Below are 71,134 nucleotides of genomic sequence, written 5' to 3' on the forward strand. Positions count from 1 at the left end.
AGGTGATCTGCCTGCCTTGGCCTCCCAAAGTGCTGGGATTACAGGCATGAGCCACTGCGCCCAGCCGCTCTATTTTATTTAAAAACTTTTTCAGCAGGCCAGGCACGGTGGCTTACGCCTGTAATCCCAGCACTTTGGGAGGCCGAGGCCAGCGCATCACCTGAGGTTGGGAGTTTGAGACCAGCCTGACCAACATGGAGAAACCCCATCTCTAATAAAAATACAAAATTAGCCGGGTGTGGTGGTGCATGCCTGTAATCCCAGCTACTCGGGAAGCTGAGTCAGGAGAACCACTTGAACCCGGGAGGCAGAGGTTGCCGTGAACCAAGATCGCATCATTGCACTGCAGCCTGGGCAACAAGAGTGAAACTCCATCTCAAAAAAAAAAAAAATTTTTTTCTAGGCGATTCTGATAGTTATGTAGTTTTAAACCACTGGCTTTTTTTTTTTTTTTTGAAATGACTATTGGGTTGGGTAGAGGTTACTGGGTGTTATTATGCTTTAAAACTCAAATATACTATATATTTTTTCTCTTCTTTTTTTTTTTTTTGAGAACACCATGGGGGAAAGCGCCCCCATAATCCAATCACCTCCCACCAGGTCCTTCCTTCCACACTTGGGGAATACAATTTGAGATGAGATTTTGGTGGGAACACAGAGACAAACCATATCATTCCTCCTTGGCCCCTCCCAAATCTCATGTCCTTTTCACATTTCAAAATCAATCATACCTTCCTCACAGTCCTCCAAAGTCTTAATTCATTCCGGCAACAACCCAAAAGTCCAAGTTTAAAGTCTCATCTGAGACAAGGTAAGTCCCTCCACCTATGAGTCTGTAAAATAAGAAACAAGTTAGTTACTTCCAAGAAACAATGCAGATACAGGCATTGGGTAAATGTTCCCATTCCAAATGAGAGAAATTGGCCAAAACAAAGGGGTCACAGGCCCCATGCAAGTCCGAAACCCAGCAGTGCAGTCATTAAACCTTAAAGCTCTGAAATGATCTCCTTTGACTGCATGTCTCACATTCAGGGCACACTGTGTGGGCGGCAAGCCACCCAGGCACCGAGGCAAGAGACCGAGGACACAAACTGTTCCAGTATAATAAAATATAAAACAAGAATAGTTATACCAGATATAGATCTTAGATATGATTATATATGAATATCAATAATCATTAGTTGGTAGCAGTTACTCTTTATTCCAATATTATAATCATCCTTGCTCTATAATCATAACCTAGGAAAAACCAGGCCATACAGAGATAGGAGCTGAGGGGACAGTGAGGTGTGACCAGAAGACAAGAGTGCGAGCCTTCTGTTATGCCTGGACAGGGCCACCAGAGGGCTCCTTGGTCTAGCGGTAATGCCAGCGTCTGGGAAGACGCCCGTTGCCAGGCGGACCGTGGTCTAGCGGTAGCATAAGTGTCAAGGGAAAACACCCGCTACTTAGCAGACTGGGAAAGGGAGTCTCCCTTTCCCTGGGAGAGTTTAGAGAAGACTCTACTCCTCCACCTCTTGTGGAGGGCCTGACATTAGTCAGGCTCGCCCGTGGTTATTCGGAGGCCTAACTATCTCCCTGTGATCCTGTGCTTCAGTGGTCACGCTCCTAGTCCGCCTTAATATTCCATCCTGTACACCTGGCTCTGCCTTCTAGATAGCAGTATCAAATTAGTGAAAGTACTAAAAGTCTCTAATAAGCAGAAATAATGGCGTAAGCTGTCTTTCTCTCTCCCTCTCTCTCTGCCTCAGCTGCCAGGCAGGGAAGGGCCCCTTGTCCAGTGGACATGTGACCCACGTGACCTTGCATATCATTGGAGATGACTCACACTCTTTACCCTGCCCCTTTTGCTTTGTATCCAATAAATAACAGCACAGCCAGACATTCAGGGCCACTATCAGTCTCTGTGACTTGGTGGTAGTGGTCCCCCGGGCCCAGCTGTCTTTTCTTTTATCTCTGTCTTGTGTCTTTTTTTTTTTTTTTTTTTTGAGATGGAGTCCCGCTCTCTTGCCCAGGCTGGAGTGCAGTGGCACGATCTCGGCTCACCGCAAGCTCCGCCTACTGGGTTCACGCCATTCTCCTGTCTCAGCCTCCCCAGTAGCTGGGACTACAGGCGCCCACCAGCACGCCTGGCTAATTTTTTTGTATTTTTAGTAGAGACGGGGTTTCACCATGTTAGCCAGGATGGTCTCGATCTCCTGACCTTGTGATCTGCCCATCTCGGCCTCCCAAAGTGCTGGGATTACAGGCGTGAGCCACCGCGCTCGGCCTTGTCTTGTGTCTTTATTTCTACACTCTCTCATCTCCCCACATGGGGAGAGACCCACCAACCCTGTGGGGCTGGACCCTACACACTGATGTAAGGGGTGGGCTCCTAAGGCCTAAGGCAGCTCCATCCTGTGGCTCTGCAGGGTACAGCCCCCATGGCTGCTTTCAGGGGCTATGTACCTGTGGCTTTTCCAGGCACATGGTGTGAGCTGTCAGTGGATCTACCTTTCTGGGGTCTGGAGGATGACAGCCCTCTTCTCAGCTGCACTAGGCAATGACCCAGTGGGGATTTTGTGTGGTGGCTCCAACCCCACGTTTCCCTTCTGCACTGCCCTAGCAGAGGTTTTCCATGAGGGCTCTGCCCCTGCAGCAGACTTCTGCCTAGACATCCAGGCATTTTCATATGTATTAGTCCGTTTTCATGCTGCTCATAAAGACACTCCTGAGGCTGGGAATAAAAAAAGGTTTAACGGACTTACAGTTCCACATGGCTGGGGATGCCTCACAATTATGGCAGAAGGTGAAAGGCATGTCTCACATGGTGGCAGATAAGAGAAGAGACCTTGTGTAGGGAAACTCCCCCTTATATAATCATCAGATCTTATGAGACGTAGTCACTATCATGAGAACAGCACAGGGAAGACCTGCCCCCATGATTCAATTACCTCACACCAGGTCCCTCCCACAACACGTGGGAATTGAAGATGAGATTTGGGTGGGGACACAGCCAAACCATATCACCATACATCCTCTAAAACCTAGACAGAGGTTCCCAAACCTCAACTCTTGTCTTCTGCACACCTGCAAGCCTATCACCACATCGAAGCTGCCAATGCTTGTGGCTTGCACCCTCTGAAGCAATGGCCCGAGCTGTACCTTGGCTCCTTTTAGCCATAGCTGGAGCTGGAGTGGCTGGGATGCAGGGCACCATGTCTGGGGGCTACACAGAGCAATGGGGCCCTGGGTCTGACCCACGAAACCATTTTTCTGTCCTAGGCCTCTGTACCTGTGATGGTAGGGGCTGTCATGAAGATTTCTGATGTGCCTTGGAGACATTTTCCCCCATCATCTTGGCCATTAACACATTTGGCTTTTTGTTACTTATGCAAATTTCTGCAGCTGGCTTGAATCCCCAGAAAATGGGTTTTTCTTTTCTACCACATGGTCAGGCTGCAAGTTTTCCAAACCTTTATGCTCTACTTCCCTTTTAAACATAAGTCCCAATTTCAAACCATCTCTTTGTGAATGCACATGATAGAATGCTTTCATAAAAGGCCACATCACCTCTTGAACACTTTTCTGCTAGAATTTTCTTCTGCCAGATAACCTAAATAATCTCTCTCAAGTTCAAAGTTCCACAGATCTCTAGGGCAGGGGCAAAATGCCACCAGTCCCTTTGCTAAAGCATAGCAAGAATGACCTTTGCTCCGGTACCCAGTAAGTTTCTCATCTCCATCTGAGACCACCTCAGCCTGGACTTCATTATCCATATCACTATCAACATTTTGGTCAAAACCATTCAACAAGTCTCTAAGAAGTTCCAAGCTTTCCCACATCTTCCTGTCTTCTTCTGAGCCCCCCTAAACTGTTCCGACCTCTGCCTGTTATCCAATTCCAAAGTCACATCTACAAGTTTCAGGTTATCTGTATAGCAGTACCCCTAGCAGAAGTTCCCCATGAGGGCTCTGCCCTTGCAGCTGACTTCTGCCTGGACATCCAGGCATTTTCATATGTATTAGTCAGTTTTCATGCTGCTGATAAAGACATACCTGAGACTGGGAAGAAAAAAAGGTTTAATGGATTTATAGTTCCACCTGGCTGGGGATGCCTCACAATCATGGCAAAAGTTGAAAGGCATGTCTCACATGGTAGCAAGACAAGAGAAGAGAACTTGTGTAGGAAAACTCCCCCTTATATAATCATCAGCTCTCATGAGAGCTGGTACCAATTCTCTGTATTAGTCTGTTCTCACACTGCTATAAAGATACTACCTGAGACTGGGTAATTTATAAAGAAAGGAGGTTTAATAGTTCCACATGGCTAGGAAGCCTCAGGAAACTTACAATCATGGTAGGAGGCAAAGAGGAAGCAAAGCACGTCTTACATGGCAGCAGGAGAGAGAGAGCAGAGTGGGGAGTGCTACTTTTAAACAACTGGATCTTGTGAGAACTCTTTATCATGAGAACAGCATGGGGGGAACCACCCCCATAATCCAATCACCTCCCACCAGGTCCCTCCCTGGGGATTTCAATTCCAGATGAGATTTGGGTGGGGACACAGAGCCAAACCATATCACCCACATACTTCTTTTTTATTGGCTATTTTAAAGCAAATGATAGCTCTCAAGTCATTTTATTCATAAGCACTTCTGTATGCATTTCAAACTTTAAGGATTTTTTTATTCTGGTAAAAAACACATAAAATTTACCATCTTAACCATATTTGAATAGGCAGTTCAGTAATGTTCAGTATATTCACACTGCTAACCTTTTTCATCTTGCAAATCCAAATCTGCACCTGTTAAACAACTCTCCTTTCTCCCTTGCCCCAGGCTCTGGTAACCACCATTCTACTTTTTGTTTCTATGAATTTGACTAATCTCAGTACCTCATATAAGTGGAATCATATAGTATTTCATCCACAGTCTTATTTCACATAACACAATGTAACATGATGTCCTCAAGGTTCATCCATGTTGTAGTGTATGACAGTATTCCCTTCCTTTTTTTTTCTTTTTTTTTTTTTGAGACAGAGTCTTGCTCTATCACCTAGGCTGGAGGCTGGAGTGCAGTGGCACTATCTTGGCTCACCGCAACCTCCACCTCCTGGGTTCAAGCGATTCTTCTGCCTCAGCCTCCCACGTAGCTGGGATTATAGGTGCCCACCACCATGTCTGGCTAATTTTTGTATTTTTAGTAGAGACAGGGTTTCACCATGTTGGCCAGGCTGGTCTCAAACTCCTGACCTCAGGTGATCCACCTGCTTTGGTCTCCCAAAGTGCTGGGATTACAGGCGTGAGCCACCGCACCCAGCCCAATTTCCTTCCTTTTTAAGGCTGAATAAATAGTCCATTGTATGGATAGACCACATTTTATGTATCCATTTATCCATTGATGGACTTTTGGGTTGTTTCTACATTTTGGCTATCATGAATATTGCTGCTGTGAACACTGGCATACAAATAACTGTTTGAAGGGCTGGGTGCAGTAGTGCACACCTATAATCCCAGCAATGAGTGTGAAGTGGCATCTCATTGTCAACACTAAGCTCTGGGTCAAGTGGAAAGTAAAGACCTTCCCAGGAGGAAAGCAGGAGGGAGAAAGTGCAGAGAATATTTAAAAATATCCACTCTGATTATTTAAGTTAAAGGCACTGGAAAAACAGGAGGAAAAAAGATCACTCTCACCTTTGTGCTGTTTCTTAAAAGCAGAAGATGATGAAATTCCTGAGTGAAAGACCCCCAACCTGTACTGGAAGGAAAGGCAACATCCTTATCTTCAAGGGCGAGAAGTCGGCACCAAGATAATTCTGTGCAGACCCTTGTTAAAGTAATTTTTTTTTTTTTTTGAAACAGGGTCTTGCTCTGTCACCCAGGCTGGAGTACAGTGGTGCAATCTCAGCTCACTGCAGCCTCTGTCTCCCTGGCTCAAGAAATCCTCCCATTTCAGCCTCCCAAGTAGCTGAGACTACAGGCCTGCACCACCACCCAACTGGCTAATTTTTGTATTTTTTTATAGAGATGGGCTTTTACCATATCACCCAGGCAAGTCTCAAACTGCTGGACTCAAGGGATCCACCTGCCTCAGCCTCCCAAAGTGCTTCGATTACAGTTGTGAGCCACTGTGCCCAGCCAAAATGGCTTTTTTTTTTCTTTGAGACAGTCTCACTCTGCCACCCAGGCTGGAGTACAGTGGCACGACCTTGGCTCACTGCAACCTCTGCCTCCTGGGCTCAAATGATTCTTGTGCCTCAGCCTCCCAAGTAGCTGGGACTACAGGTATGCGCCACCACACCCAGCTAATTTTTTGTATTTTAATAGAGACAGGGTTTTATGTTGCCCAGGGTGGTTTCAAACTCCTGAGCTCAGGCGATCCGCCCGCCTTGGCCTCCCAAGGTGCTGGGATTATAGGCGTGAGCCACCATGCCTGGCCCAAAATAGCTCTTATCTTTTAAGCTTCTCCACGTAATTGAGTGGCTTTTTCATAATTTACTATTCTTTGTCGAATCCAGTATATCAGTAACTCTAACTGCTTCTTTAGGTCTTCATTTCTCCCTTTTTTTTTTTTTTTTTTTTTTTGAGAGTGAGAGCATCTTGCTCTGTCCTCCAGGCTGGAATGCAGTATCAAGAACATGGCTCACTGCAGCCTTCAACTCCCAGGGCTCAAGCAATCTTCCCACCTCTGTCCCCTGAGTAGCTGGGACCACAGGCTTGTGCCACCATGCCTAAATAATTTAATATTTTATATAGATGAAGGTCTCGCTATGTTGCCCAGGCTGGTCTTGAACCCCTGGCCTCAAGCACTCCTTTTGCCTCAGCCTCCCCAAGTACTGGGATTACAGGTGTGAGCAAGCACACTCTGCCTTCATTTCTTTATGGAGGCTCCCATGCCATGCACAACTTTTAATAAATAAATGTGTATGCTTTTCTCCTATTCTTTTTTTTTTTTTTTTTTTTGAGTTGGAGTCTCGCTCTGTCACCCAGGCTGGAGTGCAGTGGCGCAATCTCGGCTCACTGCAAGCTCCGCCTCCCGGGTTCACGCCATTCTCCTGCCTCAGCCCCTCCGAGTAGCTGGGACTACAGGCGCCCGCCACCATGCCCGGCTAATTTTTTGTATTTTTAGTAGAGATGGGGTTTCACCGTGGTCTCGATCTCCTGACCTCGTGATCCGCCCGCCTCGGCCTCCCAAAGTGCTGGGATTACAAGCGTGAGCCACCGCGCCCGGCCTTTTTTTTTTTTTTTTGAGACAGAGTCTCACTCTCACCCAGGCTAGGGTGCAGTGGCATGATCTCAGCTCACCGCAGCCTCCAGCTCCAGGGTTCAAGCGACTTTCCTGCCTCAGCCTCCTGAGTAGCTGGGGTCACAGGCGCCCACCACCACACTCGGCTAATTTTTGTATTTTTAGTAGAGATGGGGTTTCGCCATGTTGGCCAGCCTGGTCTCGAACTCCTGACCTCAAGTGATCTGCCCACCTCTGCCTCCCACAGTGCTGGGATTATAGGCATGAGCCACTGTGACTGACTGGCCCTGTTCATCTATCTTGTGTCAATTTAATTCTTGGATCCTGCCAGGACCCTAAGAGGATGGAGGTGAGTCCTGCCATCCCTAAAACAGGAAAATGAGGTATCCCTGAATGCACAGAGACACAAGACATTGACAAGCCCAGCAACGTTTTCAAATAATTTATTAGGAATTTAAAACTGAAAATAAAACCTGGAAAAAGAAGTTACAGATGTGGAGAGAAGAGACACCGGAGGGTGGTAACTTGCTGGCTTCAAAACACCATGTAACATCATAAAAAAAAAAAAAAAAATCCCCAAACAAATCAGAAAACGGAATTCCAGGGTCCTGAGCCCATGGTTGGGCCCAGTGGGGTGGAAGGGTCCCGGGATAAGGGAGAGGGAAGCTAAGTGTCTCAGGACTCAGCTCAAACATGTAGAAAATTAAAAATAAAAACCAATAAAATGCAGCTTCTCTTTTATTAGGAAACATTAAAAAAAAAAAAAACCCAAAACACGAACAGCCGCGCATCTCAGTAACAAAGATTATTGCTTTGTGTTCTCAGGGCTGATAGGTTAAGCACCTCACACAGATAATTAACTCTCCAAAGGCGGGGTTTCCAGGTGGGGGCGATGCTGGGGGGGAGCTCAGGCCCTGGGCCTTGTAACTGGGGGACAGGGACACACAGAGGGGGGATGGCAGTGGGTGGGCCTTGGCCCTGCCACGCCAGCCAGGCCACTGTTCATGAAGGTCCAACGCTCTGAACCTTTTTCCTTAGAAGGGGGCTCTGGGGTGAGAGGCTGCCAAGGGACTCTGGCTGTGGGGTCATCCTGGTGGGAAACTTCAGTGAGAGAATGTGGGGGTTCCCTGAGACGCCCTTTGCTTTCCCCTGGGGTCTGCCCTCGCCAGAGCGTTCCCTGGTGCCCACTCATTGCGGGGGTCGAGGGGGAAGGGGGACAGACTGAGCAGAAACCATGAAGACCCAACCTAGGTAGGGAGCAGGGGAGACCTTTGGAGAGTTAATTCCTGTCCAGCAGTGTCTCTGGGCAAACCCTGCTCTTCCCATGCCCTTTGCCCCCACACTGGGTTTTTGGAGTGGGCAGGTCCAACCAAGGCCTTGACCCTGAGGGCCTGAGAGAGCGGGCCTGCCGTGGCCACAGCTGAGGCCTGCAAGCTTACAGTAACGGTGTCTGAGGGGACAGAAACAGGGGAGTGGGGAGCCCCTCACCCCCGAGGGGTCTTAGAGAGGGGTGGGCACATCACCTCACAGTATTTACATATGATACAGGACGGGATGGTTCCAGGGGCTCGGCCTGGCCTCCCCGCAGCCCTGCCCTCCTCTCCAGGGCTGGAGGGAGGCAGCCAGGGGCCCACACCCAGACAGACACTTTGTTCTTAGCTGGTGAGGGGCACCTGGCCCCTTGCCCCCTGCGGCCTGGGGCTTCACATTCACAAACCTAGAAATAGTTTAAAAACGGTTTCTTTAAAAAAAAAAAAAAAAGGGAAAGGGTAAAGGAGGGGAAATCTGAATAAAAAACGGGTTGGGCTGCGGCCTGTAGCAGGCTCCCTCCGCCTTCACTCTAGCTATGCACAAATCCAAAAGCCTTTTGGGGAGGCGGTCCTAGGGGGGCGCGGCAAGGAGGGAGGGGCGCGGCAGGGAGGGATGGACCAGAGGGCTGGGATGGGCAACCGGCTAATCCAAAATAAATAAAAGCGGGGCGGGGAGAGGGGCGGGTGGGGACAGGGGCAAGGGCGAAGAGGGGGACGTTAGTAGGGGAGCCAGACGCTGTCGGGGGCAGCAGGGCAGGGGCCGGGCCCGGGGAGTGGGGGGCAGGCAGTAGCAGGTCCGAGTCGCTGCAGGGGAGGGGGCGGCGGCTGCGGCTGAGGTCTCCCGCCCCCTCGCTGGCTCGCTCGTGGTCCTCAGTCAGCTGCAGGCTGGGGCGCTGGGAACACAGCCAGGAGGTTATGGGGGCTCCCGGGGCACACGCAGCCCTCCCCAGTTCTCTCCCAGAAGAGCTTTGTTCGTAAACTACCCACTTTCTTCTTCTTATTTTTTTAAGAGACAGAGTCCAGCTCTGTTGCCCAGGCTGGAGTGCCGTGGCAGCGATCATAGTTCACTGCAGCCGCAACCTCCCTAGGCTCAAGCAACCCTCCTGCCTCAGCCTCCTGAGAATCTGGGATTACAGGTAGTATCTGGGACTACAGGTGAAGGCAAACACACTCTGCTCATTTTTGTTGTTGTAGCAGAGATGGGGATTCACTATATTGCCCAGGCTGGTCTCGAACTCTTGTCCTCAAGCCATCCTCCTGCCTTGGCCTCCCAAAGATCTGGGATTACGAATGTGAGCCACCGCACCCAGCCAGACTTTGCATTTTCTGTTCCGTAGTTGGATGGCTCTTTCCCCAGATTTTGAATGGGTGGATTTATTCAAATGTCCCCTTCTCAGAGATACCTTCTCTGAACCCCACATCTAAAAGAGCCCTGTCATGCACAGTCTGGAATTATCTCATATGTTCACTTGATTTTTGTCCTGTGAAATGAGAGAGGACTTTGTCCGTCTTGTTCATCCCTCTTTCCTGGAATGGGGCTCATAAATGAATGGGTGAATGAACAGAATGTCATGGGCTCACAGTCTCCCACCATCTGGATAGACACTGTGATGGCCGTGTACACAGTCCCACAAGTCAAGGTATCCTGTTGTTTTTTGTTTGTTTGTTTGTTGAGGTGGAGTCTTCCTCTGTTGCCCAGGCTGGAGTGCAGTGGCCTGAGTTCGGCTCACTGCAGCCTTCGCTTTCTGGGTTCAAGCGATTCCTGTCCCTCAGCCTCCCGAGTAGCTGAGATTACAAGTGTGCACCATCACGCCAGCCAAGTTTTGTATTTTTAGTAGAGATGGGGTTTTACCATGTTGGCCAGGCTGGTCTAGAACTCCTGACCTCAGGTGATCCGCCTGCCTTGGCCCCGCAAAATGCTGGGATTATAGGTGTGAGCCACTGCGCCTGGCCAAGGTATCCTGTTTTGATAGCTGTGTACTATACCACTGTACACACACTAATTTGTTTAACCACTCTCCTTTTGATGGATATTTCAGTTATTTGCAGTTTTAAAAATAAATGCCTAGAAGTGGAATTGTTGGGTCCAAGGGCATGAATGTTTGAAACTGGGACAAACATTGCCAGACTGCCCTGGGAACCCCTGAGCCACTGTACTTACTTGCTTCTCCCATATCTTGATCAATGGTGGGCAGTGTTCCTCTTAAAAAATCTTTGTGGCTGGGCCCGGTGGCTCATGCCTGAAATCCCAGCACTCTGGGAGGCCGAGGCAGAGGAGGATCGTTTGAGCCAGGAGTTCAAGACCAACCTGGGCCACATAATGAGACCCCATCTCTACAAAAAAATTTTTTAAAACAACTTAGCCAGGCATGGTGGCATGCTCTTGTGGTCCCAGCTACTTGGGAGGCTGAAGTGGAGGATGGCTTGAGCCTAGGAGTTCCAGGCTGCAGCGAGCTGTGATTGCACACTGCACTCCAGCCTGGGTGGCAGTGAGACCCCATCTCTATTAAAAATAATAATAATAGGGCTGGGCACGTTGGCTCACCCCTGTAATCCCAGCACTTTGGGAGGCTGAGGCAGATGGATCACTTGAGGCCAGGAGTTTGAGACCAGCCTGGCCAACATGGCAAAACTCGTCTCTACTAAAAACAAAAAAAAAAATACCAAAATTAGCCGGGTGTGGTAGCGCATGCCTGTAATCCCAGCTACTGGGGAGGCTGAGACACGAGAATTGCTTGAACCCAGGGGACGAGTTTGCAGTGAGCCAAGATTGCGCCACTGCACTCCAGCCTGGGCGACAGAGCGAGACTCCGTCTAAAAAAATAAAATAAAATAATAGTAATAACAATGAAAGATCTTAAAAAATCTTTGTGGCCTGTGCTGGTGGCTCACACCTGTAATCCCAGCAATTTGGGAGACCAGGGCAGGAGGATCCCTTGAGCCCAGGAGTTTGAGACTAGCCTGGGCAACACAGTGAAACCTCGTCTCTACAAAAAAAGTAACAAAATTAGCCAGGCATGGTGGCATGTGCTTGCAGTCCCAGCTACTCGGGAGGAGTCTGAGGTGGGAAGATCCCTTGAGCCCAGGAGGTCTGGGTGACAGAACAAGATCTTGTCTCAAAAATAATAATAATAATCTTTGCCAACCTGATAGGTGGGAATGTGAAGCCTTACTGTTGCTTTGATTTCTGTGTTTAAATGGAGTAGGGTGAGCAGCTTTTCATCTTTATTGACCACAGCTGGTATAAAGATCTGTCTCCCCTGGGACTGTGGTTCTTGAGGGCAGGGATGGGGTCTGTGTCCCAGATTCGATGGCCCAGGACAGGCTTCCCCAGTGCCACCCCACCACCTGCCCACCCCCACATCCTCACCTCCTGCCACCGTCCCCTGCTTCAGTGGTACCCATTGGTGAAGGCTGTGGCAATCAAAGGGCCCTGAAAAGGAAAGAATTTGACTCCTAGATTTCCTGGGAAAGTAGAGGAAGATCAGGGGCTCCTTCTCTCTCTGCAGGACATCTGAGGTGAGGCGCAGACCCCTCTCTAACTGTCTGGATCGCCCCCCGACTGCAGGTCTGCCTGCCCGCGTCGCCCCCCACTGCAGGTCTGCTCAAAGATTCTCCAACAGAGGGCCAGGGAATCTGCACAAACCGTACCCTGGATAAAACCAGGGCACCCCTGGAATCAAACCTCCATGTAAGCAGAGATGCCATGTGTCTCATTTGCACCTAGAGCCCACTATGCCTGGCATTCAGAGGCTATAACTAAGTGCCCGCTGAGTGAATGATAACCCCCACAGTTCTTCCTTAGTGATCTTTCTCCATTCATCCCCCCTCACCCTCCTTTTGCCCCCAGAGACAAAGAAGGTCTCTCCCTTCCCCAACTTGGGGGTCTCTCAAGGTGTCGGGGGTGAGGTGGAGGCCGCTAGGCCTGGCCACTCACCCCAAGACTGTGGCCGAAGCCGGTGCTGGGGGCGGGGCTGGCGGCGCTGATGTAACTGCTGACCCCCGAGTCCTGGTTGGCCGCCCCGTAGAGCTCGGCCATGGGGCCGGGGCTGGTGGTCCCCAGGAAGCCCCCTGTGCGGCTGGGAGTCGAACCTGGAGGGGGAGCCATCGTCCAGGGGTGAGAGCCTGGCAACCCAGAAAGAAGACGGTGATAGCCCCGGTGCCCTCTGCCACCCCACGGCACCCCCTCAAGCCTGTCCCACCCACCCTGACCTGGACCCCCACATTTCAGAAAGTCCTGTGGGCCCACCTCCTGTAGATCTCCCCGCGCCCATCCACCCAGTCACACCTAGCCCTGACCTCCATCATCTCGTCTGACCACTCAGTAGCCTCACCTCCTGAGCCCCTTCCCAACCTCTCCCCACCTAGCAGCTGAATGCATGTTCTAAACTCTGACCCACGTCCCTCTGCTACTTGCAATTTCCACTGTCTCCCCAGCACCCGGGCTCCTCCTGCCTCCGTTCTCCACTCCCCACTTCCGCACTCTCCCCACCCACTGGCCTCCAAGCCTTTGCATATGCTATTCCCTCAACCAGAAACACTTTTCCTCCTCTTTGCCTTTGAATGCAAAGTTAAGAGGCCCTTCCTCTTGGAAGCCTTCCCTCGCCTTTCCTAGAGGCCCCAGCTGGGAGCTCCTCTGGTACCGGACTCCCCCTAGTGCAGCAGCATCAGCCATCAGCATTATTGCCTTTTTAATACCTGATGCCACCACCAGGCTGCAAGCCCTGGAGGCAGAGACCCTGTCAGTCTTTTTTTTTTTTTCTTTTGAGACAGACGGAGTCTCACTCTGTTGCCCAGGCTGGAGTGCAGTGACGTGATCTCAGCTCATTGCAACCTCCGCCACCTGGGTTCAAGCGATTCTCCTGCCTTGGCCTCCCGAGTAGCTGGGATTACAGGCGCGCACCACCACGCCCAGCTAATTTTTGTATTTTTAGCAGAGACAGGGTGTCACCATGTTGGCCAGGCTGCTCTGGAACTCCTGACCTCAGGTGATCTGCCCACCTCAGCCTCCCAAAGTGCCAGGATTACAGGCAGGAGCCACTGCGCCCGGCCGACCCTGTCAGTCTTGCTGAGGGCTGGCTCGCCCATGCTGGCACGATGACCAGCACAGAGCAGGTAATCAGGTGATACTTGAGTGAATGAACAAGTGTCCCTCTGCAAAGGGGTGGCAGTGGCCTCCTCCCCTCCCCTGGACTTCTCTGTTCCCTGTGCTCCCTCATCTCTCTTCCTGCACCTCAGAAGAGCTCACCTGTCCCTCGAACCACAGCCGCTGCCGCCGCTGCTGCCGCCATTGGACCATAGGCCGTGAGAGGAATGGCTGAAAGGAAAGGGATGGGCACATCAGCATGGCGGTGAGGGGCAGAGATGGGTGAAGGAGGCCTCTACCTTTTAGGCAGAGCCTCTTCAGCCTGGCCCTACCTCAGAGGGTTCCATGTAGCCCCACGGTCAAGGCAGAAAAGGCTACCTTGGGCCACCATCTGTGTTCTGACCTGTGGCATGGATGGAAAAAGGTGGGAGAGAGGACAGCTTCCCAGTGAGTAGCTGAGCCTCAATTTCTCCCCTGGTCTGGGGGTACATGCTTGAACAACCCAAAGCTTATGGAGGGTGGAGGCAGGGCATCCAACCCTGAGAAGCTGCGAAGGTTGCCCGCAGCTGCCCCCTTCTCCAGGGTGCCCTTGGCAAAACAGGGATCACTTGGCCCAGAGGTGCCTGGGAGCTCACGTCCTTCTTTGCAGCCCACGACAGCTAGTGATAGACTGACACGGGACAGGCCCCCAGGCCTGCTGCCCCCAGGTAGAGCGCCCCAGGGGTCAGGCTGAGGCTGGGCTCCCACGGAGGCCATAGCTTTGCACCACACCCTCTGCTGCCTGTCCTGCTCCCCTCGCCCCTGTCTCCTGAGAGCACCCCAAGGGCCTCCCTGACCACCCAGAAATGACCACTGCCTCCCCCAAATCCCCCCAGCCTCTTTGTTTGCCATCTCCTCTTCAGACACAGGCACCTATCCCCTTGTTTGCTGTCTGCCATCATCGTCACCTCTGCAGCACCTAGCACCTTGCCTTGTACACAGCAGGTGTTTAATAACTGCTGAAGGATTAGAAAGGGCCTCTGCTTAAAACACCCAGTGGCTTGAATGGCTTGAGCCTGGAGCTTCCTGGGGCTGAGAGGTGAGCACCTCCTACTGTGACTCTTTCCTAAAAACTTCATACAGTGGGCTCCTTCTCACTCAGATGCCACCTCCTCTAAGAAGCTTTCCCGGAATACCCCCACTCAGGCGGCCCCTTGTCCCCAACCCTAATGCCTTAGCACATTTCCCTGCTTTAATTTCCTCATGGAACTTCTCACCCGCCAAAAATATCTTTTTTTTTTAATTAATTTTTTTGTAAAGATAGGGTCTTGGAAAGGCCGGGTGTGGTGGCTCACGCCTGTGATCCCGGCACTTTGGGAGGCCAAGGTGGGCGGATCACCTGAAGTCGAGAGTTCAAGTCCAGCCTGACCAACATGGAGAAACCCCATCTCTACTAAACAAAAAACAACAACAAAAAATTAGCCAGGCATGGTGGTGCATGCCTGTAATCCCAGCTACATGGGAGGCTGAGACAGGAGAATCGCTTGCACCCAGGAGGCGGAGGTTGCGGTGAGCCAAGACCGTGCCATTGCAATCCAGCCTGGGCAACAAGAGCACAACTTCATCTCAAAAAAATAATAATAATAAATAAAATAAAATAAAATAAAATAAAAGATAAGGTCTTGGTATGTTGTCCAGGCTGGTCTTGAGCTCCTGACCTCAAGCTATCCTCCTGTGTTGGCCTCTCAAAGTGTTGGGATTACAGGCATGAGCCACAGCATCCAGCTCAAAAATATCTTATTTGCTTTGGGGATACTCAGGTAAGCCTTTCTTGTTTTACTCGATTTTTGTTTTTTTTTTTTTTGAGACAGAGTCTAGCTCTGTTGCCCAGTCTGGAGTGCAGTGGCATGATCTTGGCTCACTGCGACCTCTGCCTCCTAGATTCAAGTGATTCTCCTGGCTCAGCCTCCTAAGTAGCTGGGACTACAGGCGTACACCATCATGCCTGGCCAATTTTTTTTTGTATTTTTAGTAGAGATGGGGTTTCACCATGTTGGCCAGGCTGGTCTCAATCTCCTGACCTCAGGTGATCTGCCTGCCTTAGGTTCCCAAAGTGCTGGGATTACAGGCGCCCACCACCACGCCCAGCTAATTTTTGTATTTTTAATAGAGACGGGGTTTCACCATGTTGGCCAGGCTGGTCTTGAACTCCTGACTTCAAGTGATCCACCTGCTGTGGCCTCCCAAAGTGCTGGGATTACAGGCATGAGCCACCACCCCCAGCCTGTTTACTTGTTTACTGCTGTCTCCTTCCTCTGGAATTTCAGTTCCGGGAAGACAGGAACCTTGTCTGTCTCACTCACTGTTGTGTCCCCAGTGCCTGGAGTGGTGTCTGGTACAATGAATATTTATTGAATGCACGAAAAAACCACCCAAGTCTCCTTTTCTCCAAGGCTAGAGGAGAGTTCAGATCCTAGGTGCCCAAGCACTGTTGATCTTGTACCTACTCCCTTGCCTGCCAAGATATCGCTAAAGGGACATTTCTTCTGTCATTTCTTTAAGGCCAGGGACTGGGCTCTGAGGTCTGTTGTTTGGCTCATTTAGGCATTTCCATAAGGTCAGAGGAGCCAACCCCAGCATGCGCTCACCACACTGTAAAGAATGACTTATTTATATAATAAGTATTTGCTTCCCTCTCTAAATTGCAAGTTCTGTGAGATCAGGGCCTGCCTCTGTCTTATCCCTGCTCTGTCCCCAGGGTCTGGGAGAGCATCCTGTGCACGGTAGGTCCGTAACACATGGTGCTCTGTTGCCCAGGCTGGAGTGCAGTGATGCAATCATGGCTCGCTGCAGCCTTCACCTCTTGGGCTCAGACGATCCTCCCACCTCAGCCTCCCAAGTAGCTGGGACTACAGGCATGCACCACCACCACAACTGGCTAGTTTTTTTTTTTTTTTTTTTTAGTAGAGATAGGGTTTTACCATGTTGCCCAGGCTAGTCTTGAACTTCTGGCCTCAAGGGATACTCCTGCTTTGGCCTCTCAGAGTGCTGGTACTACAGGCGTGAGCCACCATGCCCAGCACGCAGAGTTCTTAAATGAGTAACAAGGACCTCCTTCCAGCCCTCCACCCCGACAACTACTGGCCAAACTCTCCCTCTTTTCAAAGAAGAGCCTCTGTCGCCTGCATCTCTAAGGTTCTCCTCCCCACCCGTTCCTTCACTCCAGGTTTCTCCTCTCCCCCATTTTGGGGGAACCCTGAGCACCCCTTGGAAGGAAGGTCTTATCTAAAGCAGGGTCCATGCTCACATCTTCCACACATGGCCAGGTTGAGGGGAGAGTCTGGGGGTGGGGCGGGGGAGAAGCAGGTTGGACAGAGAAACCCCGTGCAGCCCACCCCATGTGCTTGCAGTCTCCTCGGCTCAAGGCTGGCCCCGCAGCTGAGCTGGCTGGCCCGAGTGAAGGTTCCAGCCAGGAAACCAGCCCCCTGTCACCTTCACCCCACTTGTCCAGAAGTCACCAAAGGGCTGGATTCGGCCCTTGGCAATATTTCATTTGGCTCACAGTGTTTTAAACATTTAGAATCTGTTGCCAACATTGAAAAATAACGGAAAAATTCATACGAAAGCAAAAGCCAGGTTTCTGGCATCTCTGGAAAAACATGAGATCTGAGCATAGTGAGTCTGTATCCCCCGCCCGGCAAGAGTCGGCTGGCACCAAGGGCAGGTATGCCCACGCTGGTGTGCAGACGTCCCCACACAGCCCACTTTGCAATGAGTTTGAGACCCTGGCTTGTTCACTGCGGGATCCCAGAGCCTCCATGGAGCCTGGCACACGGGAGGTGCTAGATAAATATTTGCCAAATGGATGAATGAGTGACTTTGCCTCCATCTGCTTGGCTTGGCCCTATGCCCCACCCTTAAGGGCCATGTAGCCGCCCAGACTGGCCAGTGCCCAGGCACAGTCTGCTGTGTCCCCACAGCCGGAGGGCTGGCGGGCAGGAGAAAAGGATCCCGTTAGCTTTCCCCAGGAAGCTCCCTGGGCCCCTTCTCTTTCTCCCCATGTGGCCTGAGAGGTATACAAAATCCGAGCGACTGACCTGTAAGCTCGGGGAGGACTGGGGCGCTCGGGAGAGGGGTCCGCTCTACACGGAATTCTAAAATGAAACGTAAAACAGCTTAGGAAGAAGCAGGGGAGGCCCCTTGGACATGGCCCAGGGAGGACAAATGCACCCACAGGGACACTGGGTGAGGAGACAGGCCATGCACAGGACCCAAGAGCTGGGGAGGGGGAGAGCACAGTTCCCAGAAGGCAGGGGAGGGCAAGGAGACAGACACAGAGGAGAGACAGAGAGAGAGAGCAGAGTTGCCACCTATACCCTGGGCACGGGGCAGGGCTGGAGCTACAATTCCAGGTGTTTGTTTCCTTCTTTTCTGTTTCTTTTCTTTTCTTTTTCTTTTTTTCTCTCTTTTTTTTTTTTTTTTTTTTGAGATGGAGTCTCACTCTGTCGCCCAGTCTGGAGTGCAGTGGTGCGATCTCGGCTCACTGCAAGCTCCGCCTTCCAGGTTCACGCCATTCTCCTGCCTCAGCCTCCCAAGAAGCTGAGACTACAGGTGCCCGCCACCACGCCCGGATAATTTGTTGTATTTTTAGTAGAGACTGAGTTTCACCATATTAGCCAGGATGGTCTCGATCTCCTGACCTCGCGATCCGCCCATCTTGGCCTCCCAAAGCGCTGGGATTACAGGCGTGACCCACCACGCCCGGCCCTTTTTATTAAAAAAAAAAAAAAAAAAAAGATAGGGTCTCACTCTGCTGCCCAGGCTGGAATGCAGTGGCATGAACACAACTCACTACACACTCTACCTCCTGGGCTCAAGCGATCCTCCCACCTCAGCCTCCTGAGTAGCTAGCTGGGACCACAGGCGCACAACATCATGCCTGGCTAACTTGTAGAGACAAGGCCTCACTATGTTGCCCAGGCTGATCTCAAACTCATGGGCTCAAGCCATCCTCTCACCTCAGGCTCTTAAAGTGCTGGGATTACAGGCATGAGTCACCATGTCCAGCCTCGGGTGTCTCTAAAAGGCTTACAATTTGATTGTTACCAAAAACATCTCCCAGAATCCTCTTCTTCTCGTGTGTGTGTGTGTGTGTGTGTGTGTTGTGGGGGAGGCAGCTTGATGAAAAGCGACGGCCCTAGAATAGGTAGGTCAGGCTTGGGTTCAAGTCCCAGCTCTGCCACTTCCTAGTTGGCTCATCTTAGCTTGTCATTCTTCCTCTCTGAGCCTATGTCCTCATCTCTAAAATGAGGATAAGCATCCTTCCCCCATGAGATTATTGAGAGAATTAGGCAACGTCCCATACACAAAGTTCTCCAAGCTGAACAGCCCTGGGGGCAGAGGATGTAAGTGCTTAGGGGCCCTCCAAATACATAAGACCCCCAAGTAAATAAATAAATAAATAGCCTTGCAAAAGTTTGGTATTTCTTATTTCAAAGAAAACTGCATTGAATAGTCATCATGGGAAGTCCGGAACTTTGCTGGGCTTCCTGACATTGACTTTCAGGTCTAGTGTTATCTTTATGTTGGCTTATAAATGAGCGTGGTAATGATAATGCTTTTCAATTGGTTTTCAGCATTTAGGCTCTCAGCATAATACCTTATCTGGACTTGAAAGAGCTCAGCCTAGAGCCTGGCTGTTATAGGTGTCCGTGATGATGTAACCAACAATGGCCCTCGGAGAGGCCCCCACTACAAGCCCAATGCCCTCTCTGGTGGAAGTGGCAACCCTGGAGTCGGGTGGGGAGGAAAGACAGGCAGGAGGCAGGCAGAGGATGGCCTGGGAGAAAACAGTGCCATGCAGGGCCACGCTGGGAGCCCCTGTCCCCAGCTTCTGGGGAGGGGTTTGGGGGGATGGGTGGGGAGAGGCCCTCTTTCCTCAGACATGCCCTTCCTTCCAAGCCTCCAGCAAGCAGACCCCCAGCCATGCACCCCTAGACACCACCCTGAGAAGTCAGACTGCCCGGGAACCAGGGGCATGCTGGCAGCAGAGGGATACCGAGCAGGACTTACCGGGGAACTGGTAGGTGTAGCCAGGGGCGAGGCCTGTATAACTCCGGCTGGCGTAGGTTGTGGCTTGGAAACCAGGGTAACCTGATGGGGCAAGGGGGCAGTGTCAGATATCTCATCCACAGGGCGGATCCTGATGATGGAGAAGGAACTGGGCCACTCATGTCCCCTCACCTTCCTTTATCATGAATAATGGCTATACCCTCCAAATACCTTCTTCATACCAAGCCCTGTGCTGAGCACACTGCACACTATTATCCCGTTAAACTCGCCTTAGAGGTAGGTACTGTTAGGTGCCCCATTTTACAGACAGGAAACTGAGGCTCTGAAAGGTGACACTTTTTGGCTGAGAATAATCCAATGCTCTTTGAGCTCTGGCTCCTACTTCCCTCCTGTCCTCATCTCCTGCATGCTGCCCCTCCCTCCCTCTGCTCCAGTCACACTGGCTTCCTTGCTGTTTTTCAGCTTTGCCAAGCTCATTCCCACCTCAGGGCCTTTGCACATGGTGGTGCCTTTGTCTGGAGCACTCTTTCCAGATGACTGCATGCCTGAGTCCCTCTCATTGTGCAAGACTCCGAAACATCTTCCCATAGGCATCCTCCTTCCCATCAGCTACAATTTCTATCATGTCACCTTGGCTTTTCTTAGTACTGATGATCATTATCTGAACTTATATCATGATTTTTTTTCTTTTTTCTTTTTTAGAGACAGGATCTTGCTGTTTTGCCCAGGCTGGAGTGCACAGTGGTACAATCATAGGTCACTGCAACCTCAAACTTCTGGGCTCAAGTGATTCTCCTGCCCCAGCCTCCCCAGTAGCTGTGACTACAAGGTGTGTGCTACTATACCTGGCTAATTTTTAAATTTTTTTTAGAGATGGGGTCTTGCTATGTTGCCCAGGCTGGTCTCGAACTCCTAGCCTCAAGTGATCCTCCTGCCTTGGTCTGGAATTACAAGCCTGAGCCACCACACCTGGCCAGAAAGTACTCATGATTTCTTTAAGTGCTGATTTTCTGTCTTCTCAAAGAAAAATCAAATAGTTAGCAATAATGGTGTGATTAAGATTAAAATTCAGATCTGACTGGCTCCAAGCCTCTTAACCACCGATCTCACTATTTGTTAGATAATTTCTTTCTTTTTCCACTTTTTTTTTTTTTTTTTTTTTGAGATGGAGTTTTGCTCTTGTTCCACAGGCTGGAGTGCAATGGCGCGCTCTTGGCTCACTGCAACCTCTGCCTCCCGGGTTCAAGCGATTCTCCTGCCTAAGCCTCCCAAGGAGCTGGGATTACAGGCATGTGCCACCACCCTCAGCTAATTTTGTATTTTTAGTAGAGATAGGGTTTCTCCATGTTAGTCAGGCTGGTCTCGAACTCCCGACCTCAGGCGATCCACCTGCCTCAGCCTCCCAAAGTGCTGGGATTACAGGCGTGAGCCAAGGCGCCTAACCTCTTTTTCCACCTTTTAAATGAAGGGTGAAAACAGCTCATGAATCACCTTAGAAGAAAACTTTCTCAATGTTCTAAATAAAACAAGGTGAAAGAGACAGGACAACTAACTACAATACCTGATTCTAGCCTGGATCTTGTTCTGAAGGACAAAAATATTCTATAAAGAGCAGTACTGGGTCTGGCTGGGCATGGTGGCTCATGCCTACCACCACAACACTTTGGGAGCCTGAGGTGAGAGGATTGCTTGAGGCCAGGAGTTCAAGACCAGCTGGGCAACACAGTGAGACCCTGTCTCTACAAAAAAAAAAAAAAAAGAGCATTATTGGGTCAATTGATAAAATTGGAAAATAGAAAGTAGATTAGATAAAAATATTGTATCAATTATAAACTTAGGAAGTTGATAATTAAACTGTGGTTACGTGAAAGAATATCCCTAATCTTAGGAAGCATCAAAGGGTAAAGGGCCACAATGCATGTAACTAACCCTCAAATGATTCAGTGAAAAATCACAAGTCTGTGTGTATACATGTGTACATACATATTTGCAAACACACACACACGCACATATATACACATAGAGTAAAACTGATCAAGCAAAATGGGGCAAAATGTTAAGAACAGGTGAATCTGATAACAGGGTATAGGGATGTTCTTTGTACTGTTTTATTTTTGCAGCTCCTCTGAGTTTGGGATTACTTCCAAATAACATGTTAAAGAAAAAAGAAAAGCTTCAAGGAAGACTGTGCCCTATTTGGAGGCTGCTCGCCTCCCTGACTTCTGACCCTCTAGCCCATGCCGTGCCCCCTCCTCTGAATTCCCAGAGTACCTCTCTGTGTGCCACTCCCCCATGCCTGGCATAAAGACCCCCTTGTACTGTTCTCTTTCTGTGTGTACACACCTCATCTACCCAGGGAGCCTATGAGCTTCCTGGGGGCCAAACTCAGATTTACCACCCTCAGTCTTGGACCCAAAGCACAGCTGACTCCTGCTCAGCTTTCAAGGCTCATGGCAGCCTTCACCTCCTCCAGGAAGTCTCCCCAACCTCCAGGTGGGTTTAGGTGCCTCCTTGGGCCTCCCACAGCCTCCAGTCACTCTGTAGTGACAGTGCCCCTTTACTCTGTCTCCAACTTGAAGGAGAGCCCCATGAGAGTAGGTTCCGCTTCTCAGAAGTTGCTCAATAAATATTACTTGAATGAATAAGACCAGGCAGCCTTCCTTTTGCCCCTCCAAAGGCCTTTGGGCCTTTGCAAATGCTGTTCCCTCTGCCTGGAACACTTTTCCCCTTCCCGTCTCTCCAGCCTCCCCATCACTGGCTCCTACTCCACCCGCAGACTCAAATGTAACTTCTTTTCTCACTTCTCCAAGTCATGGTCAAGTTCCCCGTGACCACACTCCCTCGGCACCCTACACTTCTGCATCTGAAATCTATCTTCTTACTTGTTTTTCCTGCCAGATTGTAAAGCTCCAAAGAAAGTCATTGTGGCAGTCCTGGCATAATGTCTGACATATAGAGTTGCTCAATAACTGTGTACTGGATGGATGAATGGATGGAGGAATGGACAGATGGAGGGATGGATGGACGAGAGAGTGGACAGATTGACAGGACCAATGAATATGGTTGGATCTTTCTGCTGGCTACCACCAGAGGGCAGCACCCCCCAACCAAACCACCCCACCTTGGGTAGGACTGCCAGACCTGACGGATCCCTAGTCCCCACTCCTGCCCAATGACTCAGACAGGAGGAGGGCAGACCACAGAGGAGGTGCAACACCCACACAGCCCCTGCTAGCCCTGGGAGCAGTTCCGGCAGAAAGAAGCCGCAGGCGCAGGTTCGCGCATACCCAGCATGCCGATGCCCAGCATGAAGGCGTCCATGCCGTAGGGCATGACTCGAGACCTCCCCCGGGCTGAGCCCGTCGGCGACATCACCTCCTTTGGCTGAGCTTTCTTACATTCCACCTGCAATGAGACCTGGCGGTTAGTCTTTCCCACAGAGGTAGAGTCATTAGCCCTCTTGTTCCCTGGAAAGCCTCTTTATTAATTTTATTAATTTCACTGTCCAGCTGAAAACAATTTCATGGTTACCACTGATGGAGCACTCATTATGTGCTGGGGAGTGTGTAAACGGCTTTGCATGACATCGTTCGATGAATGCTTACACCAATACTATGATGGAGGAGCTTTTCCAGTCCCATTTGACAGATGCGGAAACTGAGGCTCAGAGAAGGGAGGTCATCTGCCCGATTAACTACCATGTGACACTGCCTCCCTGTCTAGGTTTTCAGGGGTTGGAAGAACTGGCTCTGCCTCCACTCACTCGAAGCCCCTCTGCCTGCTTTTAGAACCTCAGAGCTTCCCTGGCAGGCCCCACAAGGAGCCCGTCTTCTCTGTGCCTGCGCTCCATCCAATCCCAACTCACCATGTTTTTTTTGTTTTTGTTTTGTTTTGTTTGAGACGGAGTCTCACTCACTCTGTTGCCCAGGCTGGAGTGCAGTGGCACAATCTCAGCTCACTGCAACCTTCACCTCCCGGGTTCAAGCGATTCTCCTGCCTCAGCCTCCCGAGTAGCTGGGATTACAGGCACGCACCACCACGCCTGGCTAATTTTTGTATTTTTAGTAGAGACGGGGTTTCACTGTGTTGGCCAGTCTGGTCTTGAACTCCTGATCTCACATAATCTGCCCACCTCAGCCTTCCATAAAGTGCTGGGCTTACGGACGTGAGCCATTGCGCCCGGCCCCAACTCACCATTTTGTTGTTGATTTCATGAAAATGAATTTCACACACTTTCTCCACGATGTCCTCACTCTCAAACGTGACAAACCCGAACCCTAGAGGTTGGACAAAGGATGAAGGCAAGGTCAGAACCAGAGCGCAGGGTCAAAACTCAACCCCAGGTCATACCAATATTCCCGCTCCTCTCTCTCTGGCGAGTGAGAGTTAATGAAAGGCTCTGCTCACAGCCTGGAATCCTCTGAACTATCCACTGAGACAGGGTTTCAAGTCCCAGATTACAGATGAGGAAAATAAGGCTCAGATAAGTGAAGTAACTTGTCCAAGGTCACACAGCAAGTTAGAAAGTGGTAGAGCTGTGATGAGAATACACTCCACATGCTTTTTCTAGTCCTCAGGTGTTTTCCAAAGAGGGAAGAAGGAATACACATGCACACTCATTTAAACTTACACAAAGGTATACATGTCCAAACATACAAATGTACATAGACACACACACATTCACGCATGCACACACCTAGATACCTCCGTATCACACAGACTCTCAGGGCTGCTCTACACGTGCAGTTACCCTGACATACCAGATACAAACAGATATTTAGGCACAGATACCCCCTTATGCACAGATACAAATACACACACACACACACACACAGAGCACATACCCCACTCCCAAAATAGACTAAAAGTCCTGAAACAACTGAAGAAACAATCCCATCTCCTCCTGGGTGTGCCCCAGGGGCTGGAAAGGGATTTCTCAGAAGGTAAGGCCCTCGGGAGAAAAACAGCCAGGTGGCACACACGCACACAGTGTGGCCCAGACTATCACAGGTTCAGAGGCAATGGGGCTGGGGGCTGGGCAGGAGGTGACTGCCTGGGGCTATGGAGTCAGCCTGACCCTGGGCGGCCTGGCCTAAGCTCTGGTTACCAGGGACAAGGTAAGCCCGGGCAGAGGCAGACACCACTAGGGTGGGGGTAGCAGGCTCAGTGGGTTGCGGGGACTGGGAGGGGTGGGTACTCCTCTGTTCCTCTCATGTGTCTGCAATTCGGCAAGTTTCTAGCACAGGAAATGGTGGGACAAAAGCCTTCTGTAAGGCCAGGCCCGGGAGAGGACGCAGATCCTGGGGGATAGGATGTCAGGAGGCGAGATGAAAGGGCAGCTGTGACCTGCAGTCCCCTGGCTGACCACGGGGCCCAGCCTGGGAAGGGGGAGGGGGCCACACTCACCTCGGTGCCGGTTGGTGGTTTTGTCAAACATCAGCATGGCGTCGTCCACCTGAAACACAGCCCGCCATGGAGGACCCAGCAGATACCAGCGGAACCCACTACCACCAAGGAACAGGGGCTCTGGCAACCCACTGCCCTCTTGCCCACTCCAGGCTTGACCTTCAACCTGCTCCCTGCACAGGGGACAACTTTCCTTCTGCAACCCCACTGAAAACCCTTTTCAATCACCATCATCCCAGTGGACCAGCCTGCATTTATTAAGCTCCATCGTCCTCCCAACATTCCCTGCATGGTAAGATCCCCATGGTGTAGATAAGAAAACAGGCTCAGAGAGGTGAAGTTGCCTGCCCAAGATCAAACAGCAAGACCTTGACCAAGCTGGGGAGGCACAGAGAAGATACTAGAGAAGGAAATATGGGAGGGAGGAAAATGACAAGATGGGGAAGCAAAAGCCTCATCCCTTTCTGTAAAAGGCCAGGAGGACAGCAACCAGACTGGACTCCCCTCTCTGGCTACATATCTTTTCCTCTAATTGAGGTTTCCTTTTGCTAGAGGCTGTAATTAAAGCAAGTAGAGTTCAGTGCCTGGGCTGCTTTGCCTCCCACTGACTGGGGGAGGGGAAGGAGACTGGGGAATGGGGAGGATCTACATCATCCATCCTCTCCTGTTACTTCCTCTAGGTACCCCTTGGATATACGGTCACCAAAGGCCTTGGTGCCACCTTTCTTTTGTCTGCATCTGGTGCCTCCTCCTTGCCCTCTTTCTTAGCTAAGGTCTGAGTCACCTTTGGTATATAAATCAGGGGCTGCCTCTGATACCCAACCCAATCCTACTCCGGGCCCCAACCCTCCCCCAGATGAGCAGACATCCAAAGGATTAAAAAAACACACACACACACACAAAACTTTTCTCAAGCCATCAAGCCATGGGAAACCAGCCTCTTCCCTACTCTCCTTCCCTCTACTTCCAGGCCCATCATCCACCACCTTCTTTTTTTTGGAGACAGAGTCTCACTCTGTCACCCAGGCTGGAGTTCTGTGGCGAGATCTCAGCTAACTGCAGCCCCTGCCTCCCAGGTTTAAGCAATTCTCCTGCCTCAGCCTCCCGAGTAGCTGGGATTACAGGTGCATGCCACCACTCCTGGCTAATTTTTGTATTTTAGTAGAGACGGGGTTTCACCATGTTGGCCAGGCTGGTCTCGAACTCCTGGCCTCAAGTGATCCACCTGCCTCAGCTTCCCAAAGTGCTGGGATTACAGGCGTGAGCCACCACGCCTGACCCCATCATCCACCTTCTAAAGGCCCTCCCCTGCCTCATTAAAGACCCTGAACTACAGTGATCCTTCAGCTCTCCTTAGGCATCAAGCTACAGTGGGCCTCTGACTGCCTCTGGGAGAACCAGGACCCCACTGAGCTAGGAGGCAACAAGGTCCCTGGAGAATCTCATGACATCTCTCTTCTCAGAGAGCTGCCTGTACTGGGGCCCATGCAGCAGAGTGGCACTCTCACTCCCATCCTATGGACCCACTCTGAGTCCCAATCCCAAATCAGCTGGACCACCCGAATGGGACAATCATTTCAGGTTCAGCACATCTTCCCCACCCCTCACTTAACCAATGAAAAACAGAAACTCAGAAAGGATTGTGATCAAAGCACAGGCTTTGGGTAGGACGGGCCTGAGTTGGAATCCTGGATCCTGCATTTGCTGGTTGGGTAACCTTGGGCAGGTGACTTGATGTTTCTCTGGCTTTTGGTTCCTCATCTGTGAAACAGGCATAACAGTATCTATCTCACAGGTTGAAGTTAAATGAAAGACACCTTTTTTTTTTTTTTTGAAAAGGGTTCTCGCTATATTGCCTAGGCTAGTCTTGAACTCCCAGGCTCAAACAATCCTCCCATCTCACCCTCCTTAGTAGCTGGGACTGCAGGTGTGCACCACCGAGCCTGGCTATGAGAGGATTTAGTGAGACAGTGCATGTAACACTCTTAACTCACAGCACCCGGGATACAGTAAGTGCCTAATAAATAATAGCTATTATTGTTATCTTTACAAGGGAAGGACTTGCCCATAGTTACACGGGGGGTATGTGGCAAAGCTGGGGAGAGAGCAGCCAGATACTACTGGCTTGAAGGTTGCATGAGGACAGCGTCTGTGTCATTTAGGGCCATGACCACCATCCTGCTGAGCACCTTGACTGGAGCTCAATCATTTTTTGAATGAATGAATGAATGAATGAACGAACCAGCCACACCCTCCCCCCAATCCTACAGCTCGGAGTCCTTGCCTGACCCACAAATGGCTTCAGCCCAAATCCACAACTTTTCACACCTTCCTCCACCCAACCCTGCAAGGAAGGCCACCATCCCTGGCCCCACTGCACCCTTCAACCTGGGCCTTGGCTGGAGAGGCCCCTAGTGGGACGGTGGGGTTGAGGCCAGGGCAGGGGGCAAGGAAGATGGCTGGGGGTCCAGGTTACCCCCACCGGTGTCCCCTCCTGGGGCCAGCTGAGGGGAGGGAAGCTCCCGGCCCAGTGTCCTTAATAGGCTTTGGTCTCCATGGGAACCCGAGGGCAGGGGGGATCGGGCGGGGGGAGGGGAGGCGGCCGAGGCCTGCTGACCAGTGGGAGCCAAGCCGCCAAGTTCGGCGGCCGCTAAGCCTGAGTGGCAGCCATGGCGGCTGACCATTGTTCCCCCCTCGGCGGCGGCCCCTCAATCCGGGCGGGGGGCCCCCCGCCGCGGGGCCCTTGGCATTCCCGGCTGTCCCCCTCGCTCCCTGGCAGCCTATTCTCCGGCTCCCCCTGGCCTCCCCGGGCCGGTTTCACATGCCAACGCCGATTTAGGCCCGAACAAAAGACGCGGCCGCTGACGGCTTCTCCTGGGGCCCGGTTGCCATGGCAACGCCGGCCCCGGGGGCAGGCGGCCTCCAATCACAGCTGCTGGATCAGATTAGTGCGAGCTCTAATGCTCCGCGCTCAGACACAAAGACACCCTGCCGCAGCCGAGCCGGGCCTGCTGCTTCCCAGGAGCGCCCTACCCTCTGGGGCCCGGGCCCGCCCGACCTGCCCTCCGTCCCGGACCCAGGTGCCCACCGAGGCACGAAAGCCAAGGCCTCTGGTCCCCCACACCACCAGCCTCAGCTGGCCAGGGGACACCTCCCCCCCACACACAATCCCAGGCCCATTTCCCAGGCCACGTCCCCCTTCGCTTGCCTGGGGGTGACTCGAAGTGTCTTGATGGGAAAGTAGAGACCCAGCCTCTCGCCTGTCTCACCTAAAAGAAGAAAGACCAGGGACCCCGGCCCCAAGCAAAACAACCCTCTTTCCCTCCTAGACGTCAAACCTACGCCCCTCTCTGCCATCTCCCCATGGGACCCCAAAGTTCACATTCTCCACCTTTCAGAGGACACCCTATTGTTGGATGTCGCCACAACATCTACCTCTTCAGAGGCCCAGAAATTAAAGCTCCATGCCCCTTATAGCTCACAGCCAATCCTCTGGGCTTGATCAGGAATTGGGGGGGTGCTCTCATCAGTTCCCCCCAATACCCAGGGGACCAGCAGCCCCCCAGCTCCTGCTCCAAGCTCCCCACCTGTGCAAATAGGGTGCCGAGTGCAATTGGGAGTCATATTTATTGCCTCCTTATCATCCTCGCCTGGAAGGAGTGGGGAAAGGTTCAATAGCCCGTGGCCTGGACAGGTGCAAACTCCCAGGGGGCCACGGGGTGACTTGATTGAACTGGCTGCGGCAGCACTGCCTCCCTTGTGAGAATGAAGACAAGTAAGAGAAAAATACAGTGGAAGGGCAACAACAGGGCCAGCTACTGTGTGGCTTCTCTGTCCCTAGGGATATCCTGAGTCTGAAGCTCACAGATGAGCCAGGAGGCTGCAAGGTAGATTGGCCTGGTCTCCCCCCACAGCAGGATCCAGCCCCACTCTCATCTTTCGCAGGAATTGAATGACCTGGCTGGATTCGGCTTGCTAGTGCCCCATTCTACAGCGTGTTCACAGCCCCAGCAGCGAGCGCCCCCAGTTTAAACCCACCTTCCCAAACTGCTCAAAATATTGCTTCACATCCTCCACCGTGGTGTTCACCGACAGCCCCCCCACAAAGATCTTCTTCGTTCGAGTCACCATCTGTTAGGGGAGGGAATGAGAAAGTGGGCATCTGAGTCCTGTGGCCTACCGCCACCAGCAGGGGCTCGAGCCCCCCTGCCAGGATGCCAGCTGACAAGCTCTCTGTGGCCCCAGCCTCTTGAAAGGCCCTCCCTCAAGCTCCCTCTTGGACCCCCGCCTCTAGGCCTGTCATGGGCAGCTGTGCACCCACACCCTGGCTGGCTCGAGTATGCCTCCTTCCTGCCTCCTTCCCTAGGGACTATGTCCAGAAAATGCCTTCCCTAAGGACTAACACAGGGAAGGGGGCAGGCCAGTGACCCAGACCCACAGCCTAACTCTAAGACCCCACTGACCCTCCTGGGAGATCCCCCAAGGTCCATCACAGAGTCTCCCTGAACTCAATGACGACATTTTCCTCATCAGCCTCCTCCCAACACAACCTCTGGCAGCCCCGTGGCCCCAGCCCTGTTTTAGGAAGAGCACATGGTCCTAATTACCCCAGGAGCACATGGCTAATCCGCTGCAATTCCCAGCCCCATCCTAACACTAAAGCACCTTCTGTCACCAAACTGCTTAATGGAATTAACCCAATTCCGACCATGTGCTCCCTGGTGCGGCTTCCTTCGAATACCTGCTCCATAATTGCTTTCAGGCCCTCTACTGGACCCTTCTAGAGATGCCCCTTTCCTGTCTCCCAAAACTCTTCCTCTCCTTCAGCCCTGGCAGGAGTTGGGGGCCTTGATGGAATTCACTGGCCCGGAATCTTAAAGAGCTCTAGTTCCACCTGGCAATGCAGGAAACCGAGCTCTCCTGGAGAGGGACCTCGTCCTAGGACCCATGATAAGTCAGTAAACTCAGGGGTCCTGACCCCATGTTCTGCAATCAGTCTCTCCTTCTGTCCTCTATATTCAATTGCTTCAAAAGGAAGACCTGGCTAGTTGCTCTGAGGCCTGGAATAGACTCTTAGGCCCCTGCCCTGCACCAAAAGTTTTTTGAGTGTTGTATCGCTCAACTGCTCAGAAATCCATTTTCTGCGCACCTTGCCCCTCTCACCGGGAGAACTCGCCAGAGCAGCAGGGTAAGAGAGCATTGAGAAAGCAGCCACAGACATCTAAACTGAAAGACAACAGGTGACAGAGTCTGTGGTCCCCTCTGCCTCTGCAAAGGGTGACTGGGGGGACCCAAGGGCAGCTCCCTAGCCTGCCTGTAGCACGGCCTTAGGGTCTAAGTCTGTCCTGTACTTCACTTCCAGAGGCCTGGGCGTCAAGGCTGTGGTCTATGATGTTGGAATTAGACTCAGGCTCCAAACTCTACTGGGTTCAAATACAGGACGATGAATCCTCTGAGTAGCTCCCCTTTCTCCCAACACACACAAGCCCCTCTCCAGTCCACCCCAGAGCCCACATGGAAAGACGTGTAGTGTCTTCAGGCCACAGAGCAAGGACGTCAAGAATCCCCTCTTCCCAGCCCAGCCCATTCCACAAACACTCCAAGCAGATGTTCCAGAAGCATCTTCCAGAGCAGGAAATACTGGGAAAAAACACTGCCCAGCATTGCCCATAATAAGAGAGCTCCTCCCAGACATAGACACACCTACCTTGGGCTGTGCTCGTCGAGGGAAGGCCACCTTGGGGTCAATCTACAAGAAAAGGGAGAGGTAGAAGGGGTCTTGGTTATCGCATTTTTAGAAGAGTGACCACACAGCCTTCAGCCCTCAGTACCTCTCTCCTCCCAGGACACAAAGGTGACAGAAATCACAAAAGCCTCTAGGAGGAGAGAAAAGTGGTTAAGCATTTATTTTTATTTTTTTTCAGACAGAGTCTCACTCTTTCGCCCAGGCTGGAGTGCAGTGGCACAATCTCGGCTCACTGCAACCTCTGCCTCTCGGGTTCAAGTGATTCTCCTGCCTCAGCCTCCCTAGTAGCTGGGATTACAGGTGTGCACCACCACATCCAGCTAATTTTTGTATTTTTAGTAGAGACGGGGTTTCACCATGTTGGCCAGGCTGGTTTCAAACTCCTGACCTCAGGTGAGCCGCCCGCCTCAGCCTTCCAAAGTGCTGGGATTACAGGCATGAGCCACCACACCCAGCCAGTTAAGCATTTAGACCCTAACGTCCCACTGCTGGGTTCAAATCCCATTTGCACTGCTTCCCAGCTGTGAGACCATGGACAAGTTATTTCCCCTCTTTGAACATCAGGGTCAAGTTCACCTGCAAAATGGGCAAATAATAACACCCACCTCAAAGGGTCATCAGCAGATTATTGGAGATAATGCATACAAAGCACTTGGCATGGTGTCTAGCTCACAGCAAAAACAAAAACAAGAAAATGTAAGCTGTCTTATTCCTTCAAGTATCAGGTAAATTGAGGGCCTTCCTTGCGTAACTGACTTCACACAGATGACCTATCTAGGTAAGGTATGCAATTCAGGCTTTGGAAACCCTGCAAATGGGAATACTCTTTGTCTGCAAAAGGCCACAAGCTGAGAGTTCATAACCATCAGGAGTAGGCTCAGTTCTGTTTTCCCAGTACTATCAACATCAAACAGCTCTCCTTGAGGCTGTGAGCAAACAGCTCCCTGATAATGCAGCTAGGCTTGGGGCAAGGAAGAGTGCAGTCTTCGGTGATGTGAAAGGGCATGGGACTTGACTTAGAAACTCTGGGCCTCTTGCCAAGCCTGTGATCTTGGTAATGCACTGGAACTCTCTGAGCCTCAGTTCCTTCATCTGCAAAGTGGGGACAATCACACCCGCTTTTCCCAGGGGCAGCTGCGGGGAATCAGATGAGATAACGCGGGTGAAAGCGGCCCTTTGTGAACTGCCTTTCATTGCACAAACAAAGGTGCTATTACCAGCAGGCCACCTTTGCCCTTGGCTGTGAACAACCAGAGGGAAAAATCAAGATGCATCTGGGTGTACTCCTGGGTACTATAGCTGTTTGACAAACAGCAAAAGACAGGGCATGAGACGCTGTGATCCATGCAGGGCCTACGGGGCCAGGTCAGGCCAGAGCTTTTTGACACCCACATGGGTGGATGTCATTCATAAGTTCACCAGCCAATCGCAGGGAAGATCTATCTTTTCCCAAAGTTCCTTCTGTTCAAAACTCAGCCTCGTTCTAGGCAGCTGGCTCTGGCTTCTCTCTGAATGGCACAGACCAGGAACTAGCCTCCTACAGGCTCCCCCACTGGAATCTGTCCACAGAGAGGGAACCTCCAAAATCCACACTAGGGCAATGCCTCCTCTCCTGCCAAGTCCCACTGGGCTCCAGGGAAAAATCACAACTGCCCATTTCTCCCGCCTGAAGTTTCAATTCCACACCTCCACGGACATGTCCATCCTTCTATTTCTCCCAGAAGCAGCCGCCCCAGCCACCAGAGCACCACACACAGTCCCCCTACACAGACCCCGATGGGGAGATGGTACCCAAGCCACACTCCCACAGACCCACGCACACCCCATCCCTGACACACCCCACCTCCACTGTGACTCACAGCTGGCAACATAAATAAAACCCAACAAGTAAATAAAAGGTGAAAGTCAGAACTCAAAATAGACTCCCCACAGTAAACCTCCCTCCCACCCCCTTTCCCAGGCTGGAGGACGCCAAACACAGACAAAGCCCTGGCCCTTTTCGGCCCCATCTCCTAAGGATACTCATCTCACCCTCCTTCCTCCCTCATTCTCTTCCCCTTTATCAATCTTCCACTCCTCCATCCCCCAGCCCCTAAATCTCAGCTTCCTCAGCACTGCAGAAGCCATCAGTGCATTCTGAGGACAGGGGATGGTAGCAGAACAGGCAGCTTGATGGCAGATAATCACCAAAAACAATAGGCCACTGTCTCTCCATTTCCAGGCTTGGGTCACTCAGGCTGCGCCAAGAAGATCCTTTCAGAGCCGGCAAAGTTGAGGCCTGGCCTCATTTGCTCATTACTGCGAGCGGGAGCGGGAGCCACTGGGCAGAGATAACAGGAGCTGGGGACAGGCGGTAATTTGACAAATTCTTGGGCACAAGCAGCTATTGTTGCAGGTAAACAGGAGCCAGGGACTGACCCAAGCAGAGAGGCCCAAGGCTGGGGGACAGCCGGGAAGCATGGAGAGAAGACATCCACACTATCCCTGCCCCCGGCAGACAGACACCCCCATCACATGGGGGTAACCCCCTCCTCTGACTTTTCTCCTTTTCCATCTGCCCTGGAGCCAGCGCCCCCTGCAGGGTCTAAGACACGAAGGAGCTGTGGGACAACAGCAAAATGTTCCATGAGTTTGAATGCCAACCAAGCAGCTTCTCCTAAGATCTAGTCTTCCGAAGGGTCATTTCCAGGCAAGCTAGAGCCCTTCTCATAAATCCCCTCCGTGGGCAAAGCAGGTCCCTGTCTTCCACACAAAGCAAGGAGCTCATTGACCAAAGTCGGGGGAGGAGGGAAGGAGAGAGGGAGGGGGCTTCAAGGGATGCTTTGCCATTGGTCTGGATGAAGAGGGGGTGTTGCAGAGCCAAATACTAGTTAGAGTTCACAGAAGCCACCGGGTGGGTCAGTGCTACCCTGACTCACCCAATTTGGGCTGGGGGAGGGACCTAGCCCCACCCCAAGCTCTGCTCTGAGGCATCATGATTAGTACTTCTAGGGAGAGGGTGGTGGCTGCCTCTCCCCTTACCAGGACTAGGGGAGGGGGGACGTAGCATCTCATGGCAGGCCAGGGATTTTTCTCCTCCCTCTCCCCCCGCAACTCTAGTGACAAAGTTTCAGAGCATGGCAGCCCTCTTACTCAGAAAAACTCCCTCCTTCCTCACGGACCCCGTCCAGCTGTCCCTGGGGAGAGTCCTGACCCTCTCCTCCGGCAGCCTCCCTCTCCCGAAGGACCCCCGAAGCCCCGAGGGCCACTCACTGTTTTGGAGTCGAGCTCGTGCCGCGATTGCGCCAGCACTTTATCCACCCCCGCCTGGTCCATGAAAGTGACGAAGCCGAAACCCCTGCGCGCCGTAGTGAGGGAGAGGCAGATGGTTACAAGGCAGTGAGTGGCGGGTGGAGGGGGGCGAGCCGGGAGCAGGAGGAGGGGGTGAGGGGCTCACCTGGATCTCTTGGTCAGGGGGTCCCGCATCACCAGACACTCCTTCACCTCCCCGAACTGGCCGAAGTATTCGCGCAGCCCTTCTGTAACCACACACCCGCCTTCGGACCAGCCCGGGCCCCGGGCCCTTCCCCCCTCCCCCGTCCTTTGCCCCCGGTGACCCCGGAGCGGCCCGGCCGCCCCCGCGCCAAGCTGCCCGCGCGCTCTGCACTGTCGCCGCCCCCCACCGCCCTCGCCCCGTTCCCGCTGAGCCTCCTGGCGCCCACCGGGGCCCCGGGAAGCCGAGGGCCGAGCTGGGCTGGAGGGGGGACGGCTCTGGCCGGGTTCCCGCCGCTCCGGGAGCAGCCTCACAAAAGTTTGAGCCGCAGGTGCGAGCAGAGTTGGCGCTGCCGCCGGCGGGTCCCGGGGGCCCAGCCCACCCCCCGATACCCCCTGAACCCCTCATCTGCTCCCCTCCACCCGCTGGGCCGGGTGCGCTCGCGGATCGCCCTGCGCTCTCGGGGTCTCTGGGCGGGGCGCGAAAGAGGGCGCGAGGGCGCCCGGGGTCAGAGGGGCGCAGGGCCGGGCTGGGGTGTCCGGGTCCGGGGCGCCGGGGGGTCCGGGGTGCCCTGCCGGACCGGCGGGCGCTCCCGGGCTCGCTCACCCTGCGTAGTCTGCCAACTGAGTCCCCCGATGAACATCTTGCTGCGGGAGGAGGAGAGACACAAAGGGCCCGCGTGAGCGCCGGGCGCCAGGGCGCAGGGGGCGCGGGCCCGGGCCCCGGGGAGGCCCGGCCCGACCCGGATCGGCCATGTTGGCGGGGCCAGGGCGGGCGCGGGCCAAGCAGGCCGGGCCGGGCCGTACCAGGGGTCGTGCGGCGAGTCCGGGGAGGCGAGGCCGGGCTGGGGCGCGTCAGTCTCCATCGGGAGCCGCGGGCGGCGCGGGCAGCGGAGCGGCGGCGGCGGCGGCGGCGGCGGCGCTCGGCGCGGGGCAGATGAGGAGCGCGGCGAAGGGGGCCGGACGGACAGGCCATGCTGCCCCCTCCCCCGACCCCGCTCGGGCGGGCGGGCGGGGACGGCCGAGGGGAGGGCCCGCCGGGGGCCGACCTGCCGGCTCCTCCCCCCGCCGCCCTGCGCGCATAAAGCCCCGCGCTCGCCCGCGCGCCCGGGCGCCCGCGGAGGCGGCGGCGGCGCCGGGACCCCCCTTCCTGCGGGGCTCCCGGGTCTCCGGGGCCGAGCGAGACCCCGAATCCCGGTGCGGGCCGGGACCAGGGCGCGGCCGCAGCCCCCACCCACCCCGGCGCGGGGGCCCGTCCGCGGGAACGCCCTCCCGGAATGAAGCGCTTCCCGGTGCCTTCAAGGTAGCTCGGTTCCGGATCGGGAACCCCCCCCAGTCTTCCCTCTCAGGTCCCTGCTGTCCAGAATTGAAGAGAAGTCCAATCTCCTCGGGTCGGGCGGGAGATAGCCCCAGTGCTCCCCAGTCCCCACACGCTCCATTTCCCCAGTCGGAGCGAGAAGCCGCCCTCAGAGCCCCCAATTTCCTCCCAACCTAATTTAGAGCCCCCCACCCCCACCCCAGGGCTCTAATTTAGAGCCCTCGCTCCGTTCCCAGGATCCCATATCCAGTTTGGGGGACCCACTTAGTGCCTCGCGTCCCAAGTGGGGAACCTCCATCAGCACCCCAGTAGAAACCGTATCCTCTTCCCCAATCCGTCCTCAGCCCTTGGTGTCCAAAGTGAGAGTCCCCCTTAGTTTCCCCAAATCCCTGTCGTCCACATTAGTGGACCCTATGGTGTGTTGAGAAAATCCCGCGCCCCAAGCCCGGGTTGCCAGTTTGCCGCCACCCCCACCCCTGGTGTGAGGAGTCTCCCCTGTTTCTCTCCTTCCCTGGCCGGTTTTTGTGAGATCCATTCAGACTCCTGTCCTGATTCGGGAAACCCGGTTCCAGACGCTCACCACCCCTACCACACCGAGGCTGGAGGAAAAGGCAGTGCCTCTTAGAGCCTCCTGTTTCCAGTTTAGGAGCCCAACGCCTCAGCTGTGCACCGTCCCCTCCGAATGACCCCCTTCTTTTGCAGAGGTCTAAGCTCCACCCCATCTGATTGGAAGAGCCTAAACTACCTACCCACTGCATTTGGAATGACTTCCCTCAGTCCCTCTTATTTTGAGGCTACTCCCCATGAAGGCAAACACCTTCCTTTCTACCCCCATCTTCTGGGTCTCTGGGATCCCCCAGTACTTGCACCCAAGGCTCCTGGGAGTCACCTCACGTACCCCTAAAATTCCCTCCCTCCAGCCTGGGAACAACCCTGAGAAAGTATACTGGTTCGCCAGGGGAGCTGCGGGGCCACTCTCCTTATCCCCACCTCTCCATATCCCCACCTCTCCATATCCCCATCTCTCCATATCCCCACCTCTCCATATCCCCACCTCTCCATATCCCCATCTCTCCATATCCCCACCTCTCCTTATCCCCACCTCTCCTTATCCCCACCTCTCCATATCCCCACCTCTCCTTATCCCCACCTCTCCATATCCCCACCTCTCCATATCCCCACCTCTCCTTATCCCCACCTCTCCTTATCCCCACCTCTCCATATCCCCATCTCTCCATATCCCCACCTCTCCTTATCCCCACCTCTCCTTATCCCCACCTCTCCATATCCCCACCTCTCCATATCCCCACCTCTCCTTATCCCCCACCTCTCCATATCCCCATCTCTCCATATCCCCACCTCTCCATATCCCCAGCTCTCCATATTCCCACCTCTCCTTATCCCCCACCTCTCCATATCCCCACCTCTCCTTATCCCCCACCTCTCCATATCCCCACCTCTCCATATCCCCACCTCTCCTTATCCCCAGCTCTCCATATTCCCACCTCTCCTTATCCCCCACCTCTCCATATCCCCACCTCTCCATATCCCCACCTCTCCTTATCCCCCACCTCTCCATATCCCCACCTCTCCATATTCCCACCTCTCCTTATCCCCCACCTCTCCATATCCCCATCTCTCCATATCCCCACCTCTCCTTATCCCCACCTCTCCATATCCCCACCTCTCCTTATCCCCACCTCTCCTTATCCCCACCTCTCCATATCCCCACCTCTCCTTATCCCCACCTCTCCATATCCCCACCTCTCCTTATCCCCACCTCTCCATATCCCCATCTCTCCATATCCCCACCTCTCCATATCCCCACCTCTCCATATTCCCACCTCTCCTTATCCCCCACCTCTCCATATCCCCATCTCTCCATATCCCCACCTCTCCTTATCCCCACCTCTCCATATCCCCACCTCTCCTTATCCCCACCTCTCCTTATCCCCACCTCTCCATATCCCCACCTCTCCTTATCCCCACCTCTCCATATCCCCACCTCTCCTTATCCCCACCTCTCCATATCCCCATCTCTCCATATCCCCACCTCTCCATATCCCCACCTCTCTATATCCCCACCTCTCCATATCCCCCACCTCTCCATATCCCCACCTCTCCTTATCCCCACCTCTCCATATCCCCATCTCTCCATATCCCCACCTCTCCATATCCCCCACCTCTCCATATCCCCCACCTCTCTATATCCCCACCTCTCCATATCCCCACCTCTCCATATCCCCACCTCTCCATATCCCCACCTCTCCTTATCCCCACCTCTCCTTATCCCCACCTCTCCATATCCCCATCTCTCCTTATCCGCACCTCTCCTTATCCCCACCTCTCCATATCCCCATCTCTCCTTATCCCCACCTCTCCTTATCCCCACCTCTCCATATCCCCATCTCTCCTTATCCGCACCTCTCCTTATCCCCACCTCTCTATATCCCCATCTCTCCTTATCCCCACCTCTCCTTATCCCCACCTCTCCATATCCCCATCTCTCCTTATCCGCACCTCTCCTTATCCCCACCTCTCTATATCCCCATCTCTCCTTATCCCCACCTCTCCTTATCCCCACCTCTCCATATCCCCATCTCTCCTTATCCGCACCTCTCCTTATCCCCCACCTCTCCATATCCCCATCTCTCCTTATCCCCACCTCTCCATATCCCCACCTCTCCATATCCCCACCTCTCCTTATCCCCACCTCTCCTTATCCCCACCTCTCTATATCCCCATCTCTCCTTATCCCCACCTCTCCTTATCCCCACCTCTCCATATCCCCATCTCTCCTTATCCGCACCTCTCCTTATCCCCCACCTCTCCATATCCCCATCTATCCATATCCCCACCTCTCCATATCCCCATCTCTCCTTATCCGCACCTCTCCTTATCCCCACCTCTCCTTATCCCCACCTCTCTATATCCCCATCTCTCCTTATCCCCACCTCTCCTTATCCCCACCTCTCTATATCCCCATCTCTCCTTATCCCCACCTCTCCTTATCCCCACCTCTCTATATCCCCATCTCTCCTTATCCCCACCTCTCCATATCCCCACCTCTCCATATCCCCACCTCTCCATATCCCCACCTCTCCATATCCCCATCTCTCCTTATCCGCACCTCTCCTTATCCCCACCTCTCCTTATCCCCACCTCTCTATATCCCCATCTCTCCTTATCCCCACCTCTCCTTATCCCCACCTCTCTATATCCCCATCTCTCCTTATCCCCACCTCTCCATATCCCCACCTCTCCATATCCCCACCTCTCCTTATCCCCACCTCTCCATATCCCCACCTCTCCATATCCCCCACCTCTCCATATCCCCATCTCTCCTTATCCGCACCTCTCCTTATCCCCCACCTCTCCATATCCCCACCTCTCCATATCCCCATCTATCCATATCCCCACCTCTCCTTATCCCCCACCTCTCCTTATCCCCATCTCTCCTTATCCCCACCTCTCCTTATCCCCCACCTCTCCATATCCCCACCTCTCCATATCCCCACCTCTCCTTATCCCCACCTCTCCATATCCCCACCTCTCCATATCCCCCACCTCTCCATATCCCCACCTCTCCTTATCCCCACCTCTCCATATCCCCACCTCTCCTTATCCCCCACCTCTCCATATCCCCACCTCTCCTTATCCCCCACCTCTCTATATCCCCACCTCTCCATATCCAAGCCTTAGGACCCCTCACTTCCCCAGCTGAAACCAAGGCCAAAAAAGGGTCAAAGCAGGAAGCTTAGGCGGCCAACACCCCTTCTCCCCATCCCTGCTGGGGGTCTCAGTGCCACACAAAACCCTCCCTCCCAACTCACCTTCTATTCCTTCCCCCATCCCTACCTTAATCCATCCGGTGTAATGTAGTGACAACCCATGTTGACAAGCCCTTTGCTGTTCATCTTCACATTCCATGCTGAATTCAACACCTTTTATTCCTGGACATCATAACTCTGACCCCTGGAAGGGTGCCCATCCCCCTCTTGTTAGCCCTCCTTCCCTCCCCCTACCCCAACCACCAGGCAGAGAAGAAAGTGAGAGACTTACAGTAATGGTTTCCTTGGGGACCTTCTGGGAACGCTCAGCAGGTATATCCTGCCCTCCTGTGAGCATAACACTAGAAACAAACTTGCTTTTTCCTGTTTGTGTCCCCTACTCTGCCCCACAGTTTTTCAGCATCCCCTGGACTGGGGACTGGGGAGCCACCCACACAAGGCATTTCTTACCATTCCAACATAAAAGCATTCCAGTTTGTGTCGTAGCAGAGACACAGATGAGGGTGAGCAGGTAGCCTCTGCAGTATTAGGGGGCTGACTCTTCTTAGGTCTGAACTTAAAAAGGGTCATTGGGAGGTGCAGGGAGTAGAGATCTTCCAGTGTTCCTGGACTTTGGTTTGTGTGCTGGCGCTGCTGGGCAGATGAGCTTGAAGGATAGGAAATGGGTCCTTTCCGGCAGCGGCAACCTACCCACGAGAACTCTCGAAAGGGATCTCCTTCATCCCTCTCCAGAAGAGAAGAGGAAACAGAAGAAATGCCTGGTGCAGAGTCCCGATTCCTACTTCATGGATGTGACATGCCCAGGATGCTATAAAATCACCATGGTCTGTAGCCATGCACAAATGGTAGTTTTGTGTGTTGCCTGCTCCACTGTTCTCTGCCAGCCTACAGGAGGAAAAGGAAGGCTACAGAAGGATGTTCCTTCAGGAGGAAGCAGCACTCAAAGCACTCTGAATCAAGACGAGTGGGAATCCATCTCAATAAACACATTTTGGATTTAAAAAAAAAAAGGAAATGGGTAAGGGCATCTGTTCAGAGTCAGCCAAGGCTGTGTAAGGAGTAGCTTGAGATAGGATCCATGTATTAGCATATTCATTCAGAATCTCTGAGGAGGAAGCATCTACCTCTTTTGGTCAGTAGCTTGTCTGTATCACAGTAACATGGGTTAGACTTAGACAAGTCCTCTTTCAGTGTAGGTTTATCTCAGCCACGGCAGCTTCAGTCCACTTTGTTCACAGTAGGGGCAACAAGTCCTTCTAGAGGTAGCCCTCACAGGACAATGCAGTTGTAAACTCATGATCCTCATAGTAAATTGAGGATCTCAGTGGTATTAAGGAAAAATGATCTTTACAGCAACGGGCCCAGACTTCAGAATTAAGAGATTAGAGGATGTGGTTCCAGCTCTTTTTCTCTGGTACTACACACATAGAACATCACTCAGAGAATAAAAGAAGAATTTGCTTTATAGTTTTTAAAAAATCCTCTTGAGAAAGACGGTGGGCAAATGATATTATGTAACTTGGCACACGTATTTACTGAACATCTTCTACATACTAGACACTGTCCTAGGTGCTGTAGTCCCAGCAGCTGCCTTTGTAAAGCTTGCATTCTAGAGATGAGGGTCATACAAGTAAATGAATGAATGAATGAGCCAATGAGTGAATGAGTGAATGAATAAACAATAGGTAAACAAATGGTGTGTTCAGTTAGATGTTGTAAGTGCCACAGAGAAGGAAGGGTGATAGGGAGGGTGGGTACTAAGGGGAAGAAGGTGAGATGCAATTTTATACACACACACACACACACACACACACACACACACATATATTTTTGAGATGGAGTCTTGCTCTGCCACCCAGGCTGGAGTGCAGTGGCGTGATCTCGGCTCACTGCAATCTCTGCCTCTTGGATTCAAGCAATTCTCCTGCCTCGGCCTCCCCAGTAGCTGGGATTACAGGCGTCCACCACCACTCCTGACTAATTTTTTGTATTTTTAGTAGAGATGGGGTTTCGCCATGTTGGCCAGGCTGGTCTTGAATGCCTGACCTCAGGTGATCTGCCCACCTCTGCCCTTAAAAGTGTTGGGATTACAGGCATAAGCCACCGCACCTGGCCTGAGATGCAATTTTAAATCAACAACATTCTCATGGGGAGGGTGATGTTTTAGCAAAGACTTGAAGGAGATGAGGTAAATGAGTCTACTCTGTGATACAGAACTCTCATTTAAGCAGAATGTCTACATCTCTTAAGTGCAATGACAATCAACATTCATATTTTGACTTTCACTACTCTAAAACTGTAGGTCAAGTGGACTAGGGGTGGATGGGGGCTCAGAAAATGGCAGTTTTTGAACAAACACCTCTATCAGAAGAGAAGGCTGAGAGCTGAGGGTTTTCCTTGGCCACTCTTGGAGAAACACAGCTTTAAGATATATTGAAGAGCCTTTGAGAATGACAACAACAAAATTAAAGATTAAATTATAGTCCATGTGGTTTTAGCGTGCAGAGTATTTCACAGTGTTCTCATTCTTTGAAAATGCAATATTGGCCGGGTGCAGTGACTCACGCCTGTAATCCCAGCACTTTGGGAGGCCGAGGCGGGTGGATCACGAGGTCAGGAGTTCAAGACCACCTGGCCAACGTGCTGAAACCCCATCTCTACTAAAAATACAAAAATTAGCCTGGTGTGGCGGCGCACGCCTGTAATCTCAGCTACTCGGGAGACTGAGGCAGGAGAATTGCTTGAACTCGGGAAGCGGAGGTTGAAGTGAGCTAAGATTGCACCACTGCACTCCAGCCTGGGTGACAGAGTGAGACTCTGTCTCAGAAAAAAAAAGAACAAAAGAAAATTCAATATCCAAGCAAAGCTCTAAATTACCCGGAACTTCCCATTTCTTGTCCATGCAAGACAAGGAAAAATTTACTGTAAGCTGATTAAGAGCCATGCATTTATAATCAGTCCATTTTACAAACTTCTCCTACTTAAAAAAAATATATATATATATACCTATATATATACTTTATTTTTTTTTCTTTTTTTGAGGCAGGGTCTCACTCTGTTACCCAGGCTGGAGCACGGTGGCATGATGAGGATTTGCCATAGCCTCAACCTCCTGGGCTCAAGCAGTCTTCCCAACGCAGCCTCCCAAATAGCTGGACTACACATGCACGCCACCATGCCCAGCTAATTTTTGTTTCCTTTTGTTTTGCACAACAGGGTCTAACTATGTTGCCCAGGCTAGTCTCAAGCTCCTGGACTCAAGCAATCCTCTGCCACCACGGCCTCCCAAAGTGCTGGGATTACAAATGTAAGCCACTATGCCCAGCCTAAAATGTAGACTTTATTTTTATTGAGGAGAAGGTACAGAGATTTCCCCGTACCCACTGCCCCCACATGTGTGTAACCTTTCCCACTGTCAACATCCCCCACCAGAGGGGTACATTTGTTACAACTGGTGAACCTATACTGACACATCGTTATCATCTAGAGTCCACAGTTTGGAGTTCACTCTTGGCTTTATACATTCTATGGGTTTGGGCAAATGTATAAGGACATGTATCTCCCATTATACTGTCATACAGAGTAGTTTCACTGTCCTAAACATTCTCTGTGCTCCACCTATTTGTTCTCCCCTCCCCCAACCCCTGACAACCCCTGATCTTTCACTCTCCATAGTTTTCTCTTTTCAAGAATGTCATACAGGTCGGACGCGGTGGCTCACGCCTGTAATCCCAGCACTTTGGGAGGCTGAGGCGGGCGGATCACGAGGTCAGGAGATTGAGCCCATCCTGGCTAACATGGTGAAACCCTGTCTCTACTAAAATTACAAAAAATTAGCTGGGTGTGGTGGTGGGCGCCTTTAGTTCCAGCTACTCGGGAGGCTGAGGCAGGAGAATGGCGTGAACCCAGGAGGCAGAGCTTGCAGTCAGCTGAGATCGCCCCGTTGCACTCCAGCGTGGGCAACAGAGCGAGACTCCGTCTCAAAAAAAAAAAAAATAAAATAACGTCGTATAGTTTGAATCATACAGTAGTAGCCGTTTCAGATTGGCTTCTTTCACTTAGTAACACACAGTTAAGATTCCTCTATGGTGGCTTTTTTGTGTGTGTGGGTTTCATTTTATTTGTTTCTTGGGTTTTTTTGCTTGTTTGTTTTGTTTGTTTGTTTGAGACAAGGTTTCACTCTGTCGCCCAGGTTAGAGTGCAGTGACATGATCAGGCTCACTGCAGCCTCAACCTCTCAGGCTCAAGCGATCCTCCAACTTCAGCCTCCCGAACAGCTGGGACTACAGAATAGTTGGACTACAGGCACACTACAGGCAGTACCACCGCCCCTGGCTAATTTTTATATTTTTTGTAGAGACAGAGTTGCACCATGTTGCCCAGGCTGGTCTGGAACTCCTAGCTTCAAGTGATCAACCTGCCTCAGCCTCTCAAAGTGCTGGGATTACAGGTGTGAGCCACCTCGCCTGGCCCCCTCTATGTCTTTCCATAGCTTCATAGCTCATCTGTTTTTAGTGCTGAATAATAGTCTGTGCTCTAGATGTACCACAGTTTATGCATCCCTTCACCTCCTGAAAGACATCTTGGTTGCATTCAAGTTTTGGCAATTATGATTAAAGCTCAGGTTTTTGTGTGGACATAGGTCTTCAGTCCCTCACTTTTTTGTCCTAATTTTTCTCTCTTTTTTTTTTTTCCTTCTCTCAGATTTCTGGACTCAACCAGAAGGCTATGAGCTAGAGTAATGAGAGCACTTGACTGAGAATCCAAAGATCCATATGCTGGTCTTGGGACTACCACTGTTTCTGGTTGGGTGGTTCTAGGGATACACCACTTACCCTTCTGAGTTTCCATTTACTTTCGGAGTTGCTGCAAGACTTAAGTGAGATTATGTATTTGAAAGCACCTTAGACACTCTAAAGCACTATAGGAAAGTAAAGGTAGTCCATCAAAAGCACCATGGGGGTGCCGGGTATGCTGACTCACGCCTGTAATCCTAGCATTTTGGGAGGCTGAGGTGGACAGATCACTTGAGGTTAGGAGTTTGAGACCAGCCTGGCCAACATGGCAAAACCCCATCTCTACCAAAAATACAAAAATTGACCAGGCGTGGTGGCACATGCCTGTAATCTCAGCTACTGGGGAGGCTGAGGTGGGAGAATCGCTTGAACCCAGGAGGCGGAGGCTGCAGCAAGCCAAGATCCTGCCACTGCACTCCCGCCTGGGCAACACAGTGAGACTCCATCTCAAAACAAATGAACAAAAAGCAGCAATCTGAGAGAAGGAAAAAAAAAGAGAAAAATTAGGACAAAAAGCAGCACGATGAGAAGGTAAGGATAGAGCTGTCCATCAACTCTATACAATGGAATATTATTTGGCCATAAAAAGGAATGCGGTACTGGTACATTTGACAACACACATGAACCTTGGAGACATTTTACTAAGCGAAAGGAGCCAGAAACAAAAGGCCACACATTTCATGATTCCATTTACATGAGATGTCCACAATAGGCAAATCCACAGAAACAGGAAGTAAATAGTGTCTGCCTAGAGCTTGGAGTGTGAGGGAAGACATGGGGAAGTGGGGAGTGACCGCCAATGGGTCCAGGTTTCTTTCTGGAGTGATAAAAATGTTCTAAAATTGGTTATAGTGATGGTTACACAATTCTGTGAATATATTTTAAAATGTTGAATTATATACTTTAAGTGGGTAAATTGGATGGCATGTGAATTATATTTCTATAAAGCTGTTACCAAAAAAAAAAAAATTTACCTAGTTTGAACCTTTCCCTGATTTCAGTGCCTGTCCATGGAAATGAATTGCCCCTCTTTTCTCCCATAACACTTTGCTTTCACTTTTATTATTATTATTGTTATCTAGAAATTATTAAATGCTTTCCACATACCAGACATGGTGCTAAGCACTTTGCAGGGATTTTCCCATTTCATTCTCCCAGCAATTCTATAAGGTAGGAACTACTAAGTTTTTATTTTACTAACCAAGAAAACAAGCCTTAGAGAAGTTAAGTAATTTGTCCAAAGTCACATACAGATACTCCTGTATTTACAATGAAGCTACATCCCAATAAAACCATCATAAACCAAAAATATTTTCAGGCTAGGCTCAGTGGCTCACACCTGTAATCCCAGCACTTTGGGAGGCTGAGGTAGGAGGATCGCTTGAGTCTAGGAGTTTGAGACCAGCCTGGGCAACATGGCGAAATCCCATCACTACTAAAAATACAAAACATCAGCCAGGAGTGGTGGCACATGCTTGTAGTCCCAGCTACTTGGAAGGCTGAGGTGGGAGGATCACTTGAGCTCAGGAAGTCAAGGCTGCAATGAGCCATGATCATACCACTGCATTCCAGCCTGGGTGAAGGGAGTAAGACTCTGTCTCAAAAAAAAAAAAAAAAAAAAGCCAGGTGTGATGGCATGCCCTGTAGTCCCAGCTACCCTGGAGGCTGAGGCGTGAGGTGAGCCTGGAAGGTTGAAGCTGCAGTGAGCCATGATTGTGCCACTGTATTCCAGTCTGGGCAACAGAGTGAAATCCTGTCTCTCTCTCTCTCTGTCTGTCTCTCTCTCTATATATATATATATGTGTGTGTGTGTGTGTGTGTTTGTTTGTTTGTGTGTGCATAATGCATTTCATACCCAGAAAAACGTACCATAAAGTCAAAATCTCATAAGTCGCACCATTGTAAATTAGGGATCATCTGTACTAAATGTTAGCATTTAGCTATCATTTAGCTAATAGCTAAGATGTGTTGAGCAATTATTGTGTCTCAGGCACTTTGCATTGGGAAACTCATTCAATCCTAGCAACAGCTCTCTGAGGCAGGTCCCTATTTTACAGATCAGGAAATGAAAGCATTGAGAGGTCACTTGCTAATAAAGACAAGATGGGTGGTAAGTGAGGGGGCTGAGATTTGAATTCAAGTCTGATACCAGAATTCCCATCATGAACTTCATCATGAACATAATTTTATATTATCCACCTATTTAATGCACACGCAATGCACCTATTATTACAGATGGTTCTGGAATGTCTGTTATGCTGGAATGGGAGCTCTCTAATGGAAAGTCCCTTAAACCTCTTTGCATTCTCCTCCACCACCCCTTATCCTCAGGACCATACCTTACACTAAGTACTCAATAGTTGGTTTTTGTTTGTTTGTTTGTTTTTGAGACAGGGTCTCACTCTGTCACTCAGGCTGGAATGCAGTGGCATGATCTCGGCTCACTGCAACCTCTGCCTCCTGGGCTCAAAGGATCCTCCCACCTCAGCCCCCCAGATAGCTGGGACTACAGGCTCAAGCCACCACACTCAGCTAGTTTTTGTATTTTTTGTAGAGACAGAGTTTTGCTATGTTGCCCAGGCTGGTCTCAAATTCCTGAGCTCAAGTGATCCGCCCGCCTCAGCCTCCCCAAGTGCTGGGATTACAGGCATGAGTCACCACGCCCGGCCTCACTAGTTGTACTTGCCTAGAAACCATCACTGTGCTAGGGCTGGAGGATGAGATGGTGAATGAGACAGACAGTGATTCCTGCTTTCACAGATGTGACAATCTGGAGACACAGTTTTACATACATCTTTTTTGCCTAGGCTGGTCTTGAACTCCTGAGCTCAAGCGATATTCCCGTCTCAGCCTCCCAGAGTGCTGGGATTACATGCATGTGCCACCAAGCCTGGCTGATATACATCTTTTTAACCAAGTCATTTAAATCACTGCAATAATTAAATGTAGTAGGTTCTATTAACGTGCTTGCCTTACAGATGACGAAGCTGAAACTCAAATATCTGAAGTGACATGCCCAAGGTCATGCAGCTGGCCAGTCTAAAATTCTAGCTCTACCTGACCGAAACATTATGCTACACTCTGTCTCCATTCCCCACCCCCCAACTTTCCCCCACTGCCCTGGCAGGGAGGGAATTAAATAAACTATTCTGCTTGCCCAGCTGAGAACACCCACAGTCTGTCCAGACCTGCTGACTCTCTCACTTTCTCACTTTCTCACTGTCGCTTCCAATGACAGCCAGGGCTGGTTTGATATGTCGGTGAAAGAGGGGATGCTTTGGAGTTCTATGGTTTCAGCATCTGAAGTCACCTCTCTGCTGTAATTAACTCTGTGATTTAATCTGCTCAACTAATCCTTCTACAATTCAGGGGCCAAAGACAAAGATGTTAAGAGGATGTCTCCTTTATGTTTTATTTTTTTTAATGTTTACTTTCGGAAACTGAAACTGCGGACCTGGAGAAGTGAAACTACAGGTCTGTCAGTGCTGACGACGGGGAAGGGGTGCCAGGCTGCAGGCAGGGGCTTCTCTTACACTTAGGCCAGACCTAAAGGTGAGGGGCTGGCTAGAGGGGAGGTTCTCATCTCTGAGCCCCATCTGGAGAGCAAAGCGCCCTCCCTAGAGCCCAGGTTTTCAGGGACCAGGGAAATAGTTTTTGGAGTTTGTGAACTTAGTGGCAAAAGTGTTAGGGAGTTAGGAGCCTGGGGCTCCACCTCTGACCTTGAAGCAGGCTCTTCCCCTCTCTGAGCGCTAGTTTATTCACGTGCAAAATGGAAAGTGGCATATTATTCCGGAGATGGAAAATTGGTTTCAGTTTTTCTACTTGGCCTCCCAAATTACCTCCAAAATGACTCGTAGTGGCTAGGGCTGGGCAAGGATAGAAATCGGGTGATTGATTAGTGATGTCTGCCTTGGTGCAGGTAGTCATAGAACAGTAGAAGGTGTGCTATAGCGTTGCCTTCTCTGGACTAGATGATCACTACACCTTTTCCAGTTTTGGTCTTCTAGAGACCTTACAACAAGAAGGGCAAGGATTAAGAGCTATGCAGCATCCCCAGTAGTCAGACAACCAAGGGAGGAACCATCAAAGTGACAATTTTATTAATAATGATAATACATGATTCTATATGTGGAGGAAAAGAATTTACATCAAACCGTAAGCCATTTGCATCAAACCATTAATGTGGTGGGGAGGCGTGTGTGTTAGTATGAGTATGAATTTTTTCTGTGAGTATAGATTTATCTTAACAACCAGAAAACAGTAAAAACTGTTTAACGTGGTGGGGAGGCGTGTGTGTTAGTATGAGTATGAATTTTTTCTGTGAGTATGGATTTATCTTAACAACCAGAAAACAGTAAAAATAATTTAAATGAGTCTATTTAAAGACTGTTCAAGAACACTGATAGCAGCATTGTTCATAATAACCAGAAATTGGAAGTAATCCAAACGTCCATCAACAGGAGAATGGATAAACTATGATATATTCATACAATGGAATACTATGTAAAATGAAAAGGGCCGGACGCCCAACACTTTGGGAGGCCAAGGCAGGTGGATCACTTCAGGCCAGGAGTTCAGGACCAGCCTGGCCAACATGGTGAAACCTCAGATCTAGTAAAAATACAAAAATTAGCTGGGTGTGGTGGCACAGGCCTGTAATCCCAGCTACTTGGAAGGCTGAGACAGGAGGATCACTTGAACCCCGGAGGCGGAGGTTACAGTGTGCCAAGATCACTCCAAGATCACGCCACTGCACTCCAGCCTGGGTGACAGAGATCTCATCTCAAAAAAAAAAAAAAAAAAAAGAAAAAAGAAAAAAAGACCATGCTTGGTGGCTCATGCCTGTAATCCCAGCACTTTGGGAGGCTGAGGCGGTCAGATTGCTTGAAGCCAGGAGTTCAAGACCAGCCTGGCCAACATGGTGAAACTGTCTCTACTAAAAGTACAAAAATTAGCTGGGTGTGGTGGTGTGAGCCTGTGGTCCCAGCTACTGGGGAGGCTGAGGCAGGAGAATTGCCTGAACCCAGGAAGCAGAGATTGGAGTAAGCCAAGATCGAGATCGTGCCACTGCACTCCAGCCTGGGCAACAGAACAAAACTCCATCTCAAAAAAAAAAAAAAAGCACAAATGACAGCTACATATAACAATACAAATGAATTTCTTTCTTTTTTTTGAAACAAAGTCTTGCTCTGTCACCCAGGCTGGAGTGCCTCCCAAGTTTTATACATAAATTTTTATATACAGCTACAACCCAGATTAAGATACAGATCCATAAAAGTGACCACTCACCACGTGTGGCTACTGAGCACTTGAGATGCAGCTGGCCCAAACTGACCAGTGCTGTAAGTGCAAAATATACATTGGATAACAAAGAATGCAGAAAATAAATGTAAAATGCAGTGATAATAATTTTACATTGATTACATGTTGAAACGTAATTTCTGAATATATTATTAAAATAAATTTCACCTGTTTTGTTTTATGTCTTTTTATTTTTATTTATTTATTTTTATTTATTTTTTTGAGATGCAGTCTTACTCTTTCGCCCAGGCTGGAGTGCAGTGGCACAATCTTGGCTCATTGCAACCTCCACCTCCTTCGTTCAAACGATTCTTCTGCCTCAGCCTCCCGAGTAACTGGGATTACAAGCACCCACCAACACGCCCAGCTAATTTTTGTATTTTTAGTAGAGACATGGTTTCACCCTGTTGGCCAGGCAGGTCTCCAACTCCTGACCTCAGGTGATCCACCCACCTCGGCCTCCCAAAGTGCTGGGATTACAGGAGTGAGCCACTGTGCCCGACCTTTATGTCTTTTTAATGTGGTTCCTAGAAAACTTTTTTTTTTTTTTTTTGAGACGGAGTCTTGCTCTGTCGCCCAGGCTGGAGTGCAGTGGTGCGATCTTGGCTCACTGCAAGCTCCGCCTCCCAGGTTCATGCCATTCTCCTGCCTCAGCCTCCCGAGTAGCTGGGACCACAGGTGCCCGCCACCACGCCTGGCCAATTTTTTGCATTTTTAGTAGAGACGGGGTTTCACAGTGTTAGTCAGGATGGTCTTGATCTCCTGACCTCGTGATCCGCCCATCTCGGTCTCCCAAAGTGCTGGGATTACATGCGTGAGTGTAGCTGGCATTTTATTTCTATTGGGCAGCACTGATATTGAACCTTTCCTTCCTCCAGAAAGTTATCTCCTGCTTACAAGTCAGTATCTGCTTCCCTCTTCCCAAAGATAAATGCGATTATGACCTGTCTTCCCATAGATTAGTTTTGCCTGTTCCATAATTTCACATAAATGGAATTTTTGTGTGCATTTTTTTGCATCTGGCTTCTTTTGCTCATACAGTTTGTTGTTGTTGTTGTTGTTGTTGTTCTGAAACAAGGTCTCACTTTGTCACACAGGCTGGAGTGCAGTGGCATGATCTCGGCTCACAGCAGCCTTGACCTCAAGTGAGTTCAAGCAATCCTCCTGCCTCAGCCTCCTGAGTAGCTGGGACTACAGGCATGCACCACCACCCCTGGCTAATTTTTGTATTTTTCATAGAGATGGGGTTTTGCCATGTTGTTCAGGCTGGTCTCGAACTCTTAGGCTCAAGTGATTTGCCCCCCAACACCTCCCAAAGTGCTAACCCTACAGGCATGAGTCACTGTGCCCGGCCTCAACATACAATTTTTGAAATTCATCCAAGCCGAGCATAGTGGCTGACACCTCTAATCCCAGCACTTTGTGAGGCCAAGGTGGGAGGATCACTTGAGGCCAGGAGTTCAAGACCAGCCTGGGCAACATAACAAAACCCCACATCTACAAAAATATAAGAAAATTAGCTAGATATGGTGGTATGAGCCTGTAGTCCCAGCTACTTGAGAGGCTAAGGCAGGAGGATCTCTTTAGCCCGGGAGTTTGAGGAAACAGTGAACCATGATTGTGCCACTGCATTCCAGCCTGGGTGACAGAATGAGACCCTGTCAAAAAAGAAAAAAAGAAGTGAGAGTGGTATTTTACTAAAAAAAAAAAAGAAAAAAAGACAAAACAAAAAATTAAAAGGGGAATAGGATGAGCGAGTGGAGATAGAGTAACCAAGGTGAAGAAGGATTGAGATACATCCGGCCGGGCGCGGTGGCTCACGCCTGTAATCCTAGCACTTTGGGAGGCTGAAGCAGGTGGATCACGAGGTCAGGAGATCGAGACCATCCTGACTAACACAGTGAAATCCCATTTCTACTAAAAACACAAAAAATTAGCCGGGCATGGTGGCAGGCGCTTGTAGTTCCAGCTACTCGGGAGGCTGAGGCAGGAGAATGGCGTGAACCCGGGAGGCGGAGCTTGCAGTGAGCCGAGATAGTGCCACTGCACTCCAGCCTGGGCAAGAGAGTGAGACTCTATCTCAAAAATAAAATAAAATAAAATAAGGAAGGATTGAGCTACATCCATGAATCTATTTCCACCAGCAGAGAAATTCACCAGGGCTCAGCATCTCCAAGACTGGGTGAGAAAATCACAAAAGATCAAATTTGGCAGAAGCTAATCAAGAGTTTACTTTTTGGTCTCAGCATCATATCCCAGTTTTTTAGTGTGTCACATGTAACATGTAACTAATAACAACGAAGTAGATATTGACAACTTTACTGAGCCCTTACCATATACAGCATGGTGCTAAGAGCTTTCCTGTCTGATCACATTTAATCCCCTCTGCAGCCTTCTAAACTTAGTTCTATGATGATCCTCCCATGTTGTAGATGGGGAAACTGAGGCTCAGCAAACTTACACAAGGATACTGCACTCAGAAACGGCAAAGAGGGGATTCAAAGGCAAGTGTCTCTGGTTTCTGGCCTGGTATTTTTAACCACTACCTCTACTGAAGCTTGAGAATGCTTTCTTTGCCTTAAATAAATAAATGAAGAAGAAAAAGAAATAAACAAATGAGGAGAAGTGGAGTCAAGGTTATGTCTATAAATAACGTCACTCTTGCTCCCTGGCCTTTGGACAAGCTCTCCAGAGGGAGAGAGGAAGAGCTGGGGTTACGTAGAATTCAGACTATCTTATCTGAACACCATGGAAGCATGAGTCACGTGGGAATGCCATTCATCAGGAGTGTCCCAATTTTAAAAAGGTTGAGAAAGGCTGCCTTGGAGAGCCTCTGATGCCCTCCTCTTGCTTTACGGATAAACTTAGAGATCCAAAGAAAGAATTATTTTTCCCAAGGTCACACAGCTAGTACTCAGCGGCTACATCCTTGCATCTTCTCTTCTCAGTGAATGAATCAAATGTGCCTTTTCCACTGTGTCAGGTACTCTGGAGGTATCCACACCTGAATAAGGCTTGCTGACAGTTCTTGAGGCATTTACGCTCCAGTAAAGGGACAAATTATATAAAGCAAAGTATGAGAGCCTTAAGAGAGCTTTGGAAGCTCAAGGGAGGGAGGGAGTACAGTGGGTTGGAGAGGAAAGGGAAGGCTGGCATCTAAGCTGGGTCAGAGAAGCAGAAACAGAGAAGTGGGCACTCCTCAAAGGAGAGCCAGTGGGTACTTGTGTTGGCTGAACTGTGTATTTACCACCGGCCCAACTATTGCCTCTAGTGTCCACCATGGTGTTGAGTCAACATTAAATTATTGGTTGACTGATGCAGAATAGAACTCATTTAGGGTGGTTTCGGGGGCAGAAAAAAAATTAAATTAAAAAAGAACTCATTTGGCCAGGCTAGGTGGCTCACGCCTGCAATCTCAGCATTTTGGGAGGCCAAGGTGGGCAGATCACCTGAGGTAAGGAGTTCGAGACCAACCTGGCTAACCTCATCTCTACTAGAAATACAAAATTACTGGGCATGGTGACACACGCCTGTAATCCCAGCTGCTCAGCTGCTCGGGAGGCTGAGCCACGAGAATCACTTGAAACTGGGAGGCAGAGGTTGCAGTGAGCTGAGATTGCACCACTGCACTCCAGCCTGGGCGACAGAGTGAAACACCATCTAAAAAACAAACAAACAAACAAACAAAAAAACTCGTTCATCAGAAATGGAGAGACAAGGTAGTTAGCTGAGAGTAGTGTGCATGTCCCTGTAATCCTGTCTAGACAGGAGCCCAAGATAGGAGGACCACTTGAGGTCAGGAGTTCAAGACAGAACAGCCTGAGCAAACGACTGAGAACCCCACCTCTACTAAAAATAAAAGATTAGCAGAGTATGGTGGCTCATGCCTTTATATGGCCCCAGCCACTTGGGAGGCTGAAGTGGGAGGATCCCTTGAGTCCAGAAGGTAGAGGCTGCAGTAAGTGATGATTGCTCCACTGCATAAATACACACAATGTGTATTTGTGTGTGTATACTGTAACGTCTGTGTATCCCGAGGTCATATGCTTCTCAAAAGAAAGGACTGTTAGCCAGGCACCGTTGCAAGCAGCTAGGCAACATAACAAGACTCTCACCTCTAAAAATAAATGAATAAATGAACAAATAAATAAATAAATAAGGACTGCTTTATTCTTGTTCCCCATTATGGCTGGCACAGAGTAGGCATTCTTTACATCTTGGCTGAATGAACAAATAGGTAAATTGTAGGGAAGACACACTGGCCCCTTTAAGCCTTAAGGAATAATAACCAGCTGGGTGCCGTGGCTCACGCCTGTAATCACAACACTTTGGGAGGCTGAGGCGGGCAGATCACGAAGTCAGGAGTTCGGGACCAGCCTGGCCAACATGGTGAAATCCCGTCTCTACTAAAAATACAAAAATTAGCCGGGCGAGGTGGCACGTGCCTGTAATCCCAGCTACTCGGGAGGCTGAGGCAGGAGAATTGCTTGAACCCGGGAGGCGGAGGTTGCAGTGAGCTGAGATCAAGCCATTGTACTCCAGCTCTGGGCAACAGAGCAAGATTCTGTCTCGGGGAAAAAAAAAAAATTAGCCTGGCATGGGGGCGGATGCTTCTAATCTCAGCTATTCATGAGGCTGAAGCAGGAGGATTGCTTTAACCTGAGAGGCAGAGGTTGCAGTGAGCAGAGATTGCACCATTGCACTCCAGCCTGAGGGACAAGAGTGAAACTCCATCTCAAAAAAAAAAAAAAAAAAGGCTAAGTGTAAGGCTCACACCTATAAACCCAACACTCTGGAAGGCCGAGGTGAGAGGATTGCTTGAGGCCAGGAGTTCAAGACCAGCCTGAGCAACAAAGGGAGACTCTTTCTATGAAAATTTAAGAATTAACCAGGCATGGTGGCACTTGCCTGTAGGCCCAGCTACCTGGAAACGTGAGGTGGGAGGATCGCTTGGGCCCAGGAGATTGAGGGTGCGGTGAGCTATGATCATGCCACTGCATTCCAGCCTAGATGGCAGAACAATACCCTGTCTAAAAAAAAAAAAAGTCTGTTATGACTTTGCTTTTTAATATAGCTATATGGCTTTTATTTTGAGACGGTGTCTCGCTTTGTTGCCTAGGCTGGAGTGCAATGGTGTGATCTTGGCTCACTGCAACCTCTACCTTCCAGGTTCAAGCAATTCTCCCGCCTCAGCCTCTCAAGTATCTGGGATTGCAGGTGCCTGCCACCACATCTGGCTAATTTTTGTATTTTTAGTAGAGATGGGGTTTCATCATGTTGGCCAGGCTGGTCTTGAACTACCAACCTCAGGTGATCCACCTGCCTTGGCCTCCCAAAGTGCTGCAATTATAGGCGTGAGCCACCGCACGTGGCCAAATATAGCTTAATATAGTAACACACAACTAAGAAATAGATGGAACCAGGATTCAAACACCCGTCCTTCTGGTGTGAGATTTTCTGACTCAGAAGAGGGAAGTCAGACCCAACCTGGAGAGCCCACTCCCATGCCTGCCTGCAGCTGTCCCAGCTGTGCCTTTAGAAGGTGGGCTGACCTCACTCTGTCATCAGCAGCACCAGCAAGCACCAGAGGGGTGAGTGTCCCTGGGAGCACTCAAAATCATCCACCAAGAAAAGATCAGGCCTTCTGTAGTATTTTTTTCTATTTCATCTCTTTCTCCCGCTCTCCACTCTTTTTTTTTTTTTTTTTTTTTTAGACAGGGTCTGCCTCTGTTGCCCAGGCTGGAGTGCAGCAGTGATGTAATCATAACTCACCGAAGCTTTGAACTCCTGGGTTCAAGCCTTCCTCCCACTTTAGCCTCCTGAGTAGCTAGGACAACAGGCGCGTGCCACTATATCTGGCTAATTTCTTATTTTATTTATTTATTTAGACAGAATCTCACTTTGTCACCTAGGCTAGAGTGCAGTGGCCCAATCTCAGCTCACTGCAACCTCCTTTTCCCAGGCGATTCTTTTTTTTTTTTTTTTTGAGACGGAGTCTTGCTCTGTCACCCAGGCTGGAGTGCAGTGGCGCGATCTTGGCTCACTGCAAGCTCCGCCTCCGGGGTTCATGCCATTCTCCTGCCCCAGCCTCCCAAGTAGCTGGGATTACAGGCACACGCCACCATGCCTAGCTAATTTTTGTATTTTTAGTAGAGACAGGGTTTTGCCATGTTGGCCAGGCTGGTCTCAAACCCCTGACCTCAGGTGATTCGCCTGCCTCAGCCTCCCAAAGTGCTTGGATTGCAGGTGCGTGCCACTGCTCCCGGCCTAATTTCTGTATTTTTAGGAGAGACTGGGCTTCACCATATTGGCCAGGCTGGTCTTGAACTCCTGGCCTCCAGTGATCCACCCGCCTCAGTCTCCCAAAGTACTGGGATTACAGGCATGAGACACTGTGCCCAGCCTATTTCATCTTTTAAAAATTTCTTTTGCATAGATGTTTGTAACATAGATATTATAACAGTAGAGTGTATATGTATATATTTTGTAAATATATAAATGTATGTATGCTAGAAATATGACCTCAAAGACTGTTTCCTCTTAGGGATGTATCATCACAAAAATTTGGAGATCATTGGTTAAGACAGCAAAGACAAGGATTAAAAACAATTATTATAGGATATTTACATGTGAAAGAATAAAGTTGGACCTGGCACCATGTAAAAACAAAATGAACTCAAAATGGATAAAAGAAACACAGCGGTAAATCTTCATGACCTTAAATTTGGCAATTCTTAGTTATGTCACCAAATGCACAAACAACACAAGAAAACAATAGATGTATTGGACTTCATTTAAATTTAAAACTTTTGGTTGGGTGCAGTGGCTCATGCCTGTAATCCCAGCATTTTGGGAGGCTAAGCAGGAGGATTACTTAAACTCAGGAGTTTGAGACCAGCCTGGGCAACATAGTAAGACCTCGTCTCTACATAAAATAACAAAATTTAGCTGGGTGGTGGCATGAGCCTGGAGTTCCAGGTACTTGGAAGGCTAAGGCTGGAGGATGGCTTGAACTCAGGAGTTCGAGGTTGTAGTGAGCTATGATTGTGCCACTGCACTCCAGCATGGGTGACAGAGCGAGATCCTGTCTCTAAATAAATAAATAAATAAAAATAAAAACTTGTGCATCAAAAAGCACTATCAAGAAAGTGAGGCCAGGTGTGGTGGCTCACGCCTGTAATCCCAACATTTTGGGAGGCCAAGGCAGGCAAATCACTTGAGGTCAGGAGTTCGAGACCAGCCTGGCCAACATGGTGAAACCCCATCTCTATTAAAAATACAAAAAATTAGCTGAGAGTGGTGGTGGGTGCCTGTAGTCCCAGCTACTCAGGAGGCTGAGGTGGGAGAATCGCTGGAACCTGGGAAGTGGAGGTTGCGGTGAGCTAAGATTGTGCCACTGCATTCCAGTCTGGGCAACAGAGCGAGCTTCTGTCTCAAAAAAAAAAAAAAAAAAAAGTGAAAAAGGCTGGGTGCGGTGGCTGACACCTGTAACACCTGTAATCTCAGCACTTTGGGAGGCCGAGGTGGGCGGATCACTTGAGGTCAAGAGTTTGAGAACAGCCTGGCCAACATGGTGAAACCCTATCTCTACAAAAAAAAAAAAAAAAAAAATACAAAAATTAGCCAGGCATGGTGGCGTGTGCCTGTAGTCCCAGCTACTTGGGAGGCTGAGGCAGGAGGACTTGAGCCCGGGGAGGTCGAGGCTGCAGTGGGCTGTGATCAAGCCACTATACTACAGCCTGGGCAATAAAGTGCGACTCTTTCTCAAAAAATAAATTAATAAATAAGTACAAATAGGCAAAGGACTTGAATAGATATTTCTTCAAAGAAAATACACAAATAGCCAATAAGCTCGTGAAAAGATACTCATCTTGAGCCATTAGTGAAATGCAAGGCAAAGCCACAATGAGATATCACTCCACACCTACTATTACAGCTATGAATAAATAAATAAATGGAAAATGACAAGTGTTGGCAAGAATGTGGAGAAATTGGAGCTTTCTGTACATTGCTGGTGTGAGCGTAAAATGGTGTGGCACTGTGGAAAACAGTTCGATGGTTTCTCAAAAAGTAAAACAGAATTATCATATGACCCAGATCCTAGGCATATATCCCAAATAATTAAAAACAGGTATTCAGACAAAAACATGCAAGATCATAGCAGCACCATTCACGACTGCCAAAAGATTGAAACAACCCAAATGTCCATCAAGTGATGAATGGGTAAACAAGATGTAGTATACTCATACAAGGGAATACTATTTAGCCGTTAAAAGGAATGAAATAGGACACATGCTACAACATGGATAAACCTCAGGAACATCATCCTAAATGAAAAAAGCCAGGCTGAGCTTAGGGGTGCATTTTGCTGGCCTTAATCCCAGCACTTTGGGAGGCCAAGGCGGATAGATCGCTTGAACCCAGTAGTTTGAGACCAGCCTGGGCAACATGGAGAAACCCTATCTCTACCAAAAATACAAAAAAATTAGTTGGGTGTGGTGGCGGGCACCTGTGGTCCCAGCTACTTTGGAGGCTGAGGCAGGAGGATTGCTTGAGCCCGGGAGGTGTAGGTTACAGTGAGCCGAGATTGCACCACTGCACACACTCCAACCTGGGTGACAGAGTGAGAGCTCATCTGAAAAAAAAAAAAAAAAAGAAAAGAAAAACAAAGAAAAGAAAAGAAAAAAGCCAGATGCAAAAGGTCACATACTGATTCCATTTCTATGAAATGCTATAATTCCATTTCTATGAAATATCTAAAATAGGTAAATCTGTAGAGACAGAAAGCAGGTTAGTGATTGCCAGGGGCGGGGGGAATAAGGAATGAGAGGTAATTGCTTACTGGATATGAGGTGAGAAGTTTGCCTTTAGGGTGATGAAAACATTGTGAATATACTAAATGCAACTGAAATGCACGCTTTAAAATGGTTAACTTCAATAAAACAAAAATAATTATTATAAAATAAATACATGATCATAGTAAGAAAATATCTTTTTTCAAACAACACAGAATGGTACTAAGTGACTTCTCTCCATGCTCTATTTCCACTCTTCAAAGGAAATAAAGGATACTACAATTTATGATGTTTTTTCCCCAAATTTATTCCATACACATAGAAATGTGCAATATGTGTGTATGTGTTTGTGTGTAGACATTTCCTTTTCCTCTTATGCAAATGGGATTATATTCCATTCAGTGTACTGCCTTTTTCTCTTGGCAATGTGTCAATTACCATTCCATATCAATACAGTTTTCTTAATGGCTTCATAATATGGACTTCCCATACTCCCTCGTCTCTTCATCTTCAGACCTGAGGGCCCCACTGTTTCCCTCCAAGTTCTGAGTCCCAATGCCATCCTGCCACGGACTTGTCAGTGACTTTGACCTCAATCGTTGCTCCTTCACGTGGCATTGTCAGGAGTCTCTAACATCCAGCAGGTGGCTGGCCCCGTGGGCTTTATAAAGATGGCAGCTCCCTTCTTCTGCACCCTGTGCTATGCTAGGGCCAGCTGGGGGTACCGTAGAATAATGCCCGAGGGTGTAGACTCTCTGTCTTACCAGCCGTATGACCTCAGGCAAGTGCCCTAACCTCTTTGAGCCTCAGTTTCCTCCGTTGCATTAAGGCTATTCGCAGTCCCATACAATGATGCTTACACAGCGCTGAGCCCAGGGCCCAGCTCGGAGCCGGTCGGAATCACGTGATCTTTCGGGAAGAAAAGGTGGGCAGAGTCCTGGGTCGGTGGCCACCTGCTTTTGGGTAGGGCACTAATACAGGGTGCTGAGTCGGGAAGGTGAGGCCGAGCTGGGCGGCCCTGGGAACCCGGGAAGGAGGCGAGGCTAGAGTGGAAACGATTAGAATGAGAACAAACTGGCTCCTGAATAGAAGCTTTTATTCCTGCCGGAGAGGGCTTTGTTCCCCAAACACGTGACACACAAAAGCCTCTACTTGAATTCGGGAACCCTAATTGGTTCTCAGGTGGGGGAGGAGAGGGGTGTCCGGATTTAGGGATTCCTTAAAGGGACAATACTGTGGGGAGCTGAGCCTAGGATTCCTCCCCATTGTCAGTGGGAGGGGGTGGCGTGGAGGGGAAGGGATGGAATGGGGGGAGGGGAAGAGCTGGACCAGTGGGGGTGGGGCAGCTGTTAGAAGAGGAGGGGGAGGGGAGAGGAAGGGAGAAGGGAAGAGGGAGAGAAGCACAGAGAGTACTCAGAGGCCTGCAGCCCCCTGGGCCAGTGCTTGAGAAATAGTAGGCATGGACGGAGGGAAAGAAGGAAGGACGGAGGGAAGGAAGGAAGAGAGGAAGGAGGGGAGGAAGGAAGGAGGGGAGGGAAGGAAGGAAGGTGGGAAGGGAGAGAGGAAGGAGGGAGGGAAGGAGAGGAGGAAGGAAGAGAGGGAGGAGGGGAGGAGGGGGGGAGGAAGGAAGGAGAGAAAGAAGGAAGGAAGGTAGGAAGGGAGGGAAAAAGGGGAGGAAGCGGGAAAGAAAGGAAGGAGAGAGAGAAAAGAAGGAAGGGAGGAACGGAAGGAGGGAAGGGAGGAAGAAAAAGAGGAAGGAAAGAAGGAAAGAAGGACAGAAGGACGGAAGGAAGGAAGGAAAGAAGGAAGGAAGGAAGGAGGCTGGCACGTTAGCTCACCCCTGTAATCCCAGCACTTTGGGAGGCAGAGGTGGGCAGATCATTTGAGGTCAGGAGTTCGAGACCAGCCTGGCCAACATGGTGAAACCCCGTCTCTACTAAAAACACAAAAATTAGCCGGGTGTGGTGGCAGGTGCTTGTAATCCCAGCTACTTGGGAGATTGAGGCAGGAGAATTGCTTGAACCCGGGAGGCAGAGGTTACAGTGAGCTGAGATGGTGCCAGAGCAAGACTCTGTCTCTTTTTTTTTTTTTTTTTGAGGCGGAGTCTCGCTCTGTTGCCCAGGCTGGAGTGCAGTGGCATGATCTTGGCTCACTGCAACTGCTGCTTCCCAGGTTCAAGTGATTCACCTGCTTCAGTCTCCCAAGTAGGTGGGATTACAGGCGCCAGCCACCACACCCAGGTAATTTTTATATTTTTACTAGAGACGGGGTTTCACCATGTTGGCCAGGTTGGTCTCAACTCTCCTGACCTCATCTCATGTGATCCACTTGCCTCGGCCTCCCCAAGTGTTGGGATTACAGGCGTGAGCCACTATGCCTGGCCGAGACTCTGTCTCAAAAAAAAAAAAAAAAAAAAGAAGGACAGAGGAAGGAGAGAGAAGGAAAGGGAGGGAAGAGGGAAGAAGGAGGGAAGGAAGGAAAGGAGAGGGGGGAGGAAGGAACAAGAGAAGGAAGGAGGGAAGGAAAGTAGGAAGAGAGAGATTGAGGGAGGAAGTAAGAAAAAAAGGACAGGAGTGAAAGAGAAGGAAAGGAAGGAAGGGAAGGAACAAGAGAAGGAAGGAGGGAAGGAAAGTAGGAAGAGAGAGATTGATGGAGGAAGTAAGAAAAAAAGGACAGGAGTGAAAGAGAAGGAAAGGAAGGAAGGGAAGAAAAAAGAGAAGGAAGGCAGGAAGGGAGGGAGGGAAGAAAGAAAAGAGGAGGAGGAAGGGAAGGAAGGGAGGGAGAGAAGAAAGGAAGGAAGAGGGAGGAAGGGAAGGAAGGAGTTCTTAGGATGTCCCTTAAGGCCTTTCCTCCCTCTCCAGCCTGGCCCATCCCACTCTCACTCTCCCTTGCAGTGCTCCAGCCACACTGGCTGCCTTTCAGTTCCTGAGATACCCCAAACTCAGTCCTACCTCAGGACCTTTGCACCTGCCCTCCCGCCTACCTGGAACGCTTGCCACTTACCTGCCCCCCTCTTCCCATGGCAATCCTGCAGTTCAAGTATCACCTATGCAGAAGTCGTCTTCCTAGACCCCCAGGCCTCTAGCCCATCACCCTGTTTTACTGTCCTCAAGCCCTTAACACTCACAGAAATTGATGGAAAATGGCGATTGTGCTCAGCTCTATCCCCTGCCCTCAGCACAATGCTTAACACACAGGAGAAGATCAAAAGATACCTGAGACTATCTGGCTGGCTGAGTAGAAAGGGAGTAATGGCTGCAGCGATGCCCATCCTTTCCTGGCTCCACAGCCACTCTTCTTAGGGTCAGCTGAACTCAAGCTTCCCTTTGAAACTTTCTAGCTGTGTGGCCTTGGGCAAGTCACTTTGCCTCTGACTTCATTTTCCTTTTTAAAAAATTATTTTATTTATTTATTTATTTATTTATTTATTTATTTTGAGGCAGAGTCTCATTCACTCTGTGGCCCAGTCTCATTTCACTCTGAGTGCAGTGGGCTTCCTGGGTTCAAGAGATTCTCCTGCCTCAGCCTCCCAACTAGCTGGGATTACAGGCGTGTGTCATCACACCTAACTAATTTTTTTTTTTTTGAAATGGAGTTTCGCTATTGTTGCCCCGGCTAGAGTGCAATGGTGTGATCTCGGCTCACCGCAACCTCTGCCTCCTGGGTTCAAGTGATGCTCCTGCCTCAGCCTCCTGAGCAGCTGGGATTGCAGGCATGAGCCACCATGCTTGGCTAATTTTTTTTTTTTTTTTGTATGTTTAGTAGAGATGGGGTTTCTCCATGTTGGTCAGGCTGGTCTCGAACTCCTTACCTCACGTGATCTGCCTGCCTCAGCCTCCCAAAGTGCTGGGATTACAGGCAGGCGTGAGTCACTGCGCCTGGCCTTTTTTTTTTTTTAAAAACAGAGTCTCGCTCTGTCGCCAGGCTGGAGTGCAGTGGCACGATCTTGGCTCACTGCAACCTCCGACTTCCCGGTTCAAGCGATTCTCCTGCCTCAGCCTCCCGAGTAGCTAGGATTACAGGCATGTGCCACCACGCCCAGCTAATTTTTTTATTTTTGGTAGAGACGGGGTTTCACCATGTTGACCAGGATGGTCTCGATCTCCTGACCTCGTGATCGGCCCGCCTCAGCCTCCCAAAGTTCTAGGGTTACAGGTGTGAGCACTGTGCCTGGCCCTAATTTTTTTATATTTTTAGTAGAGATGGGGTTTCACCCTGTTGGCCAGGCTGGTCTTGAACTCCTGACCTCAAGTGATCAGCTTGCTTTGCCCTCCCAAAGTTCTGTGATTACAGTCGTGAGTCACCAAATCTGGCCTAAAAATTATTTTTTATTTTAAAAAATTTTGTTTGTAGAGATGATGTCTCACCATGTTGCCCAGGCTGATCTTGCACTCCTGGGCTTAAGCTATCCTCCCACCTCAGCCTCCCAAAGTGTTGGTATTAGAGGCGCAAGCCACCACGCTCAGCCTTAAAATTTTTAATATATAATTTTGTTGAAGAAACAGGGTCTTGCTACATTGCTCAGGCTGATCTCAAACTCCTGGCCTCAAGTGATCCTTCCACCTAGGTCTTCCAAAGTGCTAGGATTATTGGCCAGGCGCAGTGACTCATACCTGTAATCCCAGCACTTTGGGAGGCTGAGGTGGGCAGATGACCTGAGGTCGGGAGTTCAAGACCAGTCATGCCGGGTGTGGTGGCTCACGCCTGTAATCCCAGCACTTTGGGAGGCTGAGGCGGGTGGATCACGAGGTCAGGAGATCGACACCATCCTGGCTAACACAGTGAAACCCCGTCTCTACTAAAAATACAAAAAATTAGCCAGGCGTGGCAGCGTGCGCCTGTAGTCCCAGCTACTCGGGAGGCTGAGGCAGGAGAATGGTGTGAACCCGGGAGGCAGAGCTTGCAGTGAGCCGAAATGGCACCACTGCACTCCAGCCTGGGCGACAGAGCCAGACTCCATCTCAAAAAAAAAAAAAAAAAAAAGCACAGAACCTACCTCACAAGGGCGTTGACAGGATGGCAGAGAGAACAAGCACTGAGCGGGCAAATGATGGGGACCTGGGGAACATAGCCACGCGGATAGAAAGGCAGTGGGTATTTCTACAGAAGAGGAAGGACTCCCATTCCCTGAGCCCCAACTCTGTGGCAGACACTCTAATATGGTATTTTAAGAAATACTTGTAAACAACTTTTGAAGCAGATTTCGATCGTCCCCATTTACAGAAGAGAAAACAGCCTCAGAGAGGTTAAGAGACTTCCTCCGGATCACACAGCTAGTAAGCAGCAGAGCCAGGATTCGAACCCAGCTCTATCCTCTATTGCATCCCACAGACTGTGTTCTGCCTACTCTGATCCAAGTGCCCTCTTGGACTTCCAGTGCAAGGACGCTGTGGGAAGGGGAAGGAAGGGCTTAGGACCCTGAGAGACCTGCAAGGCTGGAGCTGCCCCTGTACCCTCCATTAGCACCCAGCCTGGGCCCTCATTATATGAGTAGGTAGAGTCCTGAGTCCTGGACCATGGGCTCCATGCTTCAGTGAGTTATCTTATTTTATTTATTTTTGTGACAAGTTTTTGCTCTGTCACCCAGGGTGGAATGCAGTGGCAGGATCACAGCTTACTGAAGCCTCAGCCTCCCAGGCTTAAGCGATCTTCCCACCTCAACCTCCCAAGCAGCTGGGACCACAGGCATGCACCACCACACCTGGATAATTTATTTTATTTTATTTTTATGTTTTGAGACAGAGTCTTGCTCTGTTGCCCAGGATGGAGTGCGGTGGGGCAATCTTGGCTCACGGCAACCGCCACCTCCCGGGTTCAAGCAATTCTCATGCCTCAGCCTCCTGAGTTGCTGGGGTTACAGGCGTGTGCCATCATGCCCAGCTCATTTTTGTATCGTTAGTAGAGACGAGGTTTTGCCATATTGGCCAGGCTGGTCTGAAATTCAAGTGATCCTCCTACCTCGGCCTCCCAAAGTGCTGGGATTACAGGCGTGAGCCACTGCACCTGGCCCAGTTACTTATTTTAGAAGTTATATTTGAGCACCGATTCTGTGCCGAGCACTGGCATGAGCTGTGAACAGGCCATATCTATCCTAGTTGTGCACTACTGGGGCTTTGGAGGGTGGAAACCGGGGGCCCGGTGAAATCCCTGGTGAGGGCAGCCTTTTCGCCGTGGCCTGGGGTGAAGCACTACGGCAGCACCCACACCTGCCAGGACTGAAGGTATTGTCGGGCCCTCTCCCGCTCCCAGCTCCAGCCAAGGCCCTGTGTACAGGGCCCTTTAAGTAGTCTGTGCCCTCCCTAATTAACCAGCTAAAGAAAGAGCTGGCTTGAAATGGGATTGTGCAGACCCAGCTTTGGGACCCGAGGACGCCGGATCGGGGATTGTTATGCTAATCGCCTGAGATCAGCAGTTCCCGTGCCCTTCAGATGGCAGGTAGCGAGGCCAGGCTCTGCCCAGCGGCCATGGCTATAGGAGGCCAGGATTTTCCTCCAGCTTCCGGCTTCCTCTGTTCCCCTCCTTACCCTGTCAGACTTGCCCTGCCTGTCCTCCCACCTGCCCGTCGGCTAGAAGGCTTGGCGTCTCATAGAGATGTCCAGGCCAGCTCCTCCCACCCTCCAAAGAGAAACCTGTTGCCTTCAAGCTGGGCGCTGATTGGGGATGCAGAGGCAGGAAGGAGAAGGTACCCAGCTCCTCCTCCTGTATAACCCATTCTCATCTCCAGGCATGAGAGCCTCATTGGTCCCTCCTGCCCCCTTGGGCTCTGGAAAACACACTAGGTGGTGCCTTTGCCACTTACTAACTATACCACCTTGGGAAAGTGACTGCCTCTCAGAGCCTCAGTTTCCTAATCTGTAAAATAGGTTGATAATAACAGTAGCTACCTCAAAGGGTTGAAATGAGAATAGAATGAGAACAGGCATCTAACATAGCCCGTTCGATTGCTACTGCCCATCCAGCACTGGATAATAGCTCCCTGTGTAGAGCACCCACTATGTGTCAGCCCTATGCTGTATCCTTTTTTTTTTTTTTTTTTGAGACGGGGTCTCACTATGTTGCCCAGGCTGATCTCGAACTCCTGGGCTCAAGCAACTCTCCTGTGTGCCACCATGGCTGGCCCTTTTAAAAGGTGTTACCCCCATTTTGCCTTGCCTGCCTGTCTGCCTTCCTTCCTTCCTTCCTTCTTTCCTTTCTTTCTTTCTTTTTTGAGACAGTCTCACTTTCTCGCCCAGGCTGGAGTGCAGTGGCACAATCTTGGCTCACTGCAACCTCTGCTGCCCGGGTTCGAGCAATTCTCCTGCCTCAGCCTCCCAAGTAGCTGAGATTAAGGTGCCTGCCACCATGCCTGGCTAATTTTTGTAGTTTTAGCAGAGACAGGGTTTCACCATCTTGGCCAGGCTAGTCTTGAACTCCTGACCTCATGATCCACCCGCCTCAACCTCCCAAAGTGCTGGGATTACAGGTGTGAGCCACCGCACCTGGCCCATTTTGCCTTTTCAACCACTCTGTGAGATAATTAACATTATCACCCCCCATTGCACAGATGAAGAAACCAAGGCCCAGAAGGACTGACGCACTTGCTCGAGACCTACCCCAAGCCAGTCTGTTCTCTTAACGTCTATTCTGCAGTTTGATATGTGACCATTCACAGTGCAAAAGGTGAGCTTGGTCAATACAAAGATGTTCCCAGAAACATGTGTCATCGTTATATATTTAATGTGCAGGAGAAAAAAATTAAAGTAGCATTTTAAGCCTGTGAGTTCACAAATAGTATTGCTTAGGTTAAATACATTTAAGTTCATACAGAGACCAGTGCAAGTATGGTCATAGCGGCTTTATTCATAATAGCAAAAACTGGAAACAACCGAGACACCCATCAACAAGATAATAGAGGAACGAACCGTGGAACAGCCATATAACGGAATACTCAGCCAGCAGTGAAAGGGAACGAACAACTGGTCAATCTACAGTGGGGACAAATGTCACAGACTTTTTTTTTTTTTTTGAAGATGAAATCTCATTCTGTAGCCCAGGCTGGAGTGCAGTGGCACAATTTTGGCTCACTGAAACCTCCGTCTCCTGGATTCAAGTGATTCTCCTAGCTCAGCCTCCCAAGTAGCTGGGATTACAGGCACCTGCCACCATGCCCGGCTAATTTTTGCATTTTTGTAGAGATGGGGTTTCACCGTGTTGGCCAGGCTGGTCTCGAACTCCTGACCTCAGGTGATACTGATCTGCCCACCTGGGCCTCCCAAAGTGCTGGGATTACAGGCATGAGCACCATGCCCATCCTCACAAACATAATATTGAGCGAAAGAAGCTAGACTTGAGTGTACACATTATATTATACGATTCCACTGATATGAAGTTCAAGAATAGCTAAAGCAAATCTATGGCTGCCAATGGGGAGGTGGATACTGCTCAACTGCTCAGGGACCCCAGGGAACCTTCTGGGGTGATGGGAATATTCTATATCTTTTTTTTTTTTTTGAGATGGAGTCTTGCTCTGTCACCCAGGCTGGAGTGCAGTGGCACCACTTTGGTTCACTGCAACCTCCGCTTCTCGGGTTCAAGTAATTCTCCTGCCTCAGCCTCCTGAGTAGCTGGAATTACAGGCGTGTACCACCACACCTGGCTAATTTTTGTATTTTTAGTAGAGAGGGGATTTCACCTTGTTGGCCAGGCTGGTCTCGAACTCCTGACTTCAAGTGATTCACCCACCTTGGCCTCCCAAAGTGCTGGGATTACAGGTGTGAGCCACCACACCTGGCCGGGAATATTCTATATCTTGATGTGGGTGCGGTCACATGAGTGTTCTTATAGGCAAAAATGCATCAACAGGTACATTTCATATTTGTTCAAGTTAATGTATTTGCACTATGCATCAATAAATCACTGTTAATAGGTTAAGGGAGTTTTTTGCTTTGTTTTGTAGAGATGGGATCTCACTTTGTTGCCCAAGCTGATCTTGAACTCCTGGCTTCAAGTGATCCGCCCCCCTCGGCCTCCCAAAGTGCTGGGATTACAGGCTTGAGCTACTGAGCTCGGCCAGGTTAAGTTTTTTAAAAAATAAATTTATTTAAAGAAAAATTGTATCTAAATAGCAGTTCGGGGTATGCAGATATGGCCAAAAAATAAAAATAAAAAACTGAAAGCAAGCAAACAAACAAAACTTCAACCACTGAAGTTGGGGATAATACAAGTGCTAGGCAATGGAGATGTATTCACCTTCCCCCTCAAAGGGTGCCAGATAAAATACAGGACGCCTAGTTAAGTTGAAATTTCAGATAATCAACAAATACTTTTTGAGTGTAAGTATGTCCCGTGCAATATTTGGGACATACTTATACTTTGTTTTTTGTTTGCTTTTGTTTGTTATTTATCAGAAATTCACATTTAACTGGACGTCCCGTATTTTTATTTGCTAAATCTGGCCACCCTGCCCTCCTGGGATCCCACCCCGTCTCGCAGCCCGGTGCCCACCGCAGGCGGGTGCACCCTGCGCGGTGCAGTCACACCGGGCGCAGCCTGGCAACGCGGCCACAAAGGGAGCCCGGGAGGCGGAATCTTTCCACATGCCTGATCAATGGGGGCGCGGAGACGGCGGCGCAAACAGGCCTGAGACAGCCACACAAAGAGGAGGCCCCTTGGCCGCTCCCGCCTTCCATTGATCCTGGTCCTTTGTGGCTCGGACAACGGGGGCGCGGGAGGCGCCTTGCGGGGACTTGGCCCATTCTCATTAGAGGGAGAAGGCCTGCGAGGACCCCCGTCCCGCCAGCCCTCCCCGCCGTACCTCCTCCCGTGGGCTCCAGGCCTGAGGTCTGGGGCTGTCCAAACCTATCAGGGGAACTGGGCAGGGCACAGGGTGGGGTCGGGCCAAGCTAGGAAGGTCTGGAACCTGCCTGTGGGGGCCAGCCACCCAGCCCCCGCCTCCTGAGGACCCCCCAGTCTCCTCTGGCAGGCCCTCTCTGTCCCCTTGGTTACAGGCAGGTTTTGCACAGTCTCTATTTTTTTATTTATTGAGCAAATATTTATTGAGCGTTTGTTCCAAGCTGTTCCCACTCCCTCCTGCCCCCATGGCCACTTAAACTAGCCAATTCCTCCTCCAAGTATCGCCTCTCTGGGAAAGCACCTCTCAGCCCTCTCCCACCTCAGGTTGGGTAGTGAACCCCCACTACACATACACACACCCCGTGTGCCTCTCCCCACCTCCCTGCTCTTCAATCATGATAAAAATGGCTAACAATTATAGGGTACTTACTATGCCTGCCATGCTAAGCATTTGATTGCTGTCTCCTTTAATTCTCATAACACCCCTCTAGATTGGAGCTACTATGATCTCCATTTTCCAGAGGTGGAAACTGAGGTTTGGCATGCTAAAATAGTCACCCAAAGTCATACAGCAAGCGGTAGAGTGGAGATTTGAATGCAGGCGATGGATTGCAGTTTGAGATCTTCACATCCCAAGTTCTAGGCTCTATGCAGGATTCATTGCTGTAGCCCAGTAATGAACTGTTTACTCCATCGGCACATTTACCCACTGTACTGTGTCTATTTGGCCTTTTCCGTCTGTGTTCCCCACTAGACTGATTGGTCTGTGACTGCAGCACCCAGCACAGGGAAGGTGCCCAGGGTATATTTGCTAATCTGAACTATTGGGTTTAAGAATTTTGGCTGGGCGTGATGGCTCACGCCTGTCATCCCAACACTTTGGGAGGCCGAGGTGGGCAGATCACCAGAGGTCAGGAGTTCGAGACCAGGCTGGCCAACATGGTGAAACCCTGTCTTTACTAAAAATACAAAAATTAGCCAGATGTGGTGGCAGGCGCCTGCAATCCCAGCTACTTAGGAGGCTGAGGCAAGAGAATCTCTTGAACCCGGGAGGCGGAGATTGCAGTGAGCCAAGAGTGTGCTCCATACTCCAACCTGGGCAACATAGTCAGAGTCCATCTCAAAAAAAAAAAAAAAGCAACAAAAAAGAATTTTGCTAGGCCCTCAGGCTGGGAAGTGAGGGGAGGACCTAAAGATGAATCTGTTATAGTCTTTGCCCACAAATGAGCTTGAAATCAGACACTTGAATAATATAAGAAGGGTTGCAGAGCTCTGGAGTCTGGTATACCTTCCCCACCCCCTTGAAAAGATCAGCTTCATTGAGGTGTAATTTACATGCAGGAAAATACACCCATTTTAAGTGTCCAGTTCAATGAACATTGACAAATGCATATACCCATGTAACTAGTATCAATGTCAGATGTAAAACATTTCCATCTTCTCAAATAGGTTCCTCAGGCTCTTTGCAGTGAATGCCCCGCCCACCCCTGTCCCACGCAACCCCTGATCTGCTTTCTGTCACTATAAGTTAGTTTGCATTTTCTAGAGTTTCATATAAATGAAATCATACAATGTGTACTCGTTTGCATCTGGCTTTTTTTCGCTCACCATGCTAATGTGGTGATTCATCCATACTGTGGAGTGACCTTTCAGTTCTAAATCCTCTCTCTGCTTGTGACCTCTTTGAGTTTCACCCTCTTCATCTGTAAGACAGGGGTGGATTCTGTGAAATTTCGTTACGAGAATGTCTGCAGAGTGCACAGGACCTGCACACAGTTGGCATGCAATAAACGCTCTTGATTAGTATAACCTTCCTGCTAGACTGTAAGCTCCATGAGGACAGGGACCTTGGCCATTTTGTTCACCACTCTCCACTAACTGCAGTGGCTACCGTTTATTATATACAGTGAATAGGAGCTCGGAGACCTACAGCAAACCTGTCCAAGATCACACAGCTAGTAAGAGGCAGAGCTGGGATTTGAACCCAGGCAACCTAGTTCTGGAGTCCTTGCTTTTTTAACTTTTTTAAAACAGGGTCTCACTGTGTCGCCCAGACTGGAGAGCAGCAGCACGATCTTGGCTCACTGCAGCCTCTGCCTCCCAGGCTCAAGCGATCCTCCCACCTCAGCCTCCCAAGTATTTGGGACTACATGTACCCACCACCATGCCCAGCTAATTTTTGTACTTTTTGTAGAGACAGGGTCTCACTATGTTGCCCAGGCTGGTCTTGAACTCCTGGACTCAAGAAATCCACTCACTTCAGCTTCCCAAAGTGCTGGATTATAGGCGTGAGCCACCACACCGCACCTGGCCTCTTTTTTATTTATTTATTTATTTTGGACAGAGTCACACTCTGTTGCCCATCTTGGCTCACTGAAACTTTCGCCTCCTGGGTTCAAGCAATTCTCATGCCTCACTTTCCCAAGTAGCTGGGACTACAGGCACCCTCCACCACGCCTGGCAAATTTTTGTAGTTTTAGTAGAGACGGGGTTTCACCATGTTGCCCAGGCTGGTCTTGAACTCCTGAACTCAAGCGATCTGCCCACCTCAGCCTCCCAAAGTGCTGGGATTACAGTCATGAGCCACCGCAGCTGACCTCTTCTATTATTATTATTACGGTATTATGTATGGGGTCCTTATCTTAATCACTATACTAAACTACCTCACGATCATTGTTCTCTCTAACAATCTCCCTGAATCTTCTCTTCTTGTCACCTTCACCCTTTACTGACCACTCTATGGAGGAAGCATAATATAAAAAAAAAAAACTCTACAACTACTAATATATATTTTTAGTTTATGTGCGAGGCAGTATTCTAAGCACTTTACATTTATTAACTCGTGTAACTCCTCAATAATGCTATAAGGTAGCATTATTGGGCATCTCCCCATTTTACAGATGAATGAGGAAATTGTAGTGTAACTGAGAGGCTGTGGTGTTGGAGTCAAGACATCTTCTTTTTTTAAAAAAGTGACACATAGGCTGGGCACGGTGGCTCATGCCT

The 71,134-nt window shown here is 50.2% G+C and overlaps 1 protein-coding gene across 6 annotated transcripts; it reads right to left on the reverse strand.

The window, feature by feature from the left end:
- Positions 1–5,715: 5,715 nt before the first annotated feature.
- Positions 5,716–35,268, reverse strand: MSI1 (musashi RNA binding protein 1). Of its 6 annotated transcripts, none has more exons than XM_055237795.2 (15): positions 35,104–35,268; positions 34,904–34,944; positions 34,262–34,343; positions 34,078–34,162; positions 30,787–30,828; positions 29,118–29,210; positions 25,080–25,128; positions 23,868–23,950; positions 22,961–23,078; positions 19,674–19,754; positions 17,699–17,755; positions 13,785–13,853; positions 12,474–12,628; positions 11,907–11,969; positions 7,947–9,429 (listed from the first exon to the last, which is right to left on the reverse strand). In XM_055237795.2, the coding sequence occupies exons 1-14, from the start codon at positions 35,160–35,162 to the stop codon at positions 11,928–11,930; spliced, it is 1,056 nt and encodes a 351-aa protein (XP_055093770.1). In that variant the 5' UTR covers positions 35,163–35,268; the 3' UTR covers positions 7,947–9,429; positions 11,907–11,927. The 6 variants fall into 6 exon arrangements, 4 of the variants coding, with proteins under 4 accessions (XP_055093770.1, XP_055093768.1, XP_055093772.1 ...); XM_055237793.2 differs by having other exon boundaries at positions 12,474–12,661; XM_055237797.2 differs by lacking the exon at positions 17,699–17,755.
- Positions 35,269–71,134: the final 35,866 nt, after the last annotated feature.

This window comes from Symphalangus syndactylus, chromosome 13 (genome assembly GCF_028878055.3).
Source record: "Symphalangus syndactylus isolate Jambi chromosome 13, NHGRI_mSymSyn1-v2.1_pri, whole genome shotgun sequence".
NCBI lineage: Eukaryota > Metazoa > Chordata > Mammalia > Primates > Hylobatidae > Symphalangus > Symphalangus syndactylus.

Bases quoted from the DNA above. Each gene is read 5' to 3' on its own strand.
- MSI1 (XM_055237793.2), bottom strand. From the start codon at position 35,162: ATGGAGACTGACGCGCCCCAGCCCGGCCTCGCCTCCCCGGACTCGCCG. The intron at 34,344-34,903 runs GTGAGCGAGCCC...GTGTGGTTACAG, and splicing joins CAGTTGGCAGACTACGCAGG to AAGGGCTGCGCGAATACTTC. The intron at 11,970-12,473 runs GTGAGTGGCCAG...TTTCCTTTTCAG, and splicing joins GCTTCGGCCACAGTCTTGGG to GGCCCTTTGATTGCCACAGC.